Source organism: Sardina pilchardus, chromosome 15 (genome assembly GCF_963854185.1).
Source record: "Sardina pilchardus chromosome 15, fSarPil1.1, whole genome shotgun sequence".
Taxonomy (NCBI): Eukaryota; Metazoa; Chordata; class Actinopteri; order Clupeiformes; family Clupeidae; genus Sardina; species Sardina pilchardus.
In genome coordinates this window covers 9,677-80,131 of record NC_085008.1, presented here as the reverse complement: position 1 = coordinate 80,131, position 70,455 = coordinate 9,677, and the positions used below count along the sequence as shown (strand labels likewise).

At 46.9% G+C, this 70,455-nt stretch overlaps 1 protein-coding gene across 1 annotated transcript; it reads right to left on the bottom strand.

The window, feature by feature from the left end:
* Positions 1 to 21,940: 21,940 nt before the first annotated feature.
* LOC134102313 (coxsackievirus and adenovirus receptor homolog) lies at positions 21,941 to 22,795 on the bottom strand. The gene has a single exon (XM_062556390.1). The coding sequence runs from the start codon at positions 22,793 to 22,795 to the stop codon at positions 21,941 to 21,943; it is 855 nt and encodes a 284-aa protein (XP_062412374.1).
* Between the last annotated feature and the right edge of the window lie 47,660 nt (positions 22,796 to 70,455).

Here is a 70,455-nt window from a genome sequence, read left to right as displayed (position 1 = left end):
AGAGAGAAAAAGAAGAGAGAAACGAAGATAGAGGGGGAGAGAAAAAAAAGGGGGGGGAGAGAGGGAGAGAGAGAGAGATATTGTATATTAGTTGTCTTCAGAATAGAAGTAATTTTTATTGCACAGAGAACCCAAAATAGTTATGGTACAATAGGCCTAGGGTTAGTGGGGGTATGAGTTTAAGATCAAGTCAGGTGTGTGGGCTTGAATAGTTAGGAAAAGTAGGGTTGTATTCAGAATCCAAGTAAGGGTAAAGTGTGGTACTTAAGGTTCTAAATAAGGTTGTATCAGAGAAAGTAGGAGGCGTTTTGTATTGAATTTGGGGTTAAAAACCAAGGCTCCAGTGAGAGGTTAAGTTTAGGGTTAAGTTAAGGTGCAGGCTTAGTAGTATGTCTGCAATAAGTAAACGAGGGAGAGATGAAACCTGTGTTTCAAGGCTAGGGTTAAGTTTAGGATTAGGGTTAGGGTTAGGGTTAGGGTTAGGGTTAGGGAAGAGAAAATAATCCGCGGCCCCAACAGGGTTGGAGCTCACGTTGGGCACGGTCCTTCCTAGAAGGCCCAAGACCCCCATCAGTCACCAAGGTCCCCTACTAAATAAATGTAATTTTAATTTCCCCGAATAGGGTTAAGATTAGAACAAGATTTTTTGGTGTAGGCTGTCTAAATAGACGTAGGTGCCCAGGAAAAATTCCCCAACAGGGTTAGGGTTAGGCGAGTTGCCATAAATATTCATCTCCCCGAATAGGGTTAAGATTAGAGCAAGAATTTTCGGTGTAGGCTGTCTAAATAGACGTAGATGCCCAGGAAAAATTCCCCAACGGGGTTAGGGTTAGGCGAGTTGCCATAAAAATTACCAAAAGGGTTTAAAGTCAGGTAAGTAACTGTATAGGAAAAAATCCCCAACGGGGTTAGGGTTAGGCGAGTTGCCATAAAAAATTCCCAAAAGGGGTTAAATTCAGGTAAGTAACCATATTTGACCATGCCAAGGTTTGGTCATGGTGGTTCAAAAAATTAGGGCTAGCACCCTGGTTGCAACGTTTCGATTGGAGTTAATCTTCATCAGGCACAGGGGCTGTTGCCTCTCTGATGGTCAGGGACAGAATGAGGGTGTTGTGTGACGCTTCCCCTTTTATAGACTCACTGCCAGTTGTGTTAGACCTTTCCATTTAGCCCACATTAGCTTGGTTTGCAGCTTTTGTTAGCCTAGAGTAGTTTAATTGCCCTTCCTTACTCTTAGTTAGTCCTTGTGGATTTATTGGCGTATTTAGTTGGCTTAAAATAATTTTATGTTGCCATTTTTCGCCCTTAGTTATTCCTATTGTTTTATTAGGCTTTCATTAGCTTACTATGTAGCTCTTGTTAGCTTATAACAGTTAAGTTCAACTTTACCACTGGCAGGTAAGTATTTGATTGATTTGTATTGGTCCCATTTTAGCAAGGTTAGTTTCTTCCATCAGGTAAGTACTTCTTGTTTTTTTCTAGTGTTTTTTGTCTTTTGTAATATTTTTTTGGTCTTTTTGTTGTTTTTACAGGTAAGTATTATTTGCAGGTAAGTAAAATGCACTCTTTGCGTGCTCCAACTTGTTGTTTTTTGTGTTTTGTAATATTATTTTGTCTTTTGTTGTTTTTTCCAGGTAAGTAAAATGCACTCTTTGCGTGCTCCAACTACGAACATGAGGCCCAGTGACGACAGAGGAAAAGAGCCAACCAGGAGGCACAGGCTGGTTAGGGAAGAGAAAATAATCCGCGGCCCCAACAGGGTTGGAGCTCACGTTGGGCACGGTCCTTCCTAGAAGGCCCAAGACCCCCATCAGTCACCAAGGTCCCCTACTAAATAAATGTAATTTTAATTTCCCCGAATAGGGTTAAGATTAGAACAAGATTTTTTGGTGTAGGCTGTCTAAATAGACGTAGGTGCCCAGGAAAAATTCCCCAACAGGGTTAGGGTTAGGCGAGTTGCCATAAATATTCATCTCCCCGAATAGGGTTAAGATTAGAGCAAGAATTTTCGGTGTAGGCTGTCTAAATAGACGTAGATGCCCAGGAAAAATTCCCCAACGGGGTTAGGGTTAGGCGAGTTGCCATAAAAATTACCAAAAGGGTTTAAAGTCAGGTAAGTAACTGTATAGGAAAAAATCCCCAACGGGGTTAGGGTTAGGCGAGTTGCCATAAAAAATTCCCAAAAGGGGTTAAATTCAGGTAAGTAACCATATTTGACCATGCCAAGGTTTGGTCATGGTGGTTCAAAAAATTAGGGCTAGCACCCTGGTTGCAACGTTTCGATTGGAGTTAATCTTCATCAGGCACAGGGGCTGTTGCCTCTCTGATGGTCAGGGACAGAATGAGGGTGTTGTGTGACGCTTCCCCTTTTATAGACTCACTGCCAGTTGTGTTAGACCTTTCCATTTAGCCCACATTAGCTTGGTTTGCAGCTTTTGTTAGCCTAGAGTAGTTTAATTGCCCTTCCTTACTCTTAGTTAGTCCTTGTGGATTTATTGGCGTATTTAGTTGGCTTAAAATAATTTTATGTTGCCATTTTTCACCCTTAGTTATTCCTATTGTTTTATTAGGCTTTCATTAGCTTACTATGTAGCTCTTGTTAGCTTATAACAGTTAAGTTCAACTTTACCACTGGCAGGTAAGTATTTGATTGATTTGTATTGGTCCCATTTTAGCAAGGTTAGTTTCTTCCATCAGGTAAGTACTTCTTGTTTTTTTCTAGTGTTTTTTGTCTTTTGTAATATTTTTTTGGTCTTTTTGTTGTTTTTACAGGTAAGTATTATTTGCAGGTAAGTAAAATGCACTCTTTGCGTGCTCCAACTTGTTGTTTTTTGTGTTTTGTAATATTATTTTGTCTTTTGTTGTTTTTTCCAGGTAAGTAAAATGCACTCTTTGCGTGCTCCAACTACGAACATGAGGCCCAGTGACGACAGAGGAAAAGAGCCAACCAGGAGGCACAGGCTGGTTAGGGAAGAGAAAATAATCCGCGGCCCCAACAGGGTTGGAGCTCACGTTGGGCACGGTCCTTCCTAGAAGGCCCAAGACCCCCATCAGTCACCAAGGTCCCCTACTAAATAAATGTAATTTTAATTTCCCCGAATAGGGTTAAGATTAGAACAAGATTTTTTGGTGTAGGCTGTCTAAATAGACGTAGGTGCCCAGGAAAAATTCCCCAACAGGGTTAGGGTTAGGCGAGTTGCCATAAATATTCATCTCCCCGAATAGGGTTAAGATTAGAGCAAGAATTTTCGGTGTAGGCTGTCTAAATAGACGTAGATGCCCAGGAAAAATTCCCCAACGGGGTTAGGGTTAGGCGAGTTGCCATAAAAATTACCAAAAGGGTTTAAAGTCAGGTAAGTAACTGTATAGGAAAAAATCCCCAACGGGGTTAGGGTTAGGCGAGTTGCCATAAAAAATTCCCAAAAGGGGTTAAATTCAGGTAAGTAACCATATTTGACCATGCCAAGGTTTGGTCATGGTGGTTCAAAAAATTAGGGCTAGCACCCTGGTTGCAACGTTTCGATTGGAGTTAATCTTCATCAGGCACAGGGGCTGTTGCCTCTCTGATGGTCAGGGACAGAATGAGGGTGTTGTGTGACGCTTCCCCTTTTATAGACTCACTGCCAGTTGTGTTAGACCTTTCCATTTAGCCCACATTAGCTTGGTTTGCAGCTTTTGTTAGCCTAGAGTAGTTTAATTGCCCTTCCTTACTCTTAGTTAGTCCTTGTGGATTTATTGGCGTATTTAGTTGGCTTAAAATAATTTTATGTTGCCATTTTTCGCCCTTAGTTATTCCTATTGTTTTATTAGGGTTAGGGTTAGGGTTAGGTTAGGGGAACATGAATTTTTAGTGAGTGGAGTGACTGTGAGTGCACGGGCCGATTGGATCCAACACGCTGTGTGATGGGGTAAAGAAAGAGTGAAACAGACAGATATTTATTAAGGACAAGTAAACTAATAATTATAATATATATAATAATATAATACAATTAATACATGTTATCAAGAAAGACAAGGAAGGGGAAGAAATGAAAGTGAAAGTGAAAGTGAAAGTAAGATAGAAAGTGAAGGTAAGAAAGCAATTTAGAAGAATTAAGGTGAAATAAATAAATAAATAAATAAATAAAGTGATTTAGGAAGGGGGTTAGGCTTGGGGTAGAGGCTGTGGTAGCCTAAGGAGGAATGGGTTGGGATTAGGCTAGGGGATTAAGGTAAGGGGCTGGAGGTAGTCTAGGGGGCCAGAGTGGAATTAGACCCAAGGGCTGGGGTTGGCCTTCAGCTGGGGTTGGGTTAAGGTTAGGGAAAGGGGTTGGGGTTAGTCTAAGGGGAGGGGGCTGGGATTAGCCTAAGGCACTGGGGTTAAGGTTAGGGTAAGGTGTAGGGATAGAGATAAGCCTAAAGGGGTGGGGGTTGGGGTAGCCTAAGGGTGAGGGTTGGGGTTAGGCTCAGGTACTGGGGTTAAGTTTAGGGTAAGGTGGGGGTGGGGTTAGCCTAAGACCAAGGGGAGCTAGAGTTAGCCTACAATGGTGTTGGCAGGGGTTAGCCTAAGGGTTGGGTTTAGGCTAAGGGGTGGAGGTAGATGACTGGGGTTAAGGTTAGGGGTTGGGTTAGGGGATGGGGTAGAAAAGATAAGAAGGATAGGAAGGATAATGAAAAAAACGAGAGGGAAGAGAAAAGGAGAAGAGAGAGATATATATAAGTGCAATTTGGGGCTAGGATTAGGGTAAGGGAAGGGACTAGGACCAAATAAGTGCTAGTGAGTGCTCAAAGTCAAAGTGTAAAATTCATGAAGCAACCTTGAAGTAAACACAGCAAATGGAAAGAGTGAAAATAAAAAGTAAAAGCAGGAAGGTGAAAGCATTGTGTGATCAAAAGTTATACTGTGGAAAACAAAAAAGGTAAAGGTCCTAGTAGAGCTATGGGGAATAGGACAACTGGGGAAAACCATTAAAAACTAAAGAAGGTGAAAGAAGAAAGGAAGAGACCAAAGAGGGGGGTAATAACAGATTAATAACATAGTAATAATATAGTAATAATATAGAATTAACAATTAAGATTATGTAAAGTATTGTATGTATAAGAGACAGAACCTGATCACAAGGAAAAAAGATAACTTTATTAGTAAAAAGAAAAAAAGTAAAGAACTTAATTGAGGCCTAGAGGGAAAAAGGTGTTAAGTTTATTAATCCAGCTCTGCTCTGCCCGTTGTCTTTGTGCACGGGTCCAGCCAGGGTTGCTCTCGAGACCACAAATGCCAAGGTGTGCAGTGCTATGTTGCTGGAAGTGTGCGACTATGTGGGTGGGGCGTGAATTCTTTGAAATGGTGTACAGGTGCTGTGTGAGTCTGGTCTTGATGGAATGACCAGTTTCTCCGATGTATTGCAAATGACAATGAGTGCATGTAATGATGTAAACAGCATTTGTGGTGTCTAGTGTAAGTGGTGTGTTGGGAGAAGAAAGGTGTGAGTGGATGTTGGTGATGAAATGTTGTGGCTTAAAGAAGGGATCCTGTGGTGAGGACTTGGGTGGGGGCTTCCGGGAGAACCGTGATGTAATGAGGAGGTCCTGTAGATTTTTATTTTTCCGGAAAGCTGAGATGTGTCTGTGGTGTTGGAAGGGGGTGTAGGAAGATTGAAAGTGAGAGAAGTGTTGTTTAAGAGTGTGGTGTAGTTGTGTTGTAGGCCGTGAATAAGTGCTGACTAGTGGAATAAAAGGTGTAGGATTGGGGTTGGGGTCAGGAGTGGGGTTGGGGGGGGCTGTAATGTTGGGTGGGGAATCAGAGCGAGTGGGAGCAAGAAGGGTCAAGGTGTCAGGTTTGATCTTCCTCAGGAATCTCTTCGAGTAGCCCCGGGGGCGTAGTGCTTTAAAGAGGATTTCTATCGCTTCCTGGAGGTCTGTGGGGAAGGTGCAAATACGATTGAAGCGGATGATCTGTGATTTAATGATGCCGCGGAATGTATGTTTGGGGTGGTAGCTTGTTTTATGTAAGAGTGCATGTGTGTCAGTGGGTTTGAAATAGACTTTAGTACTGAGGGAGCTGTGTGTTGAAGTGGATGGTGTTAGAAAGAGTATGGTATCTAGGAAGTTAACAGAATGAGCATCGATTGTGGCTTTCAGTTTAATTGTTGTGTGGTGTGTGTTGAGTGTGTGCACAAAGTCAGAAAATTGTTCAAGTGTGTGAGTCCAGGCGCCGATGATATCATCCAGGAAGCGATAGAAAAAGAGTGGCTTAAGGGGGCATTTAGCTAAAGCTTCTTGCTCCCACTCGCTCATGAAAATGTTCGCGTATGCAGGGGCAAATCTCTGGCCCATGGCAGTTCCATGGATTTGTAAATACAGTTTGTCATCAAATTCAAAGTCGTTGCATGTTAAACAGATTTCCAGAAGTTGTAATAGAATATTGTCCGGTCGTGTGGGGTCTGGAAATTGATTGAATTTGTGCTGTACTGCTTGTAAACCTGTGGCTGTGTCAATGTTGGTGTAAAGGCTTTCGACATCGATGGTAAACAGGTAAGTGTGGTTGGGAACTGCCATGGGCCGGAGCTTGTGTATGAAATCATAAGTGTCCTGTATGTAAGTGGGGTGTTTGGTGGAAAGGGGATTAAGGAAGTGATCGATAAAAAAGGAAATGTTGTAGGTAGTGGAGCTGCAATCAGAGACTATAGGTCTACCAGGAGGGACTACAAAGGGGACTGTCCATGCCTCCGGGGGTTTGTGGATTTTTGGAAGAAGGTAGAAGGCTCGGGGTCTGGGTTGGTCTGGTCCTATGAGAAAATCGAATTGTTTTTTGGAGATATAGTGGTTTGTGTAGAGGGAGAGGACCAGATCACGAATCTTTAACTGTGCTGAGGGTTGGAGGGATTGGGTGATGGGTGAATAATGGAGAGGGTTGGAGAGCTGCCTGTTGGCTTCTATGAGGTATTGGTGGGTATCTAGTATGACAATTTTGGAACCTTTATCGGCTGGTTTGATTATGATATTGGGATTGTGATTGAGTTGAGAAATGGCTCTTTTTTCTTCTGGGGAGATGTTGAGATGACTGGAGTCAAATGGGCGGGAAAGATAAGTGGCGAGTGAATGGAGGTCTTGTCTGATCAGTGTGCGTAGTTTGATATCAACCTGGGAGGATGCTGGTTCCCAGGTTGACGGAAGGGTGAATGGAATGGGGTCACGGTGGGGTTTGTGTTTAAAATGATCCTGTATTTTAAGTCGTCTGTGATAGGCATGGACATCCCCCCGCAGTCCCTCCTGGTCCTGGCTGGTGGGTGTTGGGATGAAGGATAGACCTTTTTCCAAGAGGGAGCTCTGTGCAGGAGTGAGGATGAAGGACTTGGAAAGGTTGAGGATAAGGGAGTCAGTGTGAAGTGAAGTGTGATCAAGGGTATGTGGGGGTGTGTCCTGATCTAAGGTCTGGGGCAGTGTAAATTTAGTTGGGAGCACCAGAAGTGAAGGATTTTAGAAGCAACTTCTGGGGGCCAGTGGATGTTATCAGGCAAGGTGGAAAATTGATCCCCTGGGAGTGGTTGGAGGTGTGGGAAGTGGGTGGTGATGTATTTGTTGATTTCAGTGAGATTGTATTTGTAATGTGGGTGAATGGAGTGGGAAAAGTTAATGATGGGCAGGAAAATGTTTGCATGGGGGAAGACCTTGGTTGCCACTTTAAACATTCTGTAAAGTTGTTTGTTGGTGGTGGCCTTGGCATTGTGTTCTCTGTTGTTTGTTCCCACCGACAGGACCAACAGCTCAACGGCTTCTTGTGGAGAAGTTTTTTCCATTAAGCGGATCATGTGGTTGACTGTGGCACCTGGGTAACTGTCTATTTGTATGTTTGAATATGGGTGAGGGGGAATGCGGTTCAAATTTGAATCCCCTATAAAGAGGATGGGTTTGGTGGGTGTGATGTGCCAGTCTGATAGTCTATTGCTAGACCATTTGTGGTACGTGGGAGAAAAGAGTGGAAGAGAGATAAGGGGGACTATGGGAGTCCTAAGAAGAGGGGGCCTAGGGGATAGGAGTGGTGTGGGTGGGTGTATAGGTGGAGGTGCATGGGAAGGGGTGGGAGCCCTGGACAGTCCTACACCAGTGGAGGTGGAGGGCTCAGCATTGGGTTGTTTAGGCTGGTTAGCTTTTTGATTCCCTTTGCTCATCATCACCCTTGATGTTTTGGACTGTCCTGGGTTTGCCCTTCCCACTTGGGTGGAACCTGGGGATGGGAGACATGGTGTTATCTCCTGTGGAGCCAGGTGGGTTACAAGGTGGGGGGTCTGGGTGGTGTTAGTGTAGGTTGTGTTGGGAGGTGAAGTGATAATGGGCTGGCTGTTGTGAGTGTGAGTGACAATGGCTGTTGTCTGTGTGGTGGGTCTCCTCTTAGGTGGTGTAAGGGTAGGGGAGAGGGTGGCAGGAACTAGTGGGGTTGTGTTGGTAAGGAGAGCCCTTGTAGAGTTAAGACTCTGGGAAGGGGCAGATGTAAGTGTGGTGGATGAGGAGGTTGGGAGGGTGTTAGTGAGAGGGGTGTTTGTGGGTGTAGGATTAGTGGGGGGGTGTGTGGTGTGGTGTTGTGTGTTATGGGTGCTGTCTGTGGTAATAGGTGGGTGTTGTTGGTCTTCTGTATCTGAAAGTGTATCTGTGAGGTCAGGGGCAAGAATGGTGAAGGTAACCTTCTGTAAGTCAATGTATGTGGTATGTAGAGGGATGGGTGGGAAAGTGGTGAGTGTATGATTTGTGACAACTCCCAAGTCCTGGTTAGGAGGGGGAGGGGGGGCACTAGTGGAGGGGGAAGGGGGGGCTGGGGGGGCTCCCATGTCCTGGTTAGGAGGGGGAGTGGGGGTAGTAGTGGATGGGGGCAGGAGGGTTCCCAAATCCTGGTTAGGAGGGGGAGGGGGGGCACTAGTGGATGGGGGCAGGGGGGCTACCAAGTCCTGGTTAGGAGAGGGAGGGGGGGCACTAGTGGAAGGGGTAGGGGGGTCTCCCAACTCCTGGTTAGGAGGGGGAGGGGGGGCACTAGTGGAGGAGGTAGAAGGGGCTGGGGGGGCTCCCATATCCTGGTTAGGAGAGGGAGTGGGGGCAGTATTGGATGGGGGCAGGGGGGCTCCCATGTCCTGGTTAGGAGGGGGATAGGGTTAGGGTTAGGTTAGGGGAAAATGCTCCAGCTACTACAAGTAGCTGGAATGCGCTGGCACACAAATCTGAGAACAGCCTCGAAGTAAGTGTATGTTTACTGACTCTAATCTGAATACTCTGTCACTCTCCTTTTGCAGGTGCCCGAAGGGGCAAATCTCCAAGTGGATCTCAGACAAAGGAGGTGAGTGTCTGGGTTTATACTGTGATTTAATAGCCCCGGGAAAAGGTTAAGGTTAGGGAAAGGTATGGGTATGGGTTAGGTGTTAGAAACCCATGTGGGGTTAGGATAAGGGTTAAGGTTAGGGAAAGGGTTAAGGTTAGGTTTGGGAATAGGTATGGGTAAGTAACCCAAGGTTTGGGGTTGGGGTAAAGGTTAAGGTTAGGGAAAGGGTTAGATAAACCACAGTACAATGTTAGTCCTCAGACATCCCCTGATGCTGGTGACATCGGATATAAGGTAAGTATATGATTTTTAACTAAAAATTAGTTCTCCTGTATGTATATTAAAATGTTTTTTTCTCTTTTATACAGGTGACCATCCTAGATCTCTCCTGCGTCTGCAATCCTGTATGTATCATATATGCAACCCTCTTGCAGGAGAGACCTATTCAGGCCACCTGTATGTTCCTGTATGAATCCTCTCTTTTTTCTATAGCTTGTGGTTGAGACCATTAGGATGAATTGTATCCAATTTCTTAATCCAATGTCTCTCCCTAGCTAGTCTCTGGCCTTCAGACCAATGCGACCCTGCCTCCAACCCCATGATAGACACATTGTCACTACCATGCAGTCTGAAGTGTTCATAGAGGTGGGTTGCTTTCACAGTATTATTGATTGAATATACATGCTGTTTTAACCTTTCTAATAGGCTATTTTTGGTTTGACCAATATATAACCTATTGCATGTCTTACATTCAATACAATAAACCAGATTTACTGTCCTCATCTCCAGACCATCAGAGACAGGTGCACCCAGGTGAGTAGCTCGATTCAAAATAAATTTAACTGTTTTAAAATGTTGACTGTATTTGTCTCTTTTAGATGCTCTGCCCAAAGAAGCATTGACCAAAACATCTTTGAGGTTTTTATTCCTCCGGAAAGCTGAAATGATTTTAAAATCTTGTAGCGGAACACATGAATCCTGCAACCTATGAAAATGAGTCTTAATCTTAGAGTTCAGGGCCTGGGAAGTGGGAGAGAAGACTGACACAAAAGGGACCAGATTTTTCTCTCTGACTGTGCCGTTCTCTCTTCTAGGGTTAAACTCGTTTCCACAAAGTCGTTGGGTCTCGACTTTAATGTCCCTAAGGAAGGTTCTGCTGTATCCCCTCAATTTGAGGGCTCGGAACAGGGTCTTGGTCGCCGACTCGACGTCCTCAGGCGCAGTGCATATCCTGTTGAAGCGAATCAACTGGGACTTGACGATACCCCTGAAGGTATGGCGTGGATGGTAACTGGATTTATGCAACAACGCCTGAGTGTCGGTCGGCTTGCAGTAGACCCTGGTTCCAAGTGTCTTCTCCCCATTCCCATTTGCAATAAAATACACCTCTGTGTCCAAGAACTCTATTTTCTCCGGTTGCAGGTTGTATTTCACTGTAATGGAGGTATGATGCTGGTTGAGCACCTCAATGAACTCCAAAAACTCACCCTCAGTATGGCTCCAAAGGCCAAAAATATCATCCAGGTACCGTATATAAAAGGATGGTAATTTGTTGCATTTGGGGAAGACAGTTCGCTCCCAGTCCGCCATATAAATATTAGCGTAGGCGGGAGCAAACTTCTTCCCCATTGCCGTACCGTGTACCTGGAGGTAAACCTTTGAGTTAAACTCAAAGTCGTTTTTCGTCAGGCTGAGTTCAAGCAGCTCAAGGAGGGCCTCATCTGGTCTCGAGTGGTCAGGAAACCTCTGTAAGACATCTCTGACTGCCTTGAGACCCAACTGAGTTTCGATGTTTGTATACAGAGAATCAATATCCACAGAGAAGAGCATGGCATCAGGTTGTACAACCAGTTCTTTTATTTTTGAGATAAACTCGTAGGTGTCTTTAACGTAGCTCTCATGCTTCTGTGACAAGGGGTTAAGAAAGTGGTCTATAAAAGGGGTTAGGGTTAGGGTTAGGGTTAGGCACACCAAGTTACAATTCCGGAATTGCACGCAGCAATCTTGGAGAATTTGGTAGTTTTTCTGGATTTTTTCCACAAAAACTACCTAAATTTGACGGTTAGCGGTGGGGAGCTAGCGCCTTCTGTGTTAAGTCAATGGGTGACTCTGAAACTCGCGCAGTTCCAGTAGATATTCTGGAATTCCACATATGCACCCAATGTTTCACAGAAATGAAAAAAAAAAAATTAGGAGATACTTCCATCATTTTGTTGTTTTTACATGTGATTTGTTTCAAAAAATATAACATTTTACTATTTTTTTCCAGTCTTTGAAAATTTTGCCTGTAATACCACCTTACAGCCACAAGGGGTCAGAATTGAGTAGGTATTCCCATGGCCTTGTGCCCAAGCCATGAACCCTCAGAAAGAGTGCATCTTTAGGGCAAGATCTGTATGTTGGCTGGGTGCTTAAGGCTGGAGGTCTGGTAGCATATGAGGAAGCAGCGGTAGCAATTCCGGACTGACTCCTTATGGTACACCATAGCATGAACCCTGGGAGGGAGTGCATCAGTCAGGCAAGACGTATGTGGGGAGAGTGCTTAAGGCTGGAGGTCAGGTAGCAAATGTGGAAGTAGAGGTAGCAATTCCGGAATGACTCCTTAAGGTACACCATAGGTAGGCTTTCCCATGGCCGTGTGTCCCAGCAATGAACCCCCAAAAAGAGTGCATCAGTCGGGCAAGACGTATGCGGGGAGGGTGCTTAAGGCTGGAGGTCACGTAGCAAATGTGGAAACTGAGGTAGCAATTCCGGATTGACTCCTCCAGGTACATCATAGGTAGGCTTTCCCATGGCCGTGTGTCCCAGCAATGAACCTCCAAAAAGAGTGCATCAGTCAGGCAAGACGTTTGCAGGGAGGGTGCTTAAGGCTGGAGGTCAGGTAGCAAATGTGGCAAATATGGAAGTAGAGGTAGCAATTCCGGATTTGCTCCTCTAGGTACATCATAGGTAGGCTTTCCCATGGCCGTGTGTCCCAGCAATGAACCCCCAAAAAGAGTGCATCAGTCGGGCAAGATGTAGGCGGGGAGGGTGCTTAAAGGCTGGAGGTCAGGTAGCAAATGTGGACGTAAAGGTAGCAATTCCGGATTTGCTCCTCTAGGTACAGCATAGGCAGAATTTTCCACCGGCGCGTGCCCCAGCCATGAACCCCCAAAAAGAGTGCATCAGTCGGGCAAGATGTAGGCGGGGAGGGTGCTTAAAGGCTGGAGGTCAGGTAGCAAATGTGGACGTAAAGGTAGCAATTCCGGATTTGCTCCTCTAGGTACAGCATAGGCAGAATTTCTCATGGCCGCGTGCCCCAGCCATGAACCCCCAAAAAGAGTGCATCAGTCGGGCAAGATGTAGGCGGGGAGGGTGCTTAAGGCTGGAGGTCACGTAGCAAATGTGGAAGTAGAGGTAGCAATTCCGGATTTGCTCCTCTAGGTACATCATAGGCAGAATTTTCCACCGGCGCGTGCCTCAGCCATGAACCCTCAAAAAGAGTGCATCAGTCGGGCAAGATGTATGCGGGGAGGGTGCTTAAGGCTGGAGGTCACGTAGCAAATGTGGAAGTAAAGGTAGCAATTCCGGATTTGCTCCTCTAGGTACATCATAGGCAGAAAATTCCACCGGCGCGTGCCCCAGTCATGAACACCCAAAAAGAGTGCATCAGTCGGGCAAGATGTATGCGGGGAGGGTGCTTAAGGCTGGAGGTCAGGTAGCAAATGTGGAAGTAAAGGTAGCAATTCCGGATTTGCTCCTCTAGGTACATCATAGGCAGAAAATTCCACCGGCGCGTGCCCCAGTCATGAACCCCCAAAAAGAGTGCATCAGTCGGGCAAGATGTATGCGGGGAGGGTGCTTAAGGCTGGAGGTCAGGTAGCAAATGTGGAAGTAAAGGTAGCAATTCCGGATTTGCTCCTCTAGGTACATCATAGGCAGAAAATTCCACCGGCGCGTGCCTCAGCCATGTACCCCCAAAAAGAGTGCATCAGTCGGGCAAGATGTAGGTGGGGAGGGTGCTTAAGGCTGGAGGTCACGTAGCAAATATGGAAGTAAAGGTAGCAATTCCGGATTTGCTCCTCTAGGTACATCATAGGCAGAAAATTCCACCGCCGCGTGCCCTAGACATGATCCCCCGGAGGGAGTACATCAGTCGGGCAAGACGCATGTGGGGAGGGTGCTTAAGACGTAGCAAATATGGAAGTAAAGGTAGCAATTCCGGATTTGCTCCTCTAGGTACGTCATAGGAAGAATTTTCCACCGCCGCGTGCCCTAGACATGATCCCCCGGAGAGAGTACATCAGTCGGGCAAGACGCATGTGGGGAGGGTGCTTAAGGCTGGAGGTCACGTAGCAAATATGGAAGTAAAGGTAGCAATTCCGGATTTGCTCCTCTAGGTACAGCATAGGCAGAATTTTCCACCGCCGCGTTCCCTAGACATGATCCCCCGGAGGGAGTACATCAGTCGGGCAAGACGCATGTGGGGAGGGTGCTTAAGACGTAGCAAATATGGAAGTAAAGGTAGCAATTCCGGATTTGCTCCTCTAGGTACGTCATAGGAAGAATTTTCCACCGCCGCGTGCCCTAGACATGATCCCCCGGAGAGAGTACATCAGTCGGGCAAGACGCATGTGGGGAGGGTGCTTAAGACGTAGCAAATATGGAAGTAGAGGTAGCAATTCCGGATTTGCTACTTAAGTCATTGCCATGTGCCCCAGCCTTGAACCTAGACTGGAGGTCAGGTAGCAAATATGGAAGAAGCGGTAGCAATTCCGGAGTGACTACTTTTGGTTTAGACAGTCAGTGGAAGGTCCCTGCCTGACTTTGGGTGCTCATTTCCCCCTAGACATCCACTGGAGGGTCCCTGCCGGACTCTGGGTGCTCTTTTCCCCATAGACAAACAGTGGAGGGTCCCTCCCTGCCTGACTTTGGGTGCTCATTTCCCCCAAGACATCCACTGGAGGGTCCCTGCCCAACTGTGGATGCTCCATTCACCCAAGACATCCACTGGAGGGTCTCTGCCTGACTATGAGTGCTCATTTCCCCCAAGAGAGCCACTGGTGGGTCCCTGCCCATCTTTGGGTGCTTCTTTCCCAACAGACATCCACTGGAGGGCCGATGCCCGACTTTGGAGGTCAGGTAGCAAATGTGGAAGTAGATGTAGCAATTCCGGATTGACTATTTTTGGTGTAGACAGTCAGTGGAAGGTCCCTGCCTGACTTTGGGTGCTCATGTCCCCCTAGACATCCACTGGAGTGTCCCTGCCTGACTCTGGGTGCTCATTTCCCCCAAGACATCCATTGGAGGGTCCCTGCCTGACTCTGGATGTTCTTTTCCCCATAGACATACAGTGGAGTGTCCCTGCCTGACTTTGGGTGCTCTTTTCCCCCAAGACATCCACTGGAGGGTCCCTGCCGGACTCTGGGTGCTCATATCCCCCAAGACATCCACTGGAGGGTCCCTATCCGACTTTGGGTGCTCATTTCCCCCAAGACATCCATTGGAGGGTCCCTGCCTGACTCTGGATGTTCTTTTCCCCATAGACATACAGTGGAGTGTCCCTGCCTGACTTTGGGTGCTCTTTTCCCCCAAGACATCCACTGGAGGGTCCCTGCCCAACTGTGGATGCTCCATTCACCCAAGACATCCACTGGAGAGTCTCTGCCTGACTATGAGCGCTCATTTCCCCCAAGACATCCACTGGAGGGTCCCTGCCCAACTGTGGATGCTCCATTAACCCAAGACATCCACTGGAGGGTCTCTGCCTGACTATGAGTGCTCATTTCCCCAAAGACATCCACTGGTGGGTCCCTGCCCGACTTTGGGTGCTTCTTTCCCAACAGACATCCACTGGAGGGCCGATGCCCGACTTTGGAGGTCAGGTAGCAAATGTGGAAATAGAGGTAGCAATTCCGGATTGACTACTTTTGGTGAAGACAGTCAGTGGAAGGTCCCTGCCTGACTTTGGGTGCTAATTTCCCCTTAGACATCCTCTGGAGGGTCCCTGCCGGACTCTGGGTGCTCATTTCCCCCAAGAAATCCATTGGAGGGTCCCTGCCTGACTCTGGATGTTCTTTTCCCCATAGACATACAGTGGAGTGTCCCTGCCGGACTCTGGGTGCTCATTTCCCCAAGACATCCATTGGAGGGTCCCTGCCTGACTCTGGATGTTCTTTTCCCCATAGACAAACACTAGAGGGTCCCTGCCTGACTCTGGGTGATCATTTCCCCATAGACAAACACTGGAGGGTCCCTGCCAGACTCTGGGTGCTCATTTCCCCCAAGACATCCATTGGAGGGTCCCTGCCTGACTCTGGGTGCTCATTTCCCCATAGACAAACACTGGAGAGTCCCTGCCTGACTCTGGGTGCTCATTTCCCCCTAGACATCCACTAGAGGGTCCCTGCCAGACTCTGGGTGCTCATTTCCCCATAGACAAACACTGGAGGGTCCCTGCCTGACTCGGTGCTAATTTCCCCCTAGACATCCACTAGAGGGTCCCTGCCAGACTCTGGGTGCTATTTTCCCCATAGACAAACACTGGAGGGTCCCTGCCTGACTCTGGGTGCTCATTTCCCCATAGACAAACACTGGAGAGTCCCTGCCTGACTCTGGGTGCTCATTTCCCCCTAGACATCCACTAGAGGGTCCCTGCCAGACTCTGGGTGCTCATTTCCCCCAAGACATCCATTGGAGGGTCCCTGCCTGACTCTGGATGTTTTTTTCTCCATAGACATACAGTGGAGGGTCCCTGCCTGACTCTGGATGCTCTTTTCCCCATAGACAAACACTGGGGGGTCCCTGCCTGACTCTGGGTGCTCATTTCCCCATAGACAAACACTGGAGGATCCCTGCCTGACTCTGGGTGCTCATTTCCCCCTAGACATCCACTAGAGGGTCCCTGCCAGACTCTGGGTGCTCTTTTCCCCATAGACAAACACCGGAGGGTCCCTGCCTGACTCTGGGTGCTCATTTCCCCCTAGACAAACACTGGAGGGTCCCTGCCTGACTCTGGGTGCTCATTTCCCCCTAGACATCCACTAGAGGGTCCATGCCAGACTCTGGGTGCTCTTTTCCCCATAGACAAACACTGGAGGGTCCCTGCCTGACTCTGGGTGCTCATTTCCCCATAGACAAACACTGGAGGATCCCTGCCTGACTCTGGGTGCTCATTTCCCCCTAGACATCCACTAGAGGGTCCCTGCCAGACTCTGGGTGCTCTTTTCACCATAGACAAACACTGGAGGGTCCCTGCCTGACTCTGGGTGCTCATTTCCCCATAGACAAACACTGGAGGATCCCTGCCTGACTCTGGGTGCTCATTTCCCCCTAGACATCCACTAGAGGGTCCCTGCCAGACTCTGGGTGCTCTTTTCCCCATAGACAAACACTGGAGGATCCCTGCCTGACTCTGGGTGCTCATTTCCCCCTAGACATCCACTAGAGGGTCCCTGCCAGACTCTGGGTGCTCTTTTCCCCATAGACAAACACTGGAGGGTCCCTGCCTGACTCTGGGTGCTCATTTCCCCATAGACAAACACTGGAGAGTCCCTGCCTGACTCTGGGTGCTCATTTCCCCCTAGACATCCACTAGAGGGTCCCTGCCAGACTCTGGGTGCTCATTTCCCCCAAGACATCCATTGGAGGGTCCCTGCCTGACTCTGGATGTTTTTTCCTCCATAGACATACATTGGAGGGTCCCTGCCTGACTCTGGATGCTCTTTTCCCCATAGACAAACACTGGAGGGTCCCTGCCTGACTCTGGGTGCTCATTTCCCCATAGACAAACACTGGAGGGTCCCTGCCTGACTCTGGGTGCTCATTTCCCCCTAGACAAACACTGGAGGGTCCCTGCCTGACTCTGGGTGCTCATTTCCCCCTAGACATCCACTATAGTGTCCCTGCCAGACTCTGGGTGCTCATTTCCCCCAAGACATCCATTGGAGGGTCCTTGCCTGACTCTGGATGTTCTTTTCCCCATAGACATACAGTGGAGGGTCCCTGCCTGACTCTGGATGCTCTTTTCCCCATAGACAAACACTGGAGGGTCCCTGCCTGACTCTGGGTGCTCATTTCCCCATAGACAAACACTGGAGGGTCCCTGCCTGACTCTGGGTGCTCATTTCCCCCTAGACATCCACTAGAGGGTCCCTGCCAGACTCTGGGTGCTCTTTTCCCCATAGACAAACACTGGAGGGTCCCTGCCTGACTCTGGGTGCTCATTTCCCCATAGACAAACACTGGAGAGTCCCTGCCTGACTCTGGGTGCTCATTTCCCCCTAGACATCCATTGGAGGGTCCCTGCCTGACTCTGGATGTTTTTTTCTCCATAGACATACAGTGGAGGGTCCCTGCCTGACTCTGGATGCTCTTTTCCCCATAGACAAACACTGGAGGGTCCCTGCCTGACTCTGGGTGCTCATTTCCCCATAGACAAACACTGGAGGGTCCCTGCCTGACTCTGGGTGCTCATTTCCCCCTAGACAAACACTGGAGGGTCCCTGCCTGACTCTGGATGTTCTTTTCCCCATAGACATACAGTGGAGGGTCCCTGCCTGACTTTGGGTGCTCATTTCCCCCAAGACATCCACTGTAGGGTCTCTGCCCAACTCTGGGTGCTCATTTTCCCCAAGACATCCACTGGAGGGTTCCTGCCAGACTCTGAGTGATCATTTCCCCCAAGACATCCACTGGAGGGTCCTTGCCTGACTCTGGGTGCTCTTTTCCCCATAGACATACAGTGGAAGGGACCCTCATGTGAATGTCTGCGGGGAATTGGGCACCTAAAGTCGGGTAGGCAACAAGGTGATATTCCGGAAATGCGACTTTAACTTCCAACTCTGTTACTTAGATCCAGGCAGGGACCTTCTATTGAATGACTGCGGGGAATTGGGCACCCAAAGTCGGGTAGGCAATAAGGTGATATTCCGGAAATGCGCCTTTAACTTCCAACTCTGCTACTTAGATCCAGGCAGGGACCCTCTGTTGAATGTCTGCGGGGAATTGGGCACCTAAAGTCGGGTAAGCTGGAGGTTGATATTCCAGAAATGCGACGTTAACTTCCAACTCTGCTACTTAGATCCAGGCAGGGACCCTCTATTGAATGTCTGCGGGGAATTGGGCACCCAAAGTCGGGTAGTCAGGAACGTGATATTCCAGAAATGCGACGTTAACTTCCAAATCCGCTACTTAGATCCAGGCAGGGACCCTCTATTGACTGTCTGCGGGGAATTGGGCACCCAAATTCGGGTAGTCAGGAAGGTGATATTCCGGAACTAATACTTTAACTTCCAACTTTGTTACTTAGATCCAGGCAGGGACCCTCATGTGAATGTCTGCGGGGAATTGGGCACCTAAAGTCGGGTAGGCATTAAGGTGATATTCCAGAAATGCAACGTTAACTTCCAACTCTGCTACTAAGATCCAGGCAGGGACCCTCTATTGAATGTCTGCGGGAAATTGGGCACCCAAAGTCGGGTAGAAAGGAAGGTGATATTCCGGAAATGCGAAATTAACTTCCAACTTTGCTACTTAGATCCAGGCAGGGACCCTCTCGTGAATGTCTGCGGGGAATTGGGCACCCAAAGTCGGGTAGTCAGGAGGGTGATATTCCAGAAATGCAACGTTAACTTCCAACTCTGCTACTTAGATCCAGGCAGGGACCCTCTCGCGAATGTCTGCGGGGAATTGGGCACCCAAAGTTGGGTAGTCAGGAGGTTGATAATCCAGAAATGCGACTTTAACTTCCAACTCTGCTACTTAGATCCAGGCAGGGACCCTGTATTGGATGTCTGCGGGGAATTGGGCACCTAAAGTCGGGTAAGCTGGAGGTTGATATTCCAGAAAAGCGACGTTAACTTCCAACTCTGCTACTTAGATCCAGGCAGGGACCCTGTATTGAATGTCTGCGGGGAATTGGGCACCTAAAGTCGGGTAGGCAATAAGGTGATATTCCAGAAATGCGACGTTAACTTCCAACTCTGCTACTTAGATCCAGGCAGGGACCCTGTATTGAATGTCTTCGGGGAATTGGGCACCCAAAGTCGGGTAGGCAATACGGTGATATTCCGGAAATGCGACATTAACTTCCAACTCTGCTACTTAGATCCAGGCAGGGACCCTGTATTGAATGTCTGCGGGGAATTGGGCACCTAAAGTCGGGTAGGCAATAAGGTGTAATTCCAGAAATGCGACGTTAACTTCCAACTCTGCTACTTAGATCCAGGCAGGGACCCTGTATTGAATGTCTGCGGGGAATTGGGCACCTAAAGTCGGGTAAGCAGGAGGGTGATATTCCAGAAATGCAACGTTAACTTCCAACTCTGCTACTTAGATCCAGGCAGGGACCCTCTCGTGAATGTCTGCGGGGAATTGGGCACCTAAAGTCGGGTAGGCAATAAGGTGATATTCCAGAAATGCGACGTTAACTTCCAACTCTGCTACTTAGATCCAGGCAGGGACCCTGTATTGAATGTCTGCGGGGAATTGGGCACCCAAAGTCGGGTAGGCAATAAGGTGATATTCCGGAAATGCGACTTTAACTTCCAACTCTGTTACTTAGATCCAGGCCTTTTTCATTTGTTTTTTTTATTGTAATTGTTTTGATTTTTCTGACAATACATTTCTTTTACTTTGAACATATTTTATTGTCATTTTTTTCATTCACGTCATTTTTCAACAATACTTTTTTTTTTCTTTGAACATTTGTTAACTTTATTTGCAAAGCCAAACAACAGAAAAAAATATGAAAAGGTAAACTTAAAAGTGTGGGAGTCAGTCAATGGGCAGGGATTCACCCCAATACTTAGGGGGATCTTTTGTGTCAGTCTTGGATGCTTCATCATCCTGTGGCTGACTCGATGAAATCCTCTTTTCCATATCGCCCTCGGGAGTCGGTGATCTCGGGCGTGGTGTGGGTTTGGCACCTCCCTCACTCTGGGTGTCTCCTGAGACCTTCGGAGGTCCACCTTTGCCGCCTCCCGATCCTGGATGTCCACTCTCTGTTTCTCCTGGCTTTGGGTTCATGTTCGGCATCAGGTCTTTTCCCTCGCCTCCTTCCAGCACCTTTTGCTTCTGTGTTCCGTCTGGCTTTCTCTCTGCCATCTTCTCCAGCACCTTTTGCTCCTGTGTTCCGTCTGGCTTTCTCTTATCCATCTCCTTTTCTCCATGCGGTCTGTAACACTAGGGACCTTGTATTTATACTCTTCTGGGGCTGGGAGGGGCGTGGCTTAAGGGAGGAGGAGAAATCATGGAATTTATGCACATATTCCAGAACTGTTACTTCCACTTCCAACTCTGTTACTTAGATCCAGGCAGGGACCCTCTGTTGACTGTCTGCGGGGAATTGGGCACCCAAAGTCTGGTAGGCAATAAGGTGATATTCCGGAAATGCGCCTTTAACTTCCAACTCTGCTACTTAGATCCAGGCAGGGACCCTCTGTTGAATGTCTGCGGGGAATTGGGCACCCAAAGTCGGGTAGGCAATACGGTGATATTCCGGAAATGCGACATTAACTTCCAACTCTGCTACTTAGATCCAGGCAGGGACCCTCTCGTGAATGTCTGCGGGGAATTGGGCACCCAAAGTCGGGTAAGCAGGAGGGTGATATTCCAGAAATGCAACGTTAACTTCCAACTCTGCTACTAAGATCCAGGCAGGGACCCTCTCGTGAATTTCTGCGGGGAATTGGGCACCCTAAGTCGGGTAAGCAGGAGGTTGATATTCCAGAAATGCGACGTTAACTTCCAACTCTGCTACTTAGATCCAGGCAGGGACCCTGTATTGAATGTCTGCGGGGAATTGGGCACCTAAAGTCGGGTAAGCTGGAGGTTGATATTCCAGAAATGCGACGTTAACTTCCAACTCTGCTACTTAGATCCAGGCAGGGACCCTCTATTGAATGTCTGCAGGGAATTGGGCACCTAAAGTCGGGTAAGCTGGAGGTTGATATTCCAGAAATGCGACGTTAACTTCCAACTCTGCTACTTAGATCCAGGCAGGGACCCTCTATTGAATGTCTGCGGGGAATTGGGCACCTAAAGTCGGGTAAGCTGGAGGTTGATATTCCAGAAATGCGACGTTAACTTCCAACTCTGCTACTTAGATCCAGGCAGGGACCCTCTATTGAATGTCTGCGGGGAATTGGGCACCTAAAGTCGGGTAGGCAATAAGGTGTAATTCCGGAAATGCGACTTAAACTTCCAACTCTGCTACTTAGATCCATGCAGGGACCCTCTGTTGAATGTCTGCGGGGAATTGGGCACCTAAAGTCGGGTAGGCAGGAGGGTGATATTCCAGAAATGCGACGTTAACTTCCAACTCTGCTACTTAGATCCAGGCAGGGACCCTCTATTGAATGTCTGCGGGGAATTGGGCACCTAAAGTCGGGTAGGCAATAAGGTGTAATTCCAGAAATGCGACGTTAACTTCCAACTCTGCTACTTAGATCCAGGCAGGGACCCTCTATTGAATGTCTGCGGGGAATTGGGCACCTAAAGTCGGGTAGGCAATAAGGTGTAATTCCGGAAATGCGACATTAACTTCCAACTCTGCTACTTAGATCCAGGCAGGGACCCTTTTTTTTAAAGACAAATGAAGGCTTTTTCAGGGTTTTTTTTATTTCATTTATTTTCACTTAAAGTTTCTTTATTACATGTTATTTTTTAGTATCATCTTTACACAGTGCTTTCGGTGACTAATTTTCTGTGTTTTGGAGGACTTGCATCCTCTCTGATGTCATTTGCAGTGTCTTCTTCCACCAAATCGTCCTTGCACTTGTAGCGGCGGTAGACAATGAAGGTAATCACAGCCAGGACCACGAGGATGCCTGCTACTGTTCCTGAAATCATGCCAACCATGGAAGGATGAACAATCTTCAGATCCAAAATACAGTTCTCCATTCCAACCCGGTTCCTGGCAGTGCACTGATAGGTCCCTGAGTCAGTCTCTTTTGCCCCGAGAATGTGGAACGTGCCAGCAGTAACATCTAAACGGGCAGGCGATGGTAGCGCATAGGGTTCGGTGGTTCTCTGCCAGTTGTAGTCGATGGGGATAGCACCTTCCACGGCATTGCAGTGCAGCACCACATTACCGCCCACCTCTGCAGTGCCCTTTAAGTGACAACTTGGCTTGGAGGGAGCCTGCATCACCCGGAGGATGGTCGTAATTCTCTGGATACCAGGGACCTTCTTCACTTGGCACCTGTAAGTCCCAGAATCTGAGGGTGTCAGCAGTAGCAGGTTAATGGAGCCATCTCCGCTCCTTGGATCCATGGAAGTGAAGTGGACCCTGTCTTTGAGAGGCTCGTAGTAGTGATCGTAGATCTGCCCGGCGGAATACACAATGATTTCAGAGTCCGGTGTTAGGCCAGGTTTAGAGAGCCGAGTCCACTCGATTTCCAGATTTCCAAAGTCATCCGGGGCCAGGGTGAATTGGCAGTCCAGTGTCGCGCTTCCTCCAACCGCCTTCTCCAGGAGTTTCTTGTCCGTCGAGTTGATCCAGACGGCGCTGCTAAATTCGCCGGTCAGCATTATTAAAATCGTAAATATTCGCCAGTCCATTGTTGGGTGCTTTAGGATTCATCCCGATTTTAAAGGTTTCACAGGCCTGCATGACTTAGTGTTTTCAGTTCTCATTTGAATAACCAATAGATTTGCAAGATTTCACTACACGTCACCAAGGGTATAAATAGCCAAACCCACGTGTGAGCAGAATCAAACCGAATGAGACGATGCATGCTGGAGGCTACCGAGACAATGAGCTACTGGAGAGAGTCCGCAGCGAAAACATGTCAGGTGTGTGGAACTTTTCACTCTGTTTTATTTTCATTATGTCCAACAGCCTTACTGTCAAAAAGTTGAAATTCTATGTTACTGTCTGGCTTGACCACATGTAGTTGCTGTTTCGGTGCGACCGCTTCGCCAGAACGATCTGGGCAGCCAACGGGAACAAGACGCTGAAAGGGGAGGATGCTGCAGGCAAGTGTGGTTCCTCTTTAGATACACTGATATTGCATATTGTGTGCACTCATCAAGTGAATTTCCCACTATTTTCACAAAAAATACTCTTTTTCTCTCACAGATGCCACTGTGAAGATGGTGCATGTGTGTGTGCGCCTTGCAATGTGTACACTTTCTCTGTCAGTGTGGTCATGTTCGCCATGCTGCTCATGATTTATTACATAGTGGTTCTCATACTATACTATAAAAGATGTTTGAACAAATAACATTAAAATGTTTGAGTGATAAGTGAAGTTGTCATGTCTTTAATTCACCTTTGCCGCCATAAAGCTATCCAAGGCTCGTAGCTTTCCTGGCAGTTTATGTAGTTGTTGTGGAATATTGCGTAGCTTTTCTGGAAGTCCATGTAGCTGTTTTGGAACACTGCGTAGCTTTTCTGGATGTTCATGTAGTTGATTTGGAACATTGTGTAGCCTTTCTGGAAGTTCATGTAGCTGTTGTGGAACATTGTGTAGCTTTCCTGGCAGTTTATGTAGCTGTTGTGGAACATTGTGTAGCTTTCCTGGCAGTTTATGTAGCTGTTGTGGAACATTGTGTAGCTTTCCTGGCAGTTTAAGTAGTTGCCGTGGAATATTGCGTAGCTTTTCTGGAAGTTCATGTAGCTGTTTTGGAACACTGCGTAGCTTTTCTGGATGTGGTAGTAAATTAGGAGGCGTGTTCATAGATGACGTAGGTGAGCTAATGCTTTAAATACTGCCGTCTCTCCTTTCACATCCATACAGTGCTAGATGACACACACTCGGACAGATTCAAATCCCGCCAAAAGAACCAGAACGCGCAGAACATGGAAGAGGTAAGTAGCATTCTTGGAATTTGATTGTTTCACATTAGCTGTACATCGCAACGTGTTCCAGTTCCTTATCACGCGCATGTCTGGGCAGGTACCCAGAACACCTGAGGAATCGGAGGAGCAAAAGATGTATGCTGAACTCAAAAACATTCGTTTGGAGGATAAACTGGATCAGGAGGTAGCAGATGAGGGTGACCGGTTCTCTCAAGTCATTCCACCTTACCAGCAGCCCGAGTCCTCTGCATTCTATAGGGTAAGTGGAATTCCTGGATGTTGCTCTTCCGGAATCGACTCTCTTATTACAGTGTGCTTTACTTCCTTTTATATTGTGCACAGGTTGAGAGTGCAGTTACTGAGAGCGACCAAGAGGATGAACTTGATCGCATTCTGAGAAATGCAGATTTCTCCCAGCTGCTGCGAAGTCCTCTTCAGCCCCTTCCAAGACAGCAAATGATCCCTGAGAAGGCTCGCAAGAGTCGGAAAAAGAGAGGGAGGAAAAGAAAGAGCAAGAAGGGAAAGAAAGGGAAGAAAGTTCCGGTGACAACAAAGCTCCACTCTGGCAAACTGCAAAAGAGCAGTCCTTCTCAACCCCTTCCAAGAGAGCAAATGATCCCTGAGAAGGCTCACAAGATTCAGAAAACAAGAGGGAAGAATGGAAAGAGCAAGAGCAAGAAGGGAGAGAATGGGAAGGAAGATCCAGTGACAACAAAGCTCCAATCTGGCAAACTGCCTCTTGCCAACACTTCTAGAAAGGTAAGGTTCGACCTGTGGAGGTAAAAAATATAATGAATTGATTGAATTCACGTAGTTTGTTGCTTAATAGTTGATCTGTTAATCTTTACAGCAACTTAGGAGAAGGCTGTGGTTTTCACCAGAATTCCTAGCCATGCTCAGACTGGCCTTCCAGTTTGACATCCAGAAGAAGATCATCAGGAAACGGAATATTGAAATTGCCCTTCAAAAAAACCCAGCACTTCGTGAAATGTGCAGAAAGATGAATGCATCTGTTGAAAATATCCGTAACAGACTTCGAATGATGGTCAAACAGCAAGATTGATGTCAACTCTACACATATTTCATTAAAATGTTTGAAATATTGCTGAAGTAGTCATGTTTTTTATTCACCTTTGCATCCATAAAGCTGTCCAAGGCTATTAGCTGTATTAAATGAACATAGCGTAGCTTTTCTGGAAGTTCATGTAGCTGTTGTGGAACATTGTGTAGCTCTCCTGGAAGTTCATGTAGCTTTTTTGGAAGTGGACGTAATTGGTCCATTCCAATGAGGAGGTGTGTTAAATCCGTCATCAGTATAAATAGCAAGGCTTGGCACTTCATCATCCTTTTCGACAATTGCGACCATGAGGGTAAGGACATATCTCATTATATCTGCTTTTCTGGAAGTTCATGCAGTTGATATTGGGTAGCTATTCTGGAAGTTCATGTAGCTGTTGTGGAACATTGTGCAGCTTTCCTGGCAGTTTATGTAGCTGTTGTGGAATATTGTGTAGCTTTCCTGGCAGTTTATGTAGTTGCCGTGGAATATTGCGTAGCTTTACTGGAAGTTCATGTAGCTCTCTTGGAACACAGTGCAGCTTTCCTGGAAGTTTATGCAGTTGATTTGGAATATTGTGTAGTTTTTCTGGAAGTTCATGTAGTTCTCTTGGAACATTTTGTAGCTTCTCTGGAAGTTCATGTAGCTCTCTTGGAACACAGTGTAGCTTTCCTGGAAGTTCATGCAGCTGATTTGGAATATTGTGTAGTTTTTCTGGAAGTTCATGTAGTTCTCGTGGAACATTTTGTAGCTTTTCTGGATGTCCACGTAGCTGTTGTGGAATATTGTGTAACTTTTCTGGAAGTTCATGTAGTTGTTTTCGAACACTCCGTAGCTATTGTCACATATATTTCTCTCTCTATTATACCTGATCAATAACAGTTAAAGAAGAAGTGTCCACAGTGCTCCGATGCGGTTACGAACCTCTCACGTCACCTGCGTGATGTTCACAACATTGCTGATGCAAATGAAAGAAGACTTCAAGTTGGTGTGAGGTACAGTGGGAAGCTGCGCTGCCCGATGCCCAACTGCAAAAACAAGCTTTATTCACGGCTGGACAAACATCTCATCCAAAAACACAATCAGAAGGTATAACTTTTTCAATTGATCATATGTTATTGGATAATGTGTTTTGCTACATTAAAAACGATTTGAAACACAATCTTTTTATAGGGCTCATGCCTGAGAAAGGCCCTTTCAAAGGCCAAAAGAATAGCTATTTCCCAGGAGCTCGCAGCTTTGAAAGGGGGTTTCCAGGCATCTACTTCCACCTCAGGCCCAAGTGCACCACCACCAATACCACCGTCAGACCTAACAATTGAACATCTGGCAAGTGAACTCTCTAGCGTCAAGCAAGATGTGTCAATGCTTAGGATGGAGGTCGACTCCCTCAAGGCCCTCTGCAAGGAGCGAGGTTCCACAGCTTCACAGTCTTCTTCGTCCTTGCCTCTGCCTCAGCCCTCCCCGCTGGCCTCTCCCAGCATGCTGGAGCCTTCCTCACTTGTGCCTTCCTCATCTGTGCCTTCCTCACCGCTGCTTGCTCTGAGTCCACTGCCAGATTCTCTGAGTCCACTGCCAGATTCACCTACATACGAGACCTCCCGCCCTTCAGAAATTCCAAAAGAGACACCTCGGCCTAATCTGGGTAAGTTATTTTGTGTTTGTGTTTGTTGGGAAGTTTAGGGGTACCCACATTGAGCACACTGTTGGGCCTAGGGATAGCCCCATATTGCTGCTTCTCAACAGAACTGTGGCCAGGAGGCCCCCTATTAGGCCTTGAGTCGTGGATCTGTCTGAGCTTTCTTCCTATATGTATCTCCAATTCTAGGGAGTTTGATAGATAGATAGATAGATAAATACTTTATTGATCCCCAAGGGGAAATTCAAGGAATAAAGGTTTGTAACGTTTTGGTGAACAACTATCTTTCAGATAAAGTGCTGGACAGATTTGAAGCCACCCTCATTGGGCCAAATCAGTCCCAGCAGGCAATTAGAAACATAAAGCAAAGGAAGAGCTATGTCAAAGACTTCCTTCTCTATATGTCAGGAAACAAGGGGGACATCAACAAGAACTTCAATTTCCTGAATGATATGCACAACCTGAATAGGTGGGTTGTTTTCACTATTTTGTCCTGTATGAAAAGTCTTGAAAATTCAGTCCTTATTAGAAGTGCTCATATATTCCTATCCATTTATTTTTCTCAAGATTCCTCACAAGTATGGATGGCAGACTGAAGCCAACAAGTCAGGTGCATATCATTGTGGATATTGAGTCCTTCTTGAGATTTATGAAATTGCATAGTAATAGGCTCAGTTCCAAAAAAATTAACTGCCTATTAGAAAAGCTGTCCCTCTGGAAAAAATGCCTTGGTCCCCGAGTTGTTGTTCAAAGACAGGAGTTCCGAAAACTTAAATGTGGTAAGTTTGAATGAAAAGAGGTGTTGATAACAGAAGAATGCTGATAAAACTATCTGGTCTCAACATGGTGTTCTGTTTTGTCACACAGGGAAACTCATTTCGGCTGAACACCTCTTGGCCTTCATCCAGCAAAGCAACGTGTTGTTGCCTAAAGCGCTACAGGACCTCAGGGAAGATCCATGCAATCATGCTCTGCTGGCCCCAGTGGTAGGGCTGTTGGTGGGGGGCATGGCAGCAACTACAGGGCACAGGAAATGCGTATTCCTGGGGATGACAGTGGAGGATGCTCAAAAAGCAGAGCCATACAAAAGTTCTTTTACCATTACAGTGAGTATACTAATCTTGCATAGTTCCTGCAAACTGTCTGGTAAAGTTTGTCTTTTCTAAGGCCTGTCCATTTCCTTAGGTACCCTTGCATAAAACCGCGAAGAGCTTTGGAGCTGCCAAGGTCTGCATTGCAAAAGAACTTTACAGAAATCTACGGGAGTTTTGCGATGTCAGACCAAGCCTCCCTGGCTATCACAATGCACTGCAGACACTTTTCTTCAATACATCAGGGGGTGAGATGACACGAATGGGAGTGTTCATGCGTCGAGTGTGGCAGGACTGTGGTCTCCCAGGTTCCCCAACTTTGGGTGACATCCGGACATCCATATCAACCCATGTATGTAGTTTCTTCATACATCTATCAAGTTTACCAAAAGGCTGTTGTAAACATTTTCTATATACATATTTTTCAATCTTTCTCTCCCACAGACAGATGTGGTGCTCCCGTTTGAGAATAGGCAGAAGGTGTCTACGGCAATGGGCCACGACCTCAAAACTGCCAGGCTCTACTATGTGCCTGAGACTTCATCAAAGCAGACCAGACAAACCAGGCTGGATATCTTGAAGTCTCTCATGAAATCTGCCAAACCACCTGCAAGTAGGTCTCATTTGTGGTGTTTTCTTGATTTTGTAACCATTGTCATGATATGTCTTTGAAGTCCCAGTTCCGGAATATCACCTGGCTGCCTAACCGATTTAGGGTGCCTTCTAAATGTCTGATGAATTGTACAGATCATATGCCAAGGATCGAAGAGGAGCCTGTGCAGACTGAGGTAGTGCAGACTGAGCCTGTGCAGACTGAGGCAGTGCAGACTGAGCCGGTGCAGACTGAGGCAGTGCAGACTGAGGCAGGGATAACTGAGGCAGAGCAGTGTGAAGACACTGAGGGTCAGGTGAAGGAGGTAATGGTGCAGGGCCAGAAGGAAGCACAGCCTAGTAGCTCTGAGCTTGATTCCAGTGAGTAAAGATTTTCTCTGTTTCTCTCCTGCAGACAGATGTGCCAGAAGCCAGAAGGCACCTAAATATGAGGCTTGATGTACTGCTGTCATACGTGAGAGCAGTCACCGCAAGTAGGTCTCATTTTTGGCATTTTCTTGATTTTGTAACCATTGTCATGATATATCCTTTACATGTCTGATGATTTGTACAGATATGGCAATGCAGACTGAGGAAAAGGAGGCAGGTGAGCAAGCGCAAGGTCAGGGTCAGGAAAATGAGGATCAGGCAACATCTGAGGTCCCAGAGGAAAAGGAGCAGGGGAATGAGCAGGAGGCAGGAGCAGAGTCCTCTAGCTCTGTATCTGACAAAAGTGGGTCAGGGGACTCTACATCCTCAGGGGGTGACACGAGTGGGTCAGGAGACTCTGCATCCTCAGGGGGAGAAAGTGATGGGGATGAAATGCAGTGAAGTCCATGAAGAGTGCTAGCAGACAGGCTAAAAATTATTTATTTATTTTTCTTCTTCACAAGGTTGAAGCAAAGTTGTCCAACTGTCTCAATAAAAAAAGTGAAAAAGAGTGAATCAATGTTCTTCTTTTATCTCAACAAAAATGTAAGAAGTTGTAAAAGTAAAAAATGTGGAATCTGAAGTCCAAGTTACGGAATATCTACTGCCTGCCTACCCAAAATTGGGTGCTGCTTAGCCTGCAGATATTCTGTAGGGGGGTCCCTGCCTGGATGTCAAAAAGTTGTAAGGTAAGGTCCAAATTCCTGAATATCACCTTAATGCCTACCCAGCTTTGGGTGCCTATTTCCCCACAGACTTGAAGTAGAGGGTCCTTGCCTGCATCCGTGTGATATAGTTGGAAGTTGAAGTAGCAATTCCGGAATAACACCTTAATGCTTACCCAGCTTTGGGTGCTTATTTCCCCGCAGACTTGAAGTAGAGGGTCCTTGCCTGCATCGGTGTGATATAGTTGGAATTTGAAGTAGCAATTCCGGAATAAAACCTTAATGCCTACCCAGCTTTGGGTGTCTATTTCCCCGCAGACTTGAAGTAGAGGGTCCTTGCCTGCATCGGTGTGATATAGTTGGAAGTTGAAGTAGCAATTCCGGAATAACACCTTAATGCCTACCCAACTTTGGGTGCCTATTTCCCCGCAGACTTGAAGTAAAGGGTCCTTGCCTGCATCGGTGTGATATAGTTGGAATTTGAAGTAGCAATTCCGGAATAAAACCTTAATGCCTACCCAGCTTTGGGTGTCTATTTCCCCGCAGACTTGAAGTAGAGGGTCCTTGCCTGCATCGGTGTGATATAGTTGGAAGTTGAAGTAGCAATTCTGGAATAACACCTTAATGCCTACCCAGCTCTGGGTGTCTATTTCCCCGCAGACTTGAAGTAGAGGGTCCTTGCCTGCATCGGTGTGATATAGTTGGAATTTGAAGTAGCAATTCCGGAATAAAACCTTAATGCCTACCCAGCTTTGGGTGCCTATTTCCCCGCAGACTTGAAGTAGAGGGTCCTTGCCTGCATCAGTGTGAAATAGTTGGAAGTTGAAGTAGCATTTCTGGAATAACACCTTAATGCCTACCCAGCTTTGGGTGCCTATTTCCCCGCAGACTTGAAGTAGAGGGTCCTTGCCTGCATCGGTGTGATATAGTTGGAAGTTGAAGTAGCAATTCCGGAATAACACCTACCCAGCTTTGGGTGCCTGTTTCCCCGCAGACTGTCCTTGCCTGCATCGGTGTGATGTAGTTGGAAGTTGAAGTAGCAATTCCGGAATAACACCTACCCAGCTTTGGGTGCCTGTTTCCCCGCAGACTGTCCTTGCCTGCATCGGTGTGAAATAGTTGGAAGTTGAAGTAGCATTTCCAGAATAACACCTTAATGCCTACCCAGCTTTGGGTGCCTATTTCCCCGCAGACTTGAAGTAGAGGGTCCTTGCCTGCATCGGTGTGATATAGTTGGAAGTTGAAGTAGCAATTCCGGAATAACACCTACCCAGCTTTGGGTGCCTGTTTCCCCGCAGACTGTCCTTGCCTGCATCGGTGTGATGTAGTTGGAAGTTGAAGTAGCAAATCCGGAATAAAATCTACCCAGCTTTGGGTGCCTGTTTCCCCGCAGACTGTCCTTGCCTGCATCGGTGTGATTTAGTTGGAAGTTGAAGTAGCAAATCCGGAATAAAATCTACCCAGCTTTGGGTGCCTGTTTCCCCGCAGACTGTCCTTGCCTGCATCGGTGTGATGTAGTTGGAAGTTGAAGTAGCAATTCCAGAATAACACCTACCCAGCTTTGGGTGCCTGTTTCCCCGCAGACTGTCCTTGCCTGCATCGGTGTGATGTAGTTGGAAGTTGAAGTAGCAAATCCGGAATAAAATCTACCCAGCTTTGGGTGCCTGTTTCCCAGCAGACTGTCCTTGCCTGCATCGGTGTGATGTAGTTGGAAGTTGAAGTAGCAATTCCGGAATAACACCCTAATGCCTACCCAGCTTTGGGTGCCTGTTTCCCCGCAGACTGTCCTTGCCTGCATCGGTGTGATGTAGTTGGAAGTTGAAGTAGCAATTCCGGAATAACACCTACCCAGCTTTGGGTGCCTGTTTCCCCGCAGACTGTCCTTGCCTGCATCGGTGTGAAATAGTTGGAAGTTGAAGTAGCATTTTTTGGAATAACACCTTAATGCCTACCCAGCTTTGGGTGCCTATTTCCCCGCAGACTTGAAGTAGAGGGTCCTTGCCTGCATCGGTGTGATATAGTTGGAAGTTGAAGTAGCAATTCCGGAATAACACCTACCCAGCTTTGGGTGCCTGTTTCCCCGCAGACTGTCCTTGCCTTCATCAGTGTGATGTAGTTGGAAGTTGAAGTAGCAATTCCGGTATAAAATCTACCCAGCTTTGGGTGCCTATTTCCCCGCAGACTGTCCTTGCCTGCATCGGTGTGATGTAGTTGGAAGTTGAAGTAGCAAATCCGGAATAACACCTACCCAGCTTTGGGTGCCTGTTTCCCCGCAGACTGTCCTTGCCTGCATCGGTGTGATGTAGTTGGAAGTTGAAGTAGCAAATCCGGAATAAAATCTACCCAGCTTTGGGTGCCTGTTTCCCCGCAGACTGTCCTTGCCTGCAACGGTGTGATTTAGTTGGAAGTTGAAGTAGCAAATCCGGAATAAAATCTACCCAGCTTTGGGTGCCTGTTTCCCCGCAGACTGTCCTTGCCTGCATCGGTGTGATGTAGTTGAAAGTTGAAGTAGCAAATCCGGAATAAAATCTACCCAGCTTTGGGTGCCTGTTTCCCCGCAGACTGTCCTTGCCTGCATCGGTGTGAAATAGTTGGAAGTTGAAGTAGCATTTTTTGGAATAACACCTTAATGCCTACCCAGCTTTGGGTGCCTATTTCCCCGCAGACTTGAAGTAGAGGGTCCTTGCCTGCATCGGTGTGATATAGTTGGAAGTTGAAGTAGCAATTCCTGAATAACACCTACCCAGCTTTGGGTGCCTGTTTCCCCGCAGACTGTCCTTGCCTTCATCGGTGTGATGTAGTTGGAAGTTGAAGTAGCAATTCCGGTATAAAATCTACCCAGCTTTGGGTGCCTATTTCCCCGCAGACTGTCCTTGCCTGCATCGGTGTGATGTAGTTGGAAGTTGAAGTAGCAAATCCGGAATAACACCTACCCAGCTTTGGGTGCCTGTTTCCCCGCAGACTGTCCTTGCCTGCATCGGTGTGATGTAGTTGGAAGTTGAAGTAGCAAATCCGGAATAAAATCTACCCAGCTTTGGGTGCCTGTTTCCCCGCAGACTGTCCTTGCCTGCATCGGTGTGATGTAGTTGGAAGTTGAAGTAGCAATTCCGAAATAACACCTACCCAGCTTTGGGTGCCTGTTTCCCCGCAGACTGTCCTTGCCTGCATCGGTGTGAAATAGTTGGAAGTTGAAGTAGCATTTTTCGGAATAACACCTTAATGCCTACCCAGCTTTGGGTGCCTATTTCCCCGCAGACTGTCCTTGCCTGCATCGGTGTGATGTAGTTGGAAGTTGAAGTAGCAAATCCGGAATAACACCTACCCAGCTTTGGGTGCCTGTTTCCCCGCAGACTGTCCTTGCCTGCATCGGTGTGATGTAGTTGGAAGTTGAAGTAGCAATTCCGGAATAACACCTACCCAGCTTTGGGTGCCTGTTTCCCCGCAGACTGTCCTTGCCTGCATCGGTGTGAAATAGTTGGAAGTTGAAGTAGCATTTTTCGGAATAACACCTTAATGCCTACCCAGCTTTGGGTGCCTATTTCCCCGCAGACTTGAAGTAGAGGGTCCTTGCCTGCATCGGTGTGATGTAGTTGGAAGTTGAAGTAGCAATTCCGGAATAACACCTACCCAGCTTTGGGTGCCTGTTTCCCCGCAGACTGTCCTTGCCTTCATCGGTGTGATGTAGTTGGAAGTTGAAGTAGCAATTCCGGAATAAAATCTACCCAGCTTTGGGTGCCTGTTTCCCCGCAGACTGTCCTTGCCTGCATCGGTGTGATGTAGTTGGAAGTTGAAGTAGCAAATCCGGAATAACACCTACCCAGCTTTGGGTGCCTGTTTCCCCGCAGACTGTCCTTGCCTTCATCGGTGTGATGTAGTTGGAAGTTGAAGTAGCAAATCCGGAATAAAATCTACCCAGCTTTGGGTGCCTGTTTCCCCGCAGACTGTCCTTGCCTGCATCGGTGTGATGTAGTTGGAAGTTGAAGTAGCAATTCCGGAATAACACCCTAATGCCTACCCAGCTTTGGGTGCCTGTTTCCCCGCAGACTGTCCTTGCCTGCATCGGTGTGATGTAGTTGGAAGTTGAAGTAGCAATTCCAGAATAACACCCTAATGCCTACCCAGCTTTGGGTGCCTGTTTCCCCGCAGACTGTCCTTGCCTGCATCGGTGTGATGTAGTTGGAAGTTGAAGTAGCAAATCCGGAATAACACCTACCCAGCTTTGGGTGCCTGTTTCCCCGCAGACTGTCCTTGCCTGCATCGGTGTGAAATAGTTGGAAGTTGAAGTAGCATTTTTTGGAATAACACCTTAATGCCTACCCAGCTTTGGGTGCCTATTTCCCCGCAGACTTGAAGTAGAGGGTCCTTGCCTGCATCGGTGTGATATAGTTGGAAGTTGAAGTAGCAATTCCGGAATAACACCTACCCAGCTTTGGGTGCCTGTTTCCCCGCAGACTGTCCTTGCCTGCATCGGTGTGATGTAGTTGGAAGTTGAAGTAGCAAATCCGGAATAACACCTACCCAGCTTTGGGTGCCTGTTTCCCCGCAGACTGTCCTTGCCTGCATCGGTGTGATGTAGTTGGAAGTTGAAGTAGCAATTCCGGAATAACACCTACCCAGCTTTGGGTGCCTGTTTCCCCGCAGACTGTCCTTGCCTGCATCGGTGTGAAATAGTTGGAAGTTGAAGTAGCATTTTTCGGAATAACACCTTAATGCCTACCCAGCTTTGGGTGCCTATTTCCCCGCAGACTTGAAGTAGAGGGTCCTTGCCTGCATCGGTGTGATGTAGTTGGAAGTTGAAGTAGCAATTCCGGAATAACACCTACCCAGCTTTGGGTGCCTGTTTCCCCGCAGACTGTCCTTGCCTTCATCGGTGTGATGTAGTTGGAAGTTGAAGTAGCAATTCCGGAATAAAATCTACCCAGCTTTGGGTGCCTGTTTCCCCGCAGACTGTCCTTGCCTGCATCGGTGTGATGTAGTTGGAAGTTGAAGTAGCAATTCCGGAATAACACCTTAATGCCTACCCAACTTTGGGTGCCTATTTCCCCGCAGACTTGAAGTAAAGGGTCCTTGCCTGCATCGGTGTGATATAGTTGGAATTTGAAGTAGCAATTCCGGAATAACACCTTAATGCCTACCCAGCTTTGGGTGCCTATTTCCCCGCAGACTTGAAGTAGAGGGTCCTTGCCTGCATCGGTGTGATATAGTTGGAAGTTGAAGTAGCAATTCCGGAATAACACCTACCCAGCTTTGGGTGCCTGTTTCCCCGCAGACTGTCCTTGCCTGCATCGGTGTGATGTAGTTGGAAGTTGAAGTAGCAAATCCGGAATAACACCTACCCAGCTTTGGGTGCCTGTTTCCCCGCAGACTGTCCTTGCCTGCATCGGTGTGATGTAGTTGGAAGTTGAAGTAGCAATTCCGGAATAACACCTACCCAGCTTTGGGTGCCTGTTTCCCCGCAGACTGTCCTTGCCTGCATCGGTGTGAAATAGTTGGAAGTTGAAGTAGCATTTTTCGGAATAACACCTTAATGCCTACCCAGCTTTGGGTGCCTATTTCCCCGCAGACTTGAAGTAGAGGGTCCTTGCCTGCATCGGTGTGATGTAGTTGGAAGTTGAAGTAGCAATTCCGGAATAACACCTACCCAGCTTTGGGTGCCTGTTTCCCCGCAGACTGTCCTTGCCTTCATCGGTGTGATGTAGTTGGAAGTTGAAGTAGCAATTCCGGAATAAAATCTACCCAGCTTTGGGTGCCTGTTTCCCCGCAGACTGTCCTTGCCTGCATCGGTGTGATGTAGTTGGAAGTTGAAGTAGCAAATCCGGAATAACACCTACCCAGCTTTGGGTGCCTGTTTCCCCGCAGACTGTCCTTGCCTTCATCGGTGTGATGTAGTTGGAATTTGAAGTAGCAATTCCGGAATAAAACCTTAATGCCTACCCAGCTTTGGGTGTCTATTTCCCCGCAGACTTGAAGTAGAGGGTCCTTGCCTGCATCGGTGTGATATAGTTGGAAGTTGAAGTAGCAATTCCGGAATAACACCTTAATGCCTACCCAACTTTGGGTGCCTATTTCCCCGCAGACTTGAAGTAAAGGGTCCTTGCCTGCATCGGTGTGATATAGTTGGAATTTGAAGTAGCAATTCCGGAATAAAACCTTAATGCCTACCCAGCTTTGGGTGTCTATTTCCCCGCAGACTTGAAGTAGAGGGTCCTTGCCTGCATCGGTGTGATATAGTTGGAAGTTGAAGTAGCAATTCTGGAATAACACCTTAATGCCTACCCAGCTCTGGGTGTCTATTTCCCCGCAGACTTGAAGTAGAGGGTCCTTGCCTGCATCGGTGTGATATAGTTGGAATTTGAAGTAGCAATTCCGGAATAAAACCTTAATGCCTACCCAGCTTTGGGTGCCTATTTCCCCGCAGACTTGAAGTAGAGGGTCCTTGCCTGCATCAGTGTGAAATAGTTGGAAGTTGAAGTAGCATTTCTGGAATAACACCTTAATGCCTACCCAGCTTTGGGTGCCTATTTCCCCGCAGACTTGAAGTAGAGGGTCCTTGCCTGCATCGGTGTGATATAGTTGGAAGTTGAAGTAGCAATTCCGGAATAACACCTACCCAGCTTTGGGTGCCTGTTTCCCCGCAGACTGTCCTTGCCTGCATCGGTGTGATGTAGTTGGAAGTTGAAGTAGCAATTCCGGAATAACACCTACCCAGCTTTGGGTGCCTGTTTCCCCGCAGACTGTCCTTGCCTGCATCGGTGTGAAATAGTTGGAAGTTGAAGTAGCATTTCCAGAATAACACCTTAATGCCTACCCAGCTTTGGGTGCCTATTTCCCCGCAGACTTGAAGTAGAGGGTCCTTGCCTGCATCGGTGTGATATAGTTGGAAGTTGAAGTAGCAATTCCGGAATAACACCTACCCAGCTTTGGGTGCCTGTTTCCCCGCAGACTGTCCTTGCCTGCATCGGTGTGATGTAGTTGGAAGTTGAAGTAGCAAATCCGGAATAAAATCTACCCAGCTTTGGGTGCCTGTTTCCCCGCAGACTGTCCTTGCCTGCATCGGTGTGATTTAGTTGGAAGTTGAAGTAGCAAATCCGGAATAAAATCTACCCAGCTTTGGGTGCCTGTTTCCCCGCAGACTGTCCTTGCCTGCATCGGTGTGATGTAGTTGGAAGTTGAAGTAGCAATTCCAGAATAACACCTACCCAGCTTTGGGTGCCTGTTTCCCCGCAGACTGTCCTTGCCTGCATCGGTGTGATGTAGTTGGAAGTTGAAGTAGCAAATCCGGAATAAAATCTACCCAGCTTTGGGTGCCTGTTTCCCAGCAGACTGTCCTTGCCTGCATCGGTGTGATGTAGTTGGAAGTTGAAGTAGCAATTCCGGAATAACACCCTAATGCCTACCCAGCTTTGGGTGCCTGTTTCCCCGCAGACTGTCCTTGCCTGCATCGGTGTGATGTAGTTGGAAGTTGAAGTAGCAATTCCGGAATAACACCTACCCAGCTTTGGGTGCCTGTTTCCCCGCAGACTGTCCTTGCCTGCATCGGTGTGAAATAGTTGGAAGTTGAAGTAGCATTTTTTGGAATAACACCTTAATGCCTACCCAGCTTTGGGTGCCTATTTCCCCGCAGACTTGAAGTAGAGGGTCCTTGCCTGCATCGGTGTGATATAGTTGGAAGTTGAAGTAGCAATTCCGGAATAACACCTACCCAGCTTTGGGTGCCTGTTTCCCCGCAGACTGTCCTTGCCTTCATCAGTGTGATGTAGTTGGAAGTTGAAGTAGCAATTCCGGTATAAAATCTACCCAGCTTTGGGTGCCTATTTCCCCGCAGACTGTCCTTGCCTGCATCGGTGTGATGTAGTTGGAAGTTGAAGTAGCAAATCCGGAATAACACCTACCCAGCTTTGGGTGCCTGTTTCCCCGCAGACTGTCCTTGCCTGCATCGGTGTGATGTAGTTGGAAGTTGAAGTAGCAAATCCGGAATAAAATCTACCCAGCTTTGGGTGCCTGTTTCCCCGCAGACTGTCCTTGCCTGCAACGGTGTGATTTAGTTGGAAGTTGAAGTAGCAAATCCGGAATAAAATCTACCCAGCTTTGGGTGCCTGTTTCCCCGCAGACTGTCCTTGCCTGCATCGGTGTGATGTAGTTGAAAGTTGAAGTAGCAAATCCGGAATAAAATCTACCCAGCTTTGGGTGCCTGTTTCCCCGCAGACTGTCCTTGCCTGCATCGGTGTGAAATAGTTGGAAGTTGAAGTAGCATTTTTTGGAATAACACCTTAATGCCTACCCAGCTTTGGGTGCCTATTTCCCCGCAGACTTGAAGTAGAGGGTCCTTGCCTGCATCGGTGTGATATAGTTGGAAGTTGAAGTAGCAATTCCTGAATAACACCTACCCAGCTTTGGGTGCCTGTTTCCCCGCAGACTGTCCTTGCCTTCATCGGTGTGATGTAGTTGGAAGTTGAAGTAGCAATTCCGGTATAAAATCTACCCAGCTTTGGGTGCCTATTTCCCCGCAGACTGTCCTTGCCTGCATCGGTGTGATGTAGTTGGAAGTTGAAGTAGCAAATCCGGAATAACACCTACCCAGCTTTGGGTGCCTGTTTCCCCGCAGACTGTCCTTGCCTGCATCGGTGTGATGTAGTTGGAAGTTGAAGTAGCAAATCCGGAATAAAATCTACCCAGCTTTGGGTGCCTGTTTCCCCGCAGACTGTCCTTGCCTGCATCGGTGTGATGTAGTTGGAAGTTGAAGTAGCAATTCCGAAATAACACCTACCCAGCTTTGGGTGCCTGTTTCCCCGCAGACTGTCCTTGCCTGCATCGGTGTGAAATAGTTGGAAGTTGAAGTAGCATTTTTCGGAATAACACCTTAATGCCTACCCAGCTTTGGGTGCCTATTTCCCCGCAGACTGTCCTTGCCTGCATCGGTGTGATGTAGTTGGAAGTTGAAGTAGCAAATCCGGAATAACACCTACCCAGCTTTGGGTGCCTGTTTCCCCGCAGACTGTCCTTGCCTGCATCGGTGTGATGTAGTTGGAAGTTGAAGTAGCAATTCCGGAATAACACCTACCCAGCTTTGGGTGCCTGTTTCCCCGCAGACTGTCCTTGCCTGCATCGGTGTGAAATAGTTGGAAGTTGAAGTAGCATTTTTCGGAATAACACCTTAATGCCTACCCAGCTTTGGGTGCCTATTTCCCCGCAGACTTGAAGTAGAGGGTCCTTGCCTGCATCGGTGTGATGTAGTTGGAAGTTGAAGTAGCAATTCCGGAATAACACCTACCCAGCTTTGGGTGCCTGTTTCCCCGCAGACTGTCCTTGCCTTCATCGGTGTGATGTAGTTGGAAGTTGAAGTAGCAATTCCGGAATAAAATCTACCCAGCTTTGGGTGCCTGTTTCCCCGCAGACTGTCCTTGCCTGCATCGGTGTGATGTAGTTGGAAGTTGAAGTAGCAAATCCGGAATAACACCTACCCAGCTTTGGGTGCCTGTTTCCCCGCAGACTGTCCTTGCCTTCATCGGTGTGATGTAGTTGGAAGTTGAAGTAGCAAATCCGGAATAAAATCTACCCAGCTTTGGGTGCCTGTTTCCCCGCAGACTGTCCTTGCCTGCATCGGTGTGATGTAGTTGGAAGTTGAAGTAGCAATTCCGGAATAACACCCTAATGCCTACCCAGCTTTGGGTGCCTGTTTCCCCGCAGACTGTCCTTGCCTGCATCGGTGTGATGTAGTTGGAAGTTGAAGTAGCAATTCCAGAATAACACCCTAATGCCTACCCAGCTTTGGGTGCCTGTTTCCCCGCAGACTGTCCTTGCCTGCATCGGTGTGATGTAGTTGGAAGTTGAAGTAGCAAATCCGGAATAACACCTACCCAGCTTTGGGTGCCTGTTTCCCCGCAGACTGTCCTTGCCTGCATCGGTGTGAAATAGTTGGAAGTTGAAGTAGCATTTTTTGGAATAACACCTTAATGCCTACCCAGCTTTGGGTGCCTATTTCCCCGCAGACTTGAAGTAGAGGGTCCTTGCCTGCATCGGTGTGATATAGTTGGAAGTTGAAGTAGCAATTCCGGAATAACACCTACCCAGCTTTGGGTGCCTGTTTCCCCGCAGACTGTCCTTGCCTGCATCGGTGTGATGTAGTTGGAAGTTGAAGTAGCAATTCCGGAATAACACCTACCCAGCTTTGGGTGCCTGTTTCCCCGCAGACTGTCCTTGCCTGCATCGGTGTGAAATAGTTGGAAGTTGAAGTAGCATTTTTCGGAATAACACCTTAATGCCTACCCAGCTTTGGGTGCCTATTTCCCCGCAGACTTGAAGTAGAGGGTCCTTGCCTGCATCGGTGTGATGTAGTTGGAAGTTGAAGTAGCAATTCCGGAATAACACCTACCCAGCTTTGGGTGCCTGTTTCCCCGCAGACTGTCCTTGCCTTCATCGGTGTGATGTAGTTGGAAGTTGAAGTAGCAATTCCGGAATAAAATCTACCCAGCTTTGGGTGCCTGTTTCCCCGCAGACTGTCCTTGCCTGCATCGGTGTGATGTAGTTGGAAGTTGAAGTAGCAATTCCGGAATAACACCTTAATGCCTACCCAACTTTGGGTGCCTATTTCCCCGCAGACTTGAAGTAAAGGGTCCTTGCCTGCATCGGTGTGATATAGTTGGAATTTGAAGTAGCAATTCCGGAATAACACCTTAATGCCTACCCAGCTTTGGGTGCCTATTTCCCCGCAGACTTGAAGTAGAGGGTCCTTGCCTGCATCGGTGTGATATAGTTGGAAGTTGAAGTAGCAATTCCGGAATAACACCTACCCAGCTTTGGGTGCCTGTTTCCCCGCAGACTGTCCTTGCCTGCATCGGTGTGATGTAGTTGGAAGTTGAAGTAGCAAATCCGGAATAACACCTACCCAGCTTTGGGTGCCTGTTTCCCCGCAGACTGTCCTTGCCTGCATCGGTGTGATGTAGTTGGAAGTTGAAGTAGCAATTCCGGAATAACACCTACCCAGCTTTGGGTGCCTGTTTCCCCGCAGACTGTCCTTGCCTGCATCGGTGTGAAATAGTTGGAAGTTGAAGTAGCATTTTTCGGAATAACACCTTAATGCCTACCCAGCTTTGGGTGCCTATTTCCCCGCAGACTTGAAGTAGAGGGTCCTTGCCTGCATCGGTGTGATGTAGTTGGAAGTTGAAGTAGCAATTCCGGAATAACACCTACCCAGCTTTGGGTGCCTGTTTCCCCGCAGACTGTCCTTGCCTTCATCGGTGTGATGTAGTTGGAAGTTGAAGTAGCAATTCCGGAATAAAATCTACCCAGCTTTGGGTGCCTGTTTCCCCGCAGACTGTCCTTGCCTGCATCGGTGTGATGTAGTTGGAAGTTGAAGTAGCAAATCCGGAATAACACCTACCCAGCTTTGGGTGCCTGTTTCCCCGCAGACTGTCCTTGCCTTCATCGGTGTGATGTAGTTGGAATTTGAAGTAGCAATTCCGGAATAAAACCTTAATGCCTACCCAGCTTTGGGTGTCTATTTCCCCGCAGACTTGAAGTAGAGGGTCCTTGCCTGCATCGGTGTGATATAGTTGGAAGTTGAAGTAGCAATTCCGGAATAACACCTTAATGCCTACCCAACTTTGGGTGCCTATTTCCCCGCAGACTTGAAGTAAAGGGTCCTTGCCTGCATCGGTGTGATATAGTTGGAATTTGAAGTAGCAATTCCGGAATAAAACCTTAATGCCTACCCAGCTTTGGGTGTCTATTTCCCCGCAGACTTGAAGTAGAGGGTCCTTGCCTGCATCGGTGTGATATAGTTGGAAGTTGAAGTAGCAATTCTGGAATAACACCTTAATGCCTACCCAGCTCTGGGTGTCTATTTCCCCGCAGACTTGAAGTAGAGGGTCCTTGCCTGCATCGGTGTGATATAGTTGGAATTTGAAGTAGCAATTCCGGAATAAAACCTTAATGCCTACCCAGCTTTGGGTGCCTATTTCCCCGCAGACTTGAAGTAGAGGGTCCTTGCCTGCATCAGTGTGAAATAGTTGGAAGTTGAAGTAGCATTTCTGGAATAACACCTTAATGCCTACCCAGCTTTGGGTGCCTATTTCCCCGCAGACTTGAAGTAGAGGGTCCTTGCCTGCATCGGTGTGATATAGTTGGAAGTTGAAGTAGCAATTCCGGAATAACACCTACCCAGCTTTGGGTGCCTGTTTCCCCGCAGACTGTCCTTGCCTGCATCGGTGTGATGTAGTTGGAAGTTGAAGTAGCAATTCCGGAATAACACCTACCCAGCTTTGGGTGCCTGTTTCCCCGCAGACTGTCCTTGCCTGCATCGGTGTGAAATAGTTGGAAGTTGAAGTAGCATTTCCAGAATAACACCTTAATGCCTACCCAGCTTTGGGTGCCTATTTCCCCGCAGACTTGAAGTAGAGGGTCCTTGCCTGCATCGGTGTGATATAGTTGGAAGTTGAAGTAGCAATTCCGGAATAACACCTACCCAGCTTTGGGTGCCTGTTTCCCCGCAGACTGTCCTTGCCTGCATCGGTGTGATGTAGTTGGAAGTTGAAGTAGCAAATCCGGAATAAAATCTACCCAGCTTTGGGTGCCTGTTTCCCCGCAGACTGTCCTTGCCTGCATCGGTGTGATTTAGTTGGAAGTTGAAGTAGCAAATCCGGAATAAAATCTACCCAGCTTTGGGTGCCTGTTTCCCCGCAGACTGTCCTTGCCTGCATCGGTGTGATGTAGTTGGAAGTTGAAGTAGCAATTCCAGAATAACACCTACCCAGCTTTGGGTGCCTGTTTCCCCGCAGACTGTCCTTGCCTGCATCGGTGTGATGTAGTTGGAAGTTGAAGTAGCAAATCCGGAATAAAATCTACCCAGCTTTGGGTGCCTGTTTCCCCGCAGACTGTCCTTGCCTGCATCGGTGTGATGTAGTTGGAAGTTGAAGTAGCAATTCCAGAATAACACCTACCCAGCTTTGGGTGCCTGTTTCCCCGCAGACTGTCCTTGCCTGCATCGGTGTGATGTAGTTGGAAGTTGAAGTAGCAAATCCGGAATAAAATCTACCCAGCTTTGGGTGCCTGTTTCCCAGCAGACTGTCCTTGCCTGCATCGGTGTGATGTAGTTGGAAGTTGAAGTAGCAATTCCGGAATAACACCCTAATGCCTACCCAGCTTTGGGTGCCTGTTTCCCCGCAGACTGTCCTTGCCTGCATCGGTGTGATGTAGTTGGAAGTTGAAGTAGCAATTCCGGAATAACACCTACCCAGCTTTGGGTGCCTGTTTCCCCGCAGACTGTCCTTGCCTGCATCGGTGTGAAATAGTTGGAAGTTGAAGTAGCATTTTTTGGAATAACACCTTAATGCCTACCCAGCTTTGGGTGCCTATTTCCCCGCAGACTTGAAGTAGAGGGTCCTTGCCTGCATCGGTGTGATATAGTTGGAAGTTGAAGTAGCAATTCCGGAATAACACCTACCCAGCTTTGGGTGCCTGTTTCCCCGCAGACTGTCCTTGCCTTCATCAGTGTGATGTAGTTGGAAGTTGAAGTAGCAATTCCGGTATAAAATCTACCCAGCTTTGGGTGCCTATTTCCCCGCAGACTGTCCTTGCCTGCATCGGTGTGATGTAGTTGGAAGTTGAAGTAGCAAATCCGGAATAACACCTACCCAGCTTTGGGTGCCTGTTTCCCCGCAGACTGTCCTTGCCTGCATCGGTGTGATGTAGTTGGAAGTTGAAGTAGCAAATCCGGAATAAAATCTACCCAGCTTTAGGTGCCTGTTTCCCCGCAGACTGTCCTTGCCTGCAACGGTGTGATTTAGTTGGAAGTTGAAGTAGCAAATCCGGAATAAAATCTACCCAGCTTTGGGTGCCTGTTTCCCCGCAGACTGTCCTTGCCTGCATCGGTGTGATGTAGTTGAAAGTTGAAGTAGCAAATCCGGAATAAAATCTACCCAGCTTTGGGTGCCTGTTTCCCCGCAGACTGTCCTTGCCTGCATCGGTGTGAAATAGTTGGAAGTTGAAGTAGCATTTTTTGGAATAACACCTTAATGCCTACCCAGCTTTGGGTGCCTATTTCCCCGCAGACTTGAAGTAGAGGGTCCTTGCCTGCATCGGTGTGATATAGTTGGAAGTTGAAGTAGCAATTCCGGAATAACACCTACCCAGCTTTGGGTGCCTGTTTCCCCGCAGACTGTCCTTGCCTTCATCGGTGTGATGTAGTTGGAAGTTGAAGTAGCAATTCCGGTATAAAATCTACCCAGCTTTGGGTGCCTATTTCCCCGCAGACTGTCCTTGCCTGCATCGGTGTGATGTAGTTGGAAGTTGAAGTAGCAAATCCGGAATAACACCTACCCAGCTTTGGGTGCCTGTTTCCCCGCAGACTGTCCTTGCCTGCATCGGTGTGATGTAGTTGGAAGTTGAAGTAGCAAATCCGGAATAAAATCTACCCAGCTTTGGGTGCCTGTTTCCCCGCAGACTGTCCTTGCCTGCATCGGTGTGATGTAGTTGGAAGTTGAAGTAGCAATTCCGAAATAACACCTACCCAGCTTTGGGTGCCTGTTTCCCCGCAGACTGTCCTTGCCTGCATCGGTGTGAAATAGTTGGAAGTTGAAGTAGCATTTTTCGGAATAACACCTTAATGCCTACCCAGCTTTGGGTGCCTATTTCCCCGCAGACTGTCCTTGCCTGCATCGGTGTGATGTAGTTGGAAGTTGAAGTAGCAATTCCGGAATAACACCTACCCAGCTTTGGGTGCCTGTTTCCCCGCAGACTGTCCTTGCCTGCATCGGTGTGAAATAGTTGGAAGTTGAAGTAGCATTTTTCGGAATAACACCTTAATGCCTACCCAGCTTTGGGTGCCTATTTCCCCGCAGACTTGAAGTAGAGGGTCCTTGCCTGCATCGGTGTGATGTAGTTGGAAGTTGAAGTAGCAATTCCGGAATAACACCTACCCAGCTTTGGGTGCCTGTTTCCCCGCAGACTGTCCTTGCCTTCATCGGTGTGATGTAGTTGGAAGTTGAAGTAGCAATTCCGGAATAAAATCTACCCAGCTTTGGGTGCCTGTTTCCCCGCAGACTGTCCTTGCCTGCATCGGTGTGATGTAGTTGGAAGTTGAAGTAGCAAATCCGGAATAACACCTACCCAGCTTTGGGTGCCTGTTTCCCCGCAGACTGTCCTTGCCTTCATCGGTGTGATGTAGTTGGAAGTTGAAGTAGCAAATCCGGAATAAAATCTACCCAGCTTTGGGTGCCTGTTTCCCCGCAGACTGTCCTTGCCTGCATCGGTGTGATGTAGTTGGAAGTTGAAGTAGCAATTCCGGAATAACACCCTAATGCCTACCCAGCTTTGGGTGCCTGTTTCCCCGCAGACTGTCCTTGCCTGCATCGGTGTGATGTAGTTGGAAGTTGAAGTAGCAATTCCAGAATAACACCCTAATGCCTACCCAGCTTTGGGTGCCTGTTTCCCCGCAGACTGTCCTTGCCTGCATCGGTGTGATGTAGTTGGAAGTTGAAGTAGCAAATCCGGAATAACACCTACCCAGCTTTGGGTGCCTGTTTCCCCGCAGACTGTCCTTGCCTGCATCGGTGTGAAATAGTTGGAAGTTGAAGTAGCATTTTTTGGAATAACACCTTAATGCCTACCCAGCTTTGGGTGCCTATTTCCCCGCAGACTTGAAGTAGAGGGTCCTTGCCTGCATCGGTGTGATATAGTTGGAAGTTGAAGTAGCAATTCCGGAATAACACCTACCCAGCTTTGGGTGCCTGTTTCCCCGCAGACTGTCCTTGCCTGCATCGGTGTGATGTAGTTGGAAGTTGAAGTAGCAAATCCGGAATAACACCTACCCAGCTTTGGGTGCCTGTTTCCCCGCAGACTGTCCTTGCCTGCATCGGTGTGATGTAGTTGGAAGTTGAAGTAGCAATTCCGGAATAACACCTACCCAGCTTTGGGTGCCTGTTTCCCCGCAGACTGTCCTTGCCTGCATCGGTGTGAAATAGTTGGAAGTTGAAGTAGCATTTTTCGGAATAACACCTTAATGCCTACCCAGCTTTGGGTGCCTATTTCCCCGCAGACTTGAAGTAGAGGGTCCTTGCCTGCATCGGTGTGATGTAGTTGGAAGTTGAAGTAGCAATTCCGGAATAACACCTACCCAGCTTTGGGTGCCTGTTTCCCCGCAGACTGTCCTTGCCTTCATCGGTGTGATGTAGTTGGAAGTTGAAGTAGCAATTCCGGAATAAAATCTACCCAGCTTTGGGTGCCTGTTTCCCCGCAGACTGTCCTTGCCTGCATCGGTGTGATGTAGTTGGAAGTTGAAGTAGCAAATCCGGAATAACACCTACCCAGCTTTGGGTGCCTGTTTCCCCGCAGACTGTCCTTGCCTTCATCGGTGTGATGTAGTTGGAAGTTGAAGTAGCAAATCCGGAATAAAATCTACCCAGCTTTGGGTGCCTGTTTCCCCGCAGACTGTCCTTGCCTGCATCGGTGTGATGTAGTTGGAAGTTGAAGTAGCAATTCCGGAATAACACCCTAATGCCTACCCAGCTTTGGGTGCCTGTTTCCCCGCAGACTGTCCTTGCCTGCATCGGTGTGATGTAGTTGGAAGTTGAAGTAGCAATTCCGGAATAACACCCTAATGCCTACCCAGCTTTGGGTGCCTGTTTCCCCGCAGACTGTCCTTGCCTGCATCGGTGTGATGTAGTTGGAAGTTGAAGTAGCAATTCCGGAATAACACCCTAATGCCTACCCAGCTTTGGGTGCCTGTTTCCCTGCAGACTGTCCTTGCCTGCATCGGTGTGATGTAGTTGGAAGTTGAAGTAGCAATTCCGGAATAACACCATCTCAAGTTGTGGAAAAGAACACAAATTTTACCGTGGAGCGCATCTGCCATCTAGTGGTGAAAAAAAACATTGCAGTTTGAAGTAGTAGAAAATTCCCATTTTCTTAAGAAATATGAATAAATTAAGAGTTTTCTTCATTGTTAAATTATCTATTATGTCAAAACATTGACCTCACATCAAAATATCATTGTGTTTTGCTTCATTTTAGGATAAATTCAGGTTTTTGTTACTTCCAAAAATGATGCACCAAATTGTGGAATTTTTCCATCATTGCTACTTCCGAGATTATAAATTTATGCTAGCTGAGCCTAATTAGGGTTAGGGTTAGGGTTAGGGTTAGGGGTTAGGGTTAGGTTTTGGTAAAAGTACAACGGTCCTCCCCAATACAAGGTTTCCCAAGCAAGATTAATAGAGGAACCGAGGAAAAATGGGTTAGGGTTAGGGTTAGGGTTAGGGTTAGGGTTAGGTGTAGGGGAATGTGAACTTATATTGGCCATTGGCCATAGGTGCACTGGCCTAATGGCACCGCACACACCCAGGGAGTGTATGGGGTTGTGTTAGTGTTAAAGGAATACAAGATCAAATTAAAACTAGAGATTATAAGATATAACTTAGTATATGTGTAATAACAATATAATAACAATGTAATGACAATGTAATAACAATGTAATAAACATACAGTGACCATATCAAGGCTAAAAGCTTTTATAAGTGTGGGTAAATAAGACTATAAAAGAGATTTAGTAAAATAGTGTTAATAACAGTGAAAGCGGTCACTCTATATCTAAAACATTGCTAAAAGGAATAAAAGTTAAAAAATATTAATATTACACAGGACAAAGTAGGAAAAAAGACAAGAAATGTAAGAGAAATAAGAAGCCTAGAGTTGGGACCTAGAATAAGTGCTTTAGAGGAGGAGTAAGTGCTAAAAAGTGAGATAAGTGCTAAAATACATAAAGCAACAAGCAAGGTGAAAACAAGACAGGCGGTGTAAGACAAAACCACAAACCACAAAATCAAGGACAAAAGGTTATTAAAGGGGAGGGGGAGGGGGAAAGGACTAGGTTACCCAACCAGGCTAAAGTGGTAGAAAGAGGGGGGAGAGAGAAGAAAGTGAAGAAAAAGAAAAGGGGAAAAATAAAGAGGATATAAGACCTTGTATTCCATATGTGAGACATTTGTAAAAGAAAGAGACAGAGACAAGTAAAAATATCTTTATTAAGATTCATTAAGACCAAGTGGGACGTGAGTTTTTAGTTTATTAATCCAGATTCGTTCAGCTCTCTTCCTTTGTGCTTGTGTCCAGCCAGGATTGCTTTCAAGACCACAAATGTCAAGGTGGGAGATGTCATGAGTCTGAAAATGTGTTACTAAGTGTGTGTTAAGTATGTTTTTTGAAATGTTATGGAGGTGTTGCTTGAGTCTGGCCCGGATGGAGTTGCCTGTTTCACCGATGTAGTGCAAGTGACAGTTGTGACAAGTGATGATGTAAACTGCGTTGGTGGCATCAAGTGACAGAGGTTGGTTGGGTGCAGAGCAGTGTGAGTGAATGTTAGTGATAAAGTGATGAGGTTTAAAGTGAGAGTCAGCATGAGAGAGTGTGGAAGGGGGGCGTCTGGAGAATTTGGATGTGATAAGAAGGTCCTGTAGGTTTTTGTTTTTCCTAAGAGCAGAGATGACTCTGTAGGATTGAAAGGGGGGGTAAGTGGAGTGTAAGTTGGTAAAGTGTTGTTTGAGAGTGTGATGTAATTGTGTTGTGGTGTGTGAGTATGTGGTGATCAGTGGTACGACTGAGTGTGTGTGTGTGTCTGGAGTAGGAGTGTGTCCAGGCCTGGGGTTAGGGTCAGGGTTAAGGTTAGGGAGAGGGTTAAGGTTAAGGACAGTGTTAAGGTTAAGGTCAGGGTTGGGGTCAGGGTTATGGTTAGGGTCAGGGTTTGGTCCAGGGTTGGACGTGTGTTGAGGCCCAGGGTTGGAGGAAGGCCTGGGGTTAGGGTAAGTGGTAGTGGTCCTGAAGTCAGGATGTGGGAGAGGAGGGGGGGTGGGGACAGGCCTGGGTGTGTGGGAGGTGTTGGATGTAGGAGAGTGAGCGGGAGCAAGAAGAGCCAGTGTATCTGTTTTGATTTTGCGTAAAAATCTTTTGGAGTAGCCGCGTGTGCGGAGAGCAGAGAAGAGGGTGGCTATCGCTTCCTGGAGGTCACTGGGGAAAGTGCAAATGCGGTGGAAACGAATGATTTGGGACTTAATAATACCCCTGAAAGTGTGCTTTGGGTGATAACTGGATTTGTGTAATAATGCATGGGTGTCTGTAGGTTTGAAGTAAACTTTAGTGCTCAGGGATTTGTGTGTTGGGGAAGATGATGTCAGAAAGGTGGTGGTGTCTAAAAAGGTGATCGAGTGTGGGTGTATTGTGGCTTTCAGTTTAATTGTAGGATGGTGCGTATTGAGTGTATGTACAAAGTCAGTAAATTGGTCAAGTGTATGGGTCCAGGCCCCAATGATGTCATCCAGGAAGCGATAGTAAAAGAGGGGCTGATGAGGGCATTTTGCTAGGGCTTCTTGCTCCCACTCACTCATGTATATGTTAGCGTAAGCAGGTGCAAATCTTTGGCCCATGGCAGTTCCATGTGTCTGTAGGTATGTATGATCATTAAACTGGAAATCATTATGGGTGAGACAGATTTCAATGAGTTTAAGGAGAATGTTATCGGGTCGTGTGGGATCTGGATATTTCAAGAATGTGTTCTGGATGGCTTGAATGCCTGCGGTGGTGTCGATGTTGGTGTATAAGCTGTCTACGTCAAGTGTGAAAAGATGAGTGTTAGGGGGAACTGCCATGGGCCAAATTCTGTTAATGTAGTCGTATGTGTCCTTAATGTAACTGGAATGTCTGGTGGAGAGAGGGTTTATGTGGTGATCAATGAAGATGGAGATGTTGTAAGAGGTGGAGTTACAGTCGGAAACTATGGGTCTTCCGGGAGGAACTTCGAAGGGAACCGTCCACGTTTCTGGTGGTTTGTGAATTTTGGGTAAGAGGTAGAAATAGCGGGGTCTGGGGTTGTCTGGGCCAATTAAGAAGTCAAATTGTTTTTTGTTTATGAAGTGGTCTAGATAGAGGGAGTGAACTAGTGGGCGGAGTTTTGCTTGTGCAAGTGGTTGGAGTGATTGGGCTATGGAAGTGTAGTGAAGTGGGTTAGAAAGTTGCCTGTTGGCTTCTGTGAGATAGTGGTGAATGTCCATGATGACAATTTTGGAACCCTTGTCTGCAGGTTTAATGATGATATTTTTGTTGTTTTTGAGGTGGCTGATGGCTTGTTGCTCAGCCGTGGATAGGTTAGAGGGGGTGAATCCAATTGGGTGAGAAAAGTGCCGGGAGAGGGAACGGAGATCTTGTTTGATTAACTGTTGAAGTTTGTCGTCCACCTGGGAACTTGGGGGTTCCCAGGTGGAAGGGAAGGTGAAGGGAGTGGGTGCATGGTGGGGAGTGTGTTGGAAGTGATCTATAAGTTTAAGGCGTCTATGGTACATGTGCAGGTCCCTTCGAAGTTCCTCCCGGAGATGAGTTGTGGGCTGCGGGATGAATGAGAGACCTTTTTCTAAAAGAGAAAGTTGAGGAGGTGTGGGGATAAAATGCTTGGAAAGATTCAGTAGAAGAGAGTGGTTATGAAGTGTAAGTGTAGTGTTGGATGTGGGTGGCAGTGTGTCCTGTGTTAAGGCTGGAGGGGGAATAAATTTAGTTGTGTGCACCAAGAGTGGAGGATGTTGCGGGCTGTGGAGGGGGTCCAATGGATGTTGTCGTGTGTTGTCGTGAACTGTTCAGCAGGGATGGGGAGGAGGTGGTGGAAGTGTGTGAAAATGTGGTGATTGATGTTACTGAGGTTTTGCCTCTGGATGGGAGTGAGGTGAGGTGAAAAGTTGATAAGGGGGATGAAGAGGGAAGCAGAGGGGAAAACCTTCTTGGCAAGTTTGTGCATTTGTTGTAATTGTTTGTTTGTGGTAGCCTTGACATTGTGGTCTTTGTTGTTGGTACCCACCGACAGGACTACTGTGTGTGTAGAGTGTTGTGTAGGTGTTTTACCCAGGAGCTGACACATGTGGTAAACGGTCGCTCCTGGGTAACTGTCAATTTGTATGTCTGAGTGTGGGTGTGGGGGGATCCTGGCAAGGTTGGAATCTCCTATGAAGAGGATGGATTTCACCGGAGTGAGGGACCATTCTGCCAGTCTATTTGTGAACCATTTGTGATAAGTAGGGGCAAAGGAGGTGAGTGTGGGCCTGTGAGGACTATGTGTTTGTGTTACCATGGAGTGGGGTGTTGTGGGGGGGTGAGAGTGTGGTACGTGAGCAGGAACATGCACTCCAGACAGTCTTGTCCCTCTGGATGTTGAGGGTTCAGCATTGGGAGTTGTAAGCTGGTTAGCTTTTTCATTTTCCCTGCTCATCATCACCCTTTTAGGTTTTGACTGTCCAGAGTGCGTCCTGCTCACAGGTGTGGGATCTGGGGAGGGAACAGATGGTGTTATTGTGTTTTGTGAATAGTGAGTGAGGTGTGCTGCAGGTGTGGTGGTGTTGGCCGTATGGGGTTGGAGGGGTTCTGGTTGGCTGTGGGCCGTGTGGTGTATTTGGGCTGGTGTGTTGTTAGTAGGATGTTGGGATGAGGTGTCTGTAGAGGTAGTGGCAGGAGTTGTGATTGTGTGGTGGGTGGGGGGTGGTGTGTTACCAGACGAGAGGTCTGAAGTGGAGAGGTGGAAGGTGATGTTGGGGAGATCAGTGTGTAGGATGGATGATAGGGGCCTGTTGGGTCTCAGTGGTGTAATGACAGGAGACCTGGGTGGGAGGGGTTGTGGTGGTGTGTGAGAAGTGTTGGTCCCTAGTTCCTGGTGAGGAGGGGGGGTGAGCTCTGTGTGTGTAGGGGAGGTGGGCTCTAGGAGTGGGGGAAATTGAGTGAGGCTGTGGATGTCCAAGTGTGGGGGGGCAACTAGTGGTTGGGTGAAGGTAGGGGGGGCCCTAGGTGAGATGGGTAAGGTGACTGGGGCAGGAGGGTGGCTATGTGTAGTGGAGTTAGGGGAGGTGGGCTGGAGTGATTCTTGTAGTGTGTGCAAGATGTGTGGGGGAAGCCTGTTGGTGTATCGCTTCCGGGCCCAGCCGCTGGCTATCTGGAAGGATGTAGTGTTGAATGCAGTGTTGGTGGGTGTGAGCTGTGTAAGTTGTGTGGTGTAGTGGTCCATGAGTATGCGCATGTTGTTGTGCATCCAGTCAGTAGTGTTGTGGTCGATGTGCTGTCGTGTTTGGGGGGTGGGTACTGCGGGTTTGATGAATTGTGTCAGTTTATTGACTTGACGGGTCATGCCTGTTGGAAAGATGCCTGTATCTATGGCTCTGGAAATTATCAGTTTGTGGTGTGTAAGTTGAATGAGTTTAAAGTATAATTTAGCTTGTTGTCTAGTGTGGTGGTCTGGGGGTTGTGTGAGTGCTGGTGGTCTGTTGGATGTAGCCATATTGTATGTACGTGTAGCCATGTTGTGTGCAGTGTGAGTCCGATGAGGTGGGAAGGTCATGTATGGGAGTTTGGACATATTGAAAGTGCAAGAAAGAAAAATAAAAAATAAAAATGTGTGTATTGAGTATGTATCTGTGTGTGTGATTATTTGGGTGTGTGAAGTGAGAAATGTAGTGTGTGTAGGTTGTGGTTAGGAGAGGGAAAAGGGAAGGGGACAGCTGGCTAACGAGAAAAAGTACAGTACATTAACCAAATTAAAAACTAAGCAAACAACTAAAATGGATAAAAGCCCTTACCTCCGTCTGGAGTGGTCCCAGGTGTCCTGTTTGGATGTTGTTTGGCCGCTGTTCCGCTGTCTTCTGTGTAGCTTTAAATACAGAGAGTCTTGGAAAAAGGTGGTCAATGGTTTTTGGAAATGTTTGTAGCTTGTAGCTTAGCATCCAGTGTCCATGCGGTATCCAGGTTTTTGGTGAGGGCAATCCAGTTTGTGAAGTTTGCAATTTAAAAGGTCAATCTTTATTTCAAGTTTTTAAAAAAAGAAGCTATTCCACTTCTTTAAAATGTTTTTAGAGCCAAATTGTAGTAAAATAGAAAGTACCGTATTTGTTCTCTATATCTCCTGACGTTTCGGGGGTAGACCCTGCTTCAGAGGAGTAAAGTGCCAAGTGCTGTCTGTCTGTATTTCAGTTAAGGGGAAGAGGAAGGGGAGGGTTGGGGTTTGTGTGGTGAATGTTTCTAATTGGTTCTAGTGTGTGTCAATATTAATGAGTGGTGTTAGGAAGATAGCAATTGGGTGATTCAAATAATGCACAAGATGGAAGCAGATCGTAGGGTATGTGGGAGATGTAGTCTATGGTCAGAAGAACAAGATCCACAAGGGGGAGAAAGATATTCAATTTCAACATCCACTTGGGATAGTGGTCAGGGACCTGGACTGCAAAGCCCTGGGTCACCGGTTCGAAACCCAGCAACGGGGAAGAAGATATTTTTTAGAGAAGAAAACAAGTCACAGTAATTCTCTTATGTGTAATTATAAGTAGAGAATAACAAGGAAAAATGGGGTAATGTGTAAGTTGTACAATGTTAGAGAAGGAAAAAAAACCAAAAGAGACAAAAGTGTCCCGGAGTCATGTCATTGAGAAAGCTCCGTGGTGTAGGGGATGGACACCTGCCCCATAATCCCGGCATCGCCGGTTCAAATCCCACTCAGGGTCTAATTTTTAAGTATCATTCTTCAAGGAGTGAGTTCAAAGGGAGCGTTCAGGAGAAGATAACCAGCTGTCCCCATGGGTGAATGGTGTGAGAACTGGGCTGGGAGACAGAGGACCCGGGTTCAAGTCTGCTCTGCGGCTGGGCCGAGTGTATGGATGTGCCTGTCAGTGGGATTGTGCAATCCCGGCTAGGAAGAGGCCTACTGGAACTGGTAAAAGAAAGCTAGAAAGAAAAGTTAAAACGGGAAGGAAAGTTAAAAGGAGGGTGTGGCAGTGCCAATGGCTCTGGCTAGGTTAGGTGTAGGGGAATGTGAACTTATATTGGCCATTGGCCATAGGTGCACTGGCCTAATGGCACCGCACACACCCAGGGAGTGTATGGGGTTGTGTTAGTGTTAAAGGAATACAAGATCAAATTAAAACTAGAGATTATAAGATATAACTTAGTATATGTGTAATAACAATATAATAACAATGTAATGACAATGTAATAACAATGTAATAAACATACAGTGACCATATCAAGGCTAAAAGCTTTTATAAGTGTGGGTAAATAAGACTATAAAAGAGATTTAGTAAAATAGTGTTAATAACAGTGAAAGCGGTCACTCTATATCTAAAACATTGCTAAAAGGAATAAAAGTTAAAAAATATTAATATTACACAGGACAAAGTAGGAAAAAAGACAAGAAATGTAAGAGAAATAAGAAGCCTAGAGTTGGGACCTAGAATAAGTGCTTTAGAGGAGGAGTAAGTGCTAAAAAGTGAGATAAGTGCTAAAATACATAAAGCAACAAGCAAGGTGAAAACAAGACAGGCGGTGTAAGACAAAACCACAAACCACAAAATCAAGGACAAAAGGTTATTAAAGGGGAGGGGGAGGGGGAAAGGACTAGGTTACCCAACCAGGCTAAAGTGGTAGAAAGAGGGGGGAGAGAGAAGAAAGTGAAGAAAAAGAAAAGGGGAAAAATAAAGAGGATATAAGACCTTGTATTCCATATGTGAGACATTTGTAAAAGAAAGAGACAGAGACAAGTAAAAATATCTTTATTAAGATTCATTAAGACCAAGTGGGACGTGAGTTTTTAGTTTATTAATCCAGATTCGTTCAGCTCTCTTCCTTTGTGCTTGTGTCCAGCCAGGATTGCTTTCAAGACCACAAATGTCAAGGTGGGAGATGTCATGAGTCTGAAAATGTGTTACTAAGTGTGTGTTAAGTATGTTTTTTGAAATGTTATGGAGGTGTTGCTTGAGTCTGGCCCGGATGGAGTTGCCTGTTTCACCGATGTAGTGCAAGTGACAGTTGTGACAAGTGATGATGTAAACTGCGTTGGTGGCATCAAGTGACAGAGGTTGGTTGGGTGCAGAGCAGTGTGAGTGAATGTTAGTGATAAAGTGATGAGGTTTAAAGTGAGAGTCAGCATGAGAGAGTGTGGAAGGGGGGCGTCTGGAGAATTTGGATGTGATAAGAAGGTCCTGTAGGTTTTTGTTTTTCCTAAGAGCAGAGATGACTCTGTAGGATTGAAAGGGGGGGTAAGTGGAGTGTAAGTTGGTAAAGTGTTGTTTGAGAGTGTGATGTAATTGTGTTGTGGTGTGTGAGTATGTGGTGATCAGTGGTACGACTGAGTGTGTGTGTGTGTCTGGAGTAGGAGTGTGTCCAGGCCTGGGGTTAGGGTCAGGGTTAAGGTTAGGGAGAGGGTTAAGGTTAAGGACAGTGTTAAGGTTAAGGTCAGGGTTGGGGTCAGGGTTATGGTTAGGGTCAGGGTTTGGTCCAGGGTTGGACGTGTGTTGAGGCCCAGGGTTGGAGGAAGGCCTGGGGTTAGGGTAAGTGGTAGTGGTCCTGAAGTCAGGATGTGGGAGAGGAGGGGGGGTGGGGACAGGCCTGGGTGTGTGGGAGGTGTTGGATGTAGGAGAGTGAGCGGGAGCAAGAAGAGCCAGTGTATCTGTTTTGATTTTGCGTAAAAATCTTTTGGAGTAGCCGCGTGTGCGGAGAGCAGAGAAGAGGGTGGCTATCGCTTCCTGGAGGTCACTGGGGAAAGTGCAAATGCGGTGGAAACGAATGATTTGGGACTTAATAATACCCCTGAAAGTGTGCTTTGGGTGATAACTGGATTTGTGTAATAATGCATGGGTGTCTGTAGGTTTGAAGTAAACTTTAGTGCTCAGGGATTTGTGTGTTGGGGAAGATGATGTCAGAAAGGTGGTGGTGTCTAAAAAGGTGATCGAGTGTGGGTGTATTGTGGCTTTCAGTTTAATTGTAGGATGGTGCGTATTGAGTGTATGTACAAAGTCAGTAAATTGGTCAAGTGTATGGGTCCAGGCCCCAATGATGTCATCCAGGAAGCGATAGTAAAAGAGGGGCTGATGAGGGCATTTTGCTAGGGCTTCTTGCTCCCACTCACTCATGTATATGTTAGCGTAAGCAGGTGCAAATCTTTGGCCCATGGCAGTTCCATGTGTCTGTAGGTATGTATGATCATTAAACTGGAAATCATTATGGGTGAGACAGATTTCAATGAGTTTAAGGAGAATGTTATCGGGTCGTGTGGGATCTGGATATTTCAAGAATGTGTTCTGGATGGCTTGAATGCCTGCGGTGGTGTCGATGTTGGTGTATAAGCTGTCTACGTCAAGTGTGAAAAGATGAGTGTTAGGGGGAACTGCCATGGGCCAAATTCTGTTAATGTAGTCGTATGTGTCCTTAATGTAACTGGAATGTCTGGTGGAGAGAGGGTTTATGTGGTGATCAATGAAGATGGAGATGTTGTAAGAGGTGGAGTTACAGTCGGAAACTATGGGTCTTCCGGGAGGAACTTCGAAGGGAACCGTCCACGTTTCTGGTGGTTTGTGAATTTTGGGTAAGAGGTAGAAATAGCGGGGTCTGGGGTTGTCTGGGCCAATTAAGAAGTCAAATTGTTTTTTGTTTATGAAGTGGTCTAGATAGAGGGAGTGAACTAGTGGGCGGAGTTTTGCTTGTGCAAGTGGTTGGAGTGATTGGGCTATGGAAGTGTAGTGAAGTGGGTTAGAAAGTTGCCTGTTGGCTTCTGTGAGATAGTGGTGAATGTCCATGATGACAATTTTGGAACCCTTGTCTGCAGGTTTAATGATGATATTTTTGTTGTTTTTGAGGTGGCTGATGGCTTGTTGCTCAGCCGTGGATAGGTTAGAGGGGGTGAATCCAATTGGGTGAGAAAAGTGCCGGGAGAGGGAACGGAGATCTTGTTTGATTAACTGTTGAAGTTTGTCGTCCACCTGGGAACTTGGGGGTTCCCAGGTGGAAGGGAAGGTGAAGGGAGTGGGTGCATGGTGGGGAGTGTGTTGGAAGTGATCTATAAGTTTAAGGCGTCTATGGTACATGTGCAGGTCCCTTCGAAGTTCCTCCCGGAGATGAGTTGTGGGCTGCGGGATGAATGAGAGACCTTTTTCTAAAAGAGAAAGTTGAGGAGGTGTGGGGATAAAATGCTTGGAAAGATTCAGTAGAAGAGAGTGGTTATGAAGTGTAAGTGTAGTGTTGGATGTGGGTGGCAGTGTGTCCTGTGTTAAGGCTGGAGGGGGAATAAATTTAGTTGTGTGCACCAAGAGTGGAGGATGTTGCGGGCTGTGGAGGGGGTCCAATGGATGTTGTCGTGTGTTGTCGTGAACTGTTCAGCAGGGATGGGGAGGAGGTGGTGGAAGTGTGTGAAAATGTGGTGATTGATGTTACTGAGGTTTTGCCTCTGGATGGGAGTGAGGTGAGGTGAAAAGTTGATAAGGGGGATGAAGAGGGAAGCAGAGGGGAAAACCTTCTTGGCAAGTTTGTGCATTTGTTGTAATTGTTTGTTTGTGGTAGCCTTGACATTGTGGTCTTTGTTGTTGGTACCCACCGACAGGACTACTGTGTGTGTAGAGTGTTGTGTAGGTGTTTTACCCAGGAGCTGACACATGTGGTAAACGGTCGCTCCTGGGTAACTGTCAATTTGTATGTCTGAGTGTGGGTGTGGGGGGATCCTGGCAAGGTTGGAATCTCCTATGAAGAGGATGGATTTCACCGGAGTGAGGGACCATTCTGCCAGTCTATTTGTGAACCATTTGTGATAAGTAGGGGCAAAGGAGGTGAGTGTGGGCCTGTGAGGACTATGTGTTTGTGTTACCATGGAGTGGGGTGTTGTGGGGGGGTGAGAGTGTGGTACGTGAGCAGGAACATGCACTCCAGACAGTCTTGTCCCTCTGGATGTTGAGGGTTCAGCATTGGGAGTTGTAAGCTGGTTAGCTTTTTCATTTTCCCTGCTCATCATCACCCTTTTAGGTTTTGACTGTCCAGAGTGCGTCCTGCTCACAGGTGTGGGATCTGGGGAGGGAACAGATGGTGTTATTGTGTTTTGTGAATAGTGAGTGAGGTGTGCTGCAGGTGTGGTGGTGTTGGCCGTATGGGGTTGGAGGGGTTCTGGTTGGCTGTGGGCCGTGTGGTGTATTTGGGCTGGTGTGTTGTTAGTAGGATGTTGGGATGAGGTGTCTGTAGAGGTAGTGGCAGGAGTTGTGATTGTGTGGTGGGTGGGGGGTGGTGTGTTACCAGACGAGAGGTCTGAAGTGGAGAGGTGGAAGGTGATGTTGGGGAGATCAGTGTGTAGGATGGATGATAGGGGCCTGTTGGGTCTCAGTGGTGTAATGACAGGAGACCTGGGTGGGAGGGGTTGTGGTGGTGTGTGAGAAGTGTTGGTCCCTAGTTCCTGGTGAGGAGGGGGGGTGAGCTCTGTGTGTGTAGGGGAGGTGGGCTCTAGGAGTGGGGGAAATTGAGTGAGGCTGTGGATGTCCAAGTGTGGGGGGGCAACTAGTGGTTGGGTGAAGGTAGGGGGGGCCCTAGGTGAGATGGGTAAGGTGACTGGGGCAGGAGGGTGGCTATGTGTAGTGGAGTTAGGGGAGGTGGGCTGGAGTGATTCTTGTAGTGTGTGCAAGATGTGTGGGGGAAGCCTGTTGGTGTATCGCTTCCGGGCCCAGCCGCTGGCTATCTGGAAGGATGTAGTGTTGAATGCAGTGTTGGTGGGTGTGAGCTGTGTAAGTTGTGTGGTGTAGTGGTCCATGAGTATGCGCATGTTGTTGTGCATCCAGTCAGTAGTGTTGTGGTCGATGTGCTGTCGTGTTTGGGGGGTGGGTACTGCGGGTTTGATGAATTGTGTCAGTTTATTGACTTGACGGGTCATGCCTGTTGGAAAGATGCCTGTATCTATGGCTCTGGAAATTATCAGTTTGTGGTGTGTAAGTTGAATGAGTTTAAAGTATAATTTAGCTTGTTGTCTAGTGTGGTGGTCTGGGGGTTGTGTGAGTGCTGGTGGTCTGTTGGATGTAGCCATATTGTATGTACGTGTAGCCATGTTGTGTGCAGTGTGAGTCCGATGAGGTGGGAAGGTCATGTATGGGAGTTTGGACATATTGAAAGTGCAAGAAAGAAAAATAAAAAATAAAAATGTGTGTATTGAGTATGTATCTGTGTGTGTGATTATTTGGGTGTGTGAAGTGAGAAATGTAGTGTGTGTAGGTTGTGGTTAGGAGAGGGAAAAGGGAAGGGGACAGCTGGCTAACGAGAAAAAGTACAGTACATTAACCAAATTAAAAACTAAGCAAACAACTAAAATGGATAAAAGCCCTTACCTCCGTCTGGAGTGGTCCCAGGTGTCCTGTTTGGATGTTGTTTGGCCGCTGTTCCGCTGTCTTCTGTGTAGCTTTAAATACAGAGAGTCTTGGAAAAAGGTGGTCAATGGTTTTTGGAAATGTTTGTAGCTTGTAGCTTAGCATCCAGTGTCCATGCGGTATCCAGGTTTTTGGTGAGGGCAATCCAGTTTGTGAAGTTTGCAATTTAAAAGGTCAATCTTTATTTCAAGTTTTTAAAAAAAGAAGCTATTCCACTTCTTTAAAATGTTTTTAGAGCCAAATTGTAGTAAAATAGAAAGTACCGTATTTGTTCTCTATATCTCCTGACGTTTCGGGGGTAGACCCTGCTTCAGAGGAGTAAAGTGCCAAGTGCTGTCTGTCTGTATTTCAGTTAAGGGGAAGAGGAAGGGGAGGGTTGGGGTTTGTGTGGTGAATGTTTCTAATTGGTTCTAGTGTGTGTCAATATTAATGAGTGGTGTTAGGAAGATAGCAATTGGGTGATTCAAATAATGCACAAGATGGAAGCAGATCGTAGGGTATGTGGGAGATGTAGTCTATGGTCAGAAGAACAAGATCCACAAGGGGGAGAAAGATATTCAATTTCAACATCCACTTGGGATAGTGGTCAGGGACCTGGACTGCAAAGCCCTGGGTCACCGGTTCGAAACCCAGCAACGGGGAAGAAGATATTTTTTAGAGAAGAAAACAAGTCACAGTAATTTTCTTATGTGTAATTATAAGTAGAGAATAACAAGGAAAAATGGGGTAATGTGTAAGTTGTACAATGTTAGAGAAGGAAAAAAAACCAAAAGAGACAAAAGTGTCCCGGAGTCATGTCATTGAGAAAGCTCCGTGGTGTAGGGGATGGACACCTGCCCCATAATCCCGGCATCGCCGGTTCAAATCCCACTCAGGGTCTAATTTTTAAGTATCATTCTTCAAGGAGTGAGTTCAAAGGGAGCGTTCAGGAGAAGATAACCAGCTGTCCCCATGGGTGAATGGTGTGAGAACTGGGCTGGGAGACAGAGGACCCGGGTTCAAGTCTGCTCTGCGGCTGGGCCGAGTGTATGGATGTGCCTGTCAGTGGGATTGTGCAATCCCGGCTAGGAAGAGGCCTACTGGAACTGGTAAAAGAAAGCTAGAAAGAAAAGTTAAAACGGGAAGGAAAGTTAAAAGGAGGGTGTGGCAGTGCCAATGGCTCTGGCTAGGTTAGGTGTAGGGGAATGTGAACTTATATTGGCCATTGGCCATAGGTGCACTGGCCTAATGGCACCGCACACACCCAGGGAGTGTATGGGGTTGTGTTAGTGTTAAAGGAATACAAGATCAAATTAAAACTAGAGATTATAAGATATAACTTAGTATATGTGTAATAACAATATAATAACAATGTAATGACAATGTAATAACAATGTAATAAACATACAGTGACCATATCAAGGCTAAAAGCTTTTATAAGTGTGGGTAAATAAGACTATAAAAGAGATTTAGTAAAATAGTGTTAATAACAGTGAAAGCGGTCACTCTATATCTAAAACATTGCTAAAAGGAATAAAAGTTAAAAAATATTAATATTACACAGGACAAAGTAGGAAAAAAGACAAGAAATGTAAGAGAAATAAGAAGCCTAGAGTTGGGACCTAGAATAAGTGCTTTAGAGGAGGAGTAAGTGCTAAAAAGTGAGATAAGTGCTAAAATACATAAAGCAACAAGCAAGGTGAAAACAAGACAGGCGGTGTAAGACAAAACCACAAACCACAAAATCAAGGACAAAAGGTTATTAAAGGGGAGGGGGAGGGGGAAAGGACTAGGTTACCCAACCAGGCTAAAGTGGTAGAAAGAGGGGGGAGAGAGAAGAAAGTGAAGAAAAAGAAAAGGGGAAAAATAAAGAGGATATAAGACCTTGTATTCCATATGTGAGACATTTGTAAAAGAAAGAGACAGAGACAAGTAAAAATATCTTTATTAAGATTCATTAAGACCAAGTGGGACGTGAGTTTTTAGTTTATTAATCCAGATTCGTTCAGCTCTCTTCCTTTGTGCTTGTGTCCAGCCAGGATTGCTTTCAAGACCACAAATGTCAAGGTGGGAGATGTCATGAGTCTGAAAATGTGTTACTAAGTGTGTGTTAAGTATGTTTTTTGAAATGTTATGGAGGTGTTGCTTGAGTCTGGCCCGGATGGAGTTGCCTGTTTCACCGATGTAGTGCAAGTGACAGTTGTGACAAGTGATGATGTAAACTGCGTTGGTGGCATCAAGTGACAGAGGTTGGTTGGGTGCAGAGCAGTGTGAGTGAATGTTAGTGATAAAGTGATGAGGTTTAAAGTGAGAGTCAGCATGAGAGAGTGTGGAAGGGGGGCGTCTGGAGAATTTGGATGTGATAAGAAGGTCCTGTAGGTTTTTGTTTTTCCTAAGAGCAGAGATGACTCTGTAGGATTGAAAGGGGGGGTAAGTGGAGTGTAAGTTGGTAAAGTGTTGTTTGAGAGTGTGATGTAATTGTGTTGTGGTGTGTGAGTATGTGGTGATCAGTGGTACGACTGAGTGTGTGTGTGTGTCTGGAGTAGGAGTGTGTCCAGGCCTGGGGTTAGGGTCAGGGTTAAGGTTAGGGAGAGGGTTAAGGTTAAGGACAGTGTTAAGGTTAAGGTCAGGGTTGGGGTCAGGGTTATGGTTAGGGTCAGGGTTTGGTCCAGGGTTGGACGTGTGTTGAGGCCCAGGGTTGGAGGAAGGCCTGGGGTTAGGGTAAGTGGTAGTGGTCCTGAAGTCAGGATGTGGGAGAGGAGGGGGGGTGGGGACAGGCCTGGGTGTGTGGGAGGTGTTGGATGTAGGAGAGTGAGCGGGAGCAAGAAGAGCCAGTGTATCTGTTTTGATTTTGCGTAAAAATCTTTTGGAGTAGCCGCGTGTGCGGAGAGCAGAGAAGAGGGTGGCTATCGCTTCCTGGAGGTCACTGGGGAAAGTGCAAATGCGGTGGAAACGAATGATTTGGGACTTAATAATACCCCTGAAAGTGTGCTTTGGGTGATAACTGGATTTGTGTAATAATGCATGGGTGTCTGTAGGTTTGAAGTAAACTTTAGTGCTCAGGGATTTGTGTGTTGGGGAAGATGATGTCAGAAAGGTGGTGGTGTCTAAAAAGGTGATCGAGTGTGGGTGTATTGTGGCTTTCAGTTTAATTGTAGGATGGTGCGTATTGAGTGTATGTACAAAGTCAGTAAATTGGTCAAGTGTATGGGTCCAGGCCCCAATGATGTCATCCAGGAAGCGATAGTAAAAGAGGGGCTGATGAGGGCATTTTGCTAGGGCTTCTTGCTCCCACTCACTCATGTATATGTTAGCGTAAGCAGGTGCAAATCTTTGGCCCATGGCAGTTCCATGTGTCTGTAGGTATGTATGATCATTAAACTGGAAATCATTATGGGTGAGACAGATTTCAATGAGTTTAAGGAGAATGTTATCGGGTCGTGTGGGATCTGGATATTTCAAGAATGTGTTCTGGATGGCTTGAATGCCTGCGGTGGTGTCGATGTTGGTGTATAAGCTGTCTACGTCAAGTGTGAAAAGATGAGTGTTAGGGGGAACTGCCATGGGCCAAATTCTGTTAATGTAGTCGTATGTGTCCTTAATGTAACTGGAATGTCTGGTGGAGAGAGGGTTTATGTGGTGATCAATGAAGATGGAGATGTTGTAAGAGGTGGAGTTACAGTCGGAAACTATGGGTCTTCCGGGAGGAACTTCGAAGGGAACCGTCCACGTTTCTGGTGGTTTGTGAATTTTGGGTAAGAGGTAGAAATAGCGGGGTCTGGGGTTGTCTGGGCCAATTAAGAAGTCAAATTGTTTTTTGTTTATGAAGTGGTCTAGATAGAGGGAGTGAACTAGTGGGCGGAGTTTTGCTTGTGCAAGTGGTTGGAGTGATTGGGCTATGGAAGTGTAGTGAAGTGGGTTAGAAAGTTGCCTGTTGGCTTCTGTGAGATAGTGGTGAATGTCCATGATGACAATTTTGGAACCCTTGTCTGCAGGTTTAATGATGATATTTTTGTTGTTTTTGAGGTGGCTGATGGCTTGTTGCTCAGCCGTGGATAGGTTAGAGGGGGTGAATCCAATTGGGTGAGAAAAGTGCCGGGAGAGGGAACGGAGATCTTGTTTGATTAACTGTTGAAGTTTGTCGTCCACCTGGGAACTTGGGGGTTCCCAGGTGGAAGGGAAGGTGAAGGGAGTGGGTGCATGGTGGGGAGTGTGTTGGAAGTGATCTATAAGTTTAAGGCGTCTATGGTACATGTGCAGGTCCCTTCGAAGTTCCTCCCGGAGATGAGTTGTGGGCTGCGGGATGAATGAGAGACCTTTTTCTAAAAGAGAAAGTTGAGGAGGTGTGGGGATAAAATGCTTGGAAAGATTCAGTAGAAGAGAGTGGTTATGAAGTGTAAGTGTAGTGTTGGATGTGGGTGGCAGTGTGTCCTGTGTTAAGGCTGGAGGGGGAATAAATTTAGTTGTGTGCACCAAGAGTGGAGGATGTTGCGGGCTGTGGAGGGGGTCCAATGGATGTTGTCGTGTGTTGTCGTGAACTGTTCAGCAGGGATGGGGAGGAGGTGGTGGAAGTGTGTGAAAATGTGGTGATTGATGTTACTGAGGTTTTGCCTCTGGATGGGAGTGAGGTGAGGTGAAAAGTTGATAAGGGGGATGAAGAGGGAAGCAGAGGGGAAAACCTTCTTGGCAAGTTTGTGCATTTGTTGTAATTGTTTGTTTGTGGTAGCCTTGACATTGTGGTCTTTGTTGTTGGTACCCACCGACAGGACTACTGTGTGTGTAGAGTGTTGTGTAGGTGTTTTACCCAGGAGCTGACACATGTGGTAAACGGTCGCTCCTGGGTAACTGTCAATTTGTATGTCTGAGTGTGGGTGTGGGGGGATCCTGGCAAGGTTGGAATCTCCTATGAAGAGGATGGATTTCACCGGAGTGAGGGACCATTCTGCCAGTCTATTTGTGAACCATTTGTGATAAGTAGGGGCAAAGGAGGTGAGTGTGGGCCTGTGAGGACTATGTGTTTGTGTTACCATGGAGTGGGGTGTTGTGGGGGGGTGAGAGTGTGGTACGTGAGCAGGAACATGCACTCCAGACAGTCTTGTCCCTCTGGATGTTGAGGGTTCAGCATTGGGAGTTGTAAGCTGGTTAGCTTTTTCATTTTCCCTGCTCATCATCACCCTTTTAGGTTTTGACTGTCCAGAGTGCGTCCTGCTCACAGGTGTGGGATCTGGGGAGGGAACAGATGGTGTTATTGTGTTTTGTGAATAGTGAGTGAGGTGTGCTGCAGGTGTGGTGGTGTTGGCCGTATGGGGTTGGAGGGGTTCTGGTTGGCTGTGGGCCGTGTGGTGTATTTGGGCTGGTGTGTTGTTAGTAGGATGTTGGGATGAGGTGTCTGTAGAGGTAGTGGCAGGAGTTGTGATTGTGTGGTGGGTGGGGGGTGGTGTGTTACCAGACGAGAGGTCTGAAGTGGAGAGGTGGAAGGTGATGTTGGGGAGATCAGTGTGTAGGATGGATGATAGGGGCCTGTTGGGTCTCAGTGGTGTAATGACAGGAGACCTGGGTGGGAGGGGTTGTGGTGGTGTGTGAGAAGTGTTGGTCCCTAGTTCCTGGTGAGGAGGGGGGGTGAGCTCTGTGTGTGTAGGGGAGGTGGGCTCTAGGAGTGGGGGAAATTGAGTGAGGCTGTGGATGTCCAAGTGTGGGGGGGCAACTAGTGGTTGGGTGAAGGTAGGGGGGGCCCTAGGTGAGATGGGTAAGGTGACTGGGGCAGGAGGGTGGCTATGTGTAGTGGAGTTAGGGGAGGTGGGCTGGAGTGATTCTTGTAGTGTGTGCAAGATGTGTGGGGGAAGCCTGTTGGTGTATCGCTTCCGGGCCCAGCCGCTGGCTATCTGGAAGGATGTAGTGTTGAATGCAGTGTTGGTGGGTGTGAGCTGTGTAAGTTGTGTGGTGTAGTGGTCCATGAGTATGCGCATGTTGTTGTGCATCCAGTCAGTAGTGTTGTGGTCGATGTGCTGTCGTGTTTGGGGGGTGGGTACTGCGGGTTTGATGAATTGTGTCAGTTTATTGACTTGACGGGTCATGCCTGTTGGAAAGATGCCTGTATCTATGGCTCTGGAAATTATCAGTTTGTGGTGTGTAAGTTGAATGAGTTTAAAGTATAATTTAGCTTGTTGTCTAGTGTGGTGGTCTGGGGGTTGTGTGAGTGCTGGTGGTCTGTTGGATGTAGCCATATTGTATGTACGTGTAGCCATGTTGTGTGCAGTGTGAGTCCGATGAGGTGGGAAGGTCATGTATGGGAGTTTGGACATATTGAAAGTGCAAGAAAGAAAAATAAAAAATAAAAATGTGTGTATTGAGTATGTATCTGTGTGTGTGATTATTTGGGTGTGTGAAGTGAGAAATGTAGTGTGTGTAGGTTGTGGTTAGGAGAGGGAAAAGGGAAGGGGACAGCTGGCTAACGAGAAAAAGTACAGTACATTAACCAAATTAAAAACTAAGCAAACAACTAAAATGGATAAAAGCCCTTACCTCCGTCTGGAGTGGTCCCAGGTGTCCTGTTTGGATGTTGTTTGGCCGCTGTTCCGCTGTCTTCTGTGTAGCTTTAAATACAGAGAGTCTTGGAAAAAGGTGGTCAATGGTTTTTGGAAATGTTTGTAGCTTGTAGCTTAGCATCCAGTGTCCATGCGGTATCCAGGTTTTTGGTGAGGGCAATCCAGTTTGTGAAGTTTGCAATTTAAAAGGTCAATCTTTATTTCAAGTTTTTAAAAAAAGAAGCTATTCCACTTCTTTAAAATGTTTTTAGAGCCAAATTGTAGTAAAATAGAAAGTACCGTATTTGTTCTCTATATCTCCTGATGTTTCGGGGGTAGACCCTGCTTCAGAGGAGTAAAGTGCCAAGTGCTGTCTGTCTGTATTTCAGTTAAGGGGAAGAGGAAGGGGAGGGTTGGGGTTTGTGTGGTGAATGTTTCTAATTGGTTCTAGTGTGTGTCAATATTAATGAGTGGTGTTAGGAAGATAGCAATTGGGTGATTCAAATAATGCACAAGATGGAAGCAGATCGTAGGGTATGTGGGAGATGTAGTCTATGGTCAGAAGAACAAGATCCACAAGGGGGAGAAAGATATTCAATTTCAACATCCACTTGGGATAGTGGTCAGGGACCTGGACTGCAAAGCCCTGGGTCACCGGTTCGAAACCCAGCAACGGGGAAGAAGATATTTTTTAGAGAAGAAAACAAGTCACAGTAATTTTCTTATGTGTAATTATAAGTAGAGAATAACAAGGAAAAATGGGGTAATGTGTAAGTTGTACAATGTTAGAGAAGGAAAAAAAACCAAAAGAGACAAAAGTGTCCCGGAGTCATGTCATTGAGAAAGCTCCGTGGTGTAGGGGATGGACACCTGCCCCATAATCCCGGCATCGCCGGTTCAAATCCCACTCAGGGTCTAATTTTTAAGTATCATTCTTCAAGGAGTGAGTTCAAAGGGAGCGTTCAGGAGAAGATAACCAGCTGTCCCCATGGGTGAATGGTGTGAGAACTGGGCTGGGAGACAGAGGACCCGGGTTCAAGTCTGCTCTGCGGCTGGGCCGAGTGTATGGATGTGCCTGTCAGTGGGATTGTGCAATCCCGGCTAGGAAGAGGCCTACTGGAACTGGTAAAAGAAAGCTAGAAAGAAAAGTTAAAACGGGAAGGAAAGTTAAAAGGAGGGTGTGGCAGTGCCAATGGCTCTGGCTAGGTTAGGTGTAGGGGAATGTGAACTTATATTGGCCATTGGCCATAGGTGCACTGGCCTAATGGCACCGCACACACCCAGGGAGTGTATGGGGTTGTGTTAGTGTTAAAGGAATACAAGATCAAATTAAAACTAGAGATTATAAGATATAACTTAGTATATGTGTAATAACAATATAATAACAATGTAATGACAATGTAATAACAATGTAATAAACATACAGTGACCATATCAAGGCTAAAAGCTTTTATAAGTGTGGGTAAATAAGACTATAAAAGAGATTTAGTAAAATAGTGTTAATAACAGTGAAAGCGGTCACTCTATATCTAAAACATTGCTAAAAGGAATAAAAGTTAAAAAATATTAATATTACACAGGACAAAGTAGGAAAAAAGACAAGAAATGTAAGAGAAATAAGAAGCCTAGAGTTGGGACCTAGAATAAGTGCTTTAGAGGAGGAGTAAGTGCTAAAAAGTGAGATAAGTGCTAAAATACATAAAGCAACAAGCAAGGTGAAAACAAGACAGGCGGTGTAAGACAAAACCACAAACCACAAAATCAAGGACAAAAGGTTATTAAAGGGGAGGGGGAGGGGGAAAGGACTAGGTTACCCAACCAGGCTAAAGTGGTAGAAAGAGGGGGGAGAGAGAAGAAAGTGAAGAAAAAGAAAAGGGGAAAAATAAAGAGGATATAAGACCTTGTATTCCATATGTGAGACATTTGTAAAAGAAAGAGACAGAGACAAGTAAAAATATCTTTATTAAGATTCATTAAGACCAAGTGGGACGTGAGTTTTTAGTTTATTAATCCAGATTCGTTCAGCTCTCTTCCTTTGTGCTTGTGTCCAGCCAGGATTGCTTTCAAGACCACAAATGTCAAGGTGGGAGATGTCATGAGTCTGAAAATGTGTTACTAAGTGTGTGTTAAGTATGTTTTTTGAAATGTTATGGAGGTGTTGCTTGAGTCTGGCCCGGATGGAGTTGCCTGTTTCACCGATGTAGTGCAAGTGACAGTTGTGACAAGTGATGATGTAAACTGCGTTGGTGGCATCAAGTGACAGAGGTTGGTTGGGTGCAGAGCAGTGTGAGTGAATGTTAGTGATAAAGTGATGAGGTTTAAAGTGAGAGTCAGCATGAGAGAGTGTGGAAGGGGGGCGTCTGGAGAATTTGGATGTGATAAGAAGGTCCTGTAGGTTTTTGTTTTTCCTAAGAGCAGAGATGACTCTGTAGGATTGAAAGGGGGGGTAAGTGGAGTGTAAGTTGGTAAAGTGTTGTTTGAGAGTGTGATGTAATTGTGTTGTGGTGTGTGAGTATGTGGTGATCAGTGGTACGACTGAGTGTGTGTGTGTGTCTGGAGTAGGAGTGTGTCCAGGCCTGGGGTTAGGGTCAGGGTTAAGGTTAGGGAGAGGGTTAAGGTTAAGGACAGTGTTAAGGTTAAGGTCAGGGTTGGGGTCAGGGTTATGGTTAGGGTCAGGGTTTGGTCCAGGGTTGGACGTGTGTTGAGGCCCAGGGTTGGAGGAAGGCCTGGGGTTAGGGTAAGTGGTAGTGGTCCTGAAGTCAGGATGTGGGAGAGGAGGGGGGGTGGGGACAGGCCTGGGTGTGTGGGAGGTGTTGGATGTAGGAGAGTGAGCGGGAGCAAGAAGAGCCAGTGTATCTGTTTTGATTTTGCGTAAAAATCTTTTGGAGTAGCCGCGTGTGCGGAGAGCAGAGAAGAGGGTGGCTATCGCTTCCTGGAGGTCACTGGGGAAAGTGCAAATGCGGTGGAAACGAATGATTTGGGACTTAATAATACCCCTGAAAGTGTGCTTTGGGTGATAACTGGATTTGTGTAATAATGCATGGGTGTCTGTAGGTTTGAAGTAAACTTTAGTGCTCAGGGATTTGTGTGTTGGGGAAGATGATGTCAGAAAGGTGGTGGTGTCTAAAAAGGTGATCGAGTGTGGGTGTATTGTGGCTTTCAGTTTAATTGTAGGATGGTGCGTATTGAGTGTATGTACAAAGTCAGTAAATTGGTCAAGTGTATGGGTCCAGGCCCCAATGATGTCATCCAGGAAGCGATAGTAAAAGAGGGGCTGATGAGGGCATTTTGCTAGGGCTTCTTGCTCCCACTCACTCATGTATATGTTAGCGTAAGCAGGTGCAAATCTTTGGCCCATGGCAGTTCCATGTGTCTGTAGGTATGTATGATCATTAAACTGGAAATCATTATGGGTGAGACAGATTTCAATGAGTTTAAGGAGAATGTTATCGGGTCGTGTGGGATCTGGATATTTCAAGAATGTGTTCTGGATGGCTTGAATGCCTGCGGTGGTGTCGATGTTGGTGTATAAGCTGTCTACGTCAAGTGTGAAAAGATGAGTGTTAGGGGGAACTGCCATGGGCCAAATTCTGTTAATGTAGTCGTATGTGTCCTTAATGTAACTGGAATGTCTGGTGGAGAGAGGGTTTATGTGGTGATCAATGAAGATGGAGATGTTGTAAGAGGTGGAGTTACAGTCGGAAACTATGGGTCTTCCGGGAGGAACTTCGAAGGGAACCGTCCACGTTTCTGGTGGTTTGTGAATTTTGGGTAAGAGGTAGAAATAGCGGGGTCTGGGGTTGTCTGGGCCAATTAAGAAGTCAAATTGTTTTTTGTTTATGAAGTGGTCTAGATAGAGGGAGTGAACTAGTGGGCGGAGTTTTGCTTGTGCAAGTGGTTGGAGTGATTGGGCTATGGAAGTGTAGTGAAGTGGGTTAGAAAGTTGCCTGTTGGCTTCTGTGAGATAGTGGTGAATGTCCATGATGACAATTTTGGAACCCTTGTCTGCAGGTTTAATGATGATATTTTTGTTGTTTTTGAGGTGGCTGATGGCTTGTTGCTCAGCCGTGGATAGGTTAGAGGGGGTGAATCCAATTGGGTGAGAAAAGTGCCGGGAGAGGGAACGGAGATCTTGTTTGATTAACTGTTGAAGTTTGTCGTCCACCTGGGAACTTGGGGGTTCCCAGGTGGAAGGGAAGGTGAAGGGAGTGGGTGCATGGTGGGGAGTGTGTTGGAAGTGATCTATAAGTTTAAGGCGTCTATGGTACATGTGCAGGTCCCTTCGAAGTTCCTCCCGGAGATGAGTTGTGGGCTGCGGGATGAATGAGAGACCTTTTTCTAAAAGAGAAAGTTGAGGAGGTGTGGGGATAAAATGCTTGGAAAGATTCAGTAGAAGAGAGTGGTTATGAAGTGTAAGTGTAGTGTTGGATGTGGGTGGCAGTGTGTCCTGTGTTAAGGCTGGAGGGGGAATAAATTTAGTTGTGTGCACCAAGAGTGGAGGATGTTGCGGGCTGTGGAGGGGGTCCAATGGATGTTGTCGTGTGTTGTCGTGAACTGTTCAGCAGGGATGGGGAGGAGGTGGTGGAAGTGTGTGAAAATGTGGTGATTGATGTTACTGAGGTTTTGCCTCTGGATGGGAGTGAGGTGAGGTGAAAAGTTGATAAGGGGGATGAAGAGGGAAGCAGAGGGGAAAACCTTCTTGGCAAGTTTGTGCATTTGTTGTAATTGTTTGTTTGTGGTAGCCTTGACATTGTGGTCTTTGTTGTTGGTACCCACCGACAGGACTACTGTGTGTGTAGAGTGTTGTGTAGGTGTTTTACCCAGGAGCTGACACATGTGGTAAACGGTCGCTCCTGGGTAACTGTCAATTTGTATGTCTGAGTGTGGGTGTGGGGGGATCCTGGCAAGGTTGGAATCTCCTATGAAGAGGATGGATTTCACCGGAGTGAGGGACCATTCTGCCAGTCTATTTGTGAACCATTTGTGATAAGTAGGGGCAAAGGAGGTGAGTGTGGGCCTGTGAGGACTATGTGTTTGTGTTACCATGGAGTGGGGTGTTGTGGGGGGGTGAGAGTGTGGTACGTGAGCAGGAACATGCACTCCAGACAGTCTTGTCCCTCTGGATGTTGAGGGTTCAGCATTGGGAGTTGTAAGCTGGTTAGCTTTTTCATTTTCCCTGCTCATCATCACCCTTTTAGGTTTTGACTGTCCAGAGTGCGTCCTGCTCACAGGTGTGGGATC

Bases quoted from the DNA above. Each gene is read 5' to 3' on its own strand.
- LOC134102313 (XM_062556390.1), bottom strand. From the start codon at position 22,795: ATGCTGACCGGCGAATTTAGCAGCGCCGTCTGGATCAACTCGACGGAC.